At 41.9% G+C, this 60,948-nt stretch overlaps 1 long non-coding RNA gene across 1 annotated transcript; it reads right to left on the bottom strand.

Annotated features, from left to right (window-relative positions):
- Nucleotides 1-769: 769 nt before the first annotated feature.
- On the bottom strand, nt 770-48,062 carry LOC122905540. Its single transcript, XR_006384349.1, has 3 exons — nt 47,983-48,062; nt 45,456-45,507; nt 770-1,911 (listed from the first exon to the last, which is right to left on the bottom strand). It is a non-coding gene; the product is annotated as an uncharacterized LOC122905540 (long non-coding RNA).
- Nucleotides 48,063-60,948: the final 12,886 nt, after the last annotated feature.

The raw sequence follows: 60,948 nt of genomic DNA, 5'->3' as shown, positions 1-60,948 counted from the left end.
AGCCATCAGCTTTAATTATTGTTAAGCATTCTCTTAGAAGTCAAGGGTATATTAATTTAATGAATAGTGGAAGAGGATTGGGACTACAATTGTGATTTGCCGGGTGAAGGTTATTCTTTCCGCACCACGTATTCTGTCAAGTTAAGTAAAATTGTAATTTGCTCATCTCCACATTGGAGAGATGGTCTACAGAGCTCCTAATAGCTGTATATTTCAGAGGGATTCTACTATGATATTTTATAACTAATCTATGTGCTTGGTATGCCTCTATTTCTACTTTGCTCTGTGAATTACAAAAGTCACTTACCTTATATTCTTGGAGTAAGTGAAGTAATATATTATCTGTGACAGCAGCAATTTCTAAGCTACAGATCCATTTAATATGAGCTATTACCCTTAGATTACCCTTAGAGTCTTACATCATCCAAGATTTCCAATTAGATTCCAGGAAATTGATTAAGAAAATCTGAGTTACTCTCCTACTTTCCCAGAGAATACTACCAGCTCATCAGTATTTAGACAAGTTTCTGAAGAATTGCCCCAAATTGTATGTGTTAGATGCTCCCAGATACGACAAATTTGTGATTACTCTTTTAATGGGGCAGCTCATAACGCCCTACCCACCTCACTTGGGGCTTGTGAGAATTGTATGAAGTAATTTACAGGAAAATTCATGAAGTGTTATTTTAACATTAAATACTTTATTAAAAGTAACAGTTTCTTAAGTTACACATATGATCGGAGAATTATAAATCTTGAGAAACCACGTTAATATTATTTTCTGATAATAAGTAGACATATATTCTGTTCACAAACTAGGAGGAGTAGGTTCCAAAGCTTGGCCATTCATTGCCAAAGTGAAATCAACGAAGCTTGGAAATCTTCTTAAGGTGAGCCTTCTTGGGACTGGACTTCAACTATCTGAATTGTCCCACCTCCAAGGCCTTATTTAAAATTCCTAGGGAGGGGGAGCATCTTTTGTTAAGCCCTTATTTGATTTCTTCTCAAAAATATCAGTCAATGGCTACAACAGACTCAGCACTGGAAGGCTACAAGGTTGGGGGAAGGCATCCTGTGCTCAGTGTATCTGTGCAGGTTGTTTAAGCCTGGATCCATTCTGATTGGTCAGAGCCTGTGTTAGACATACTAGGAAGGCAAGTCATTGTTATTATCATCTCTATTTTAAAATTAGGGAATCAAGAGGTTAACTAACATTCTCAAGTCATATTAGTTAGTGCTAGAGCCAATGCTTGATTTCAGTCTGTCTCCAGGCCCTGTGTCTTAACCCTAATACTATTGACTAGTAGTTGAGTGCAAGGGCTTGTGGAAAAGATATAGCCAGGATATGTGAGGGGAATCAGATGAATAGAGGGTACAAAGGGGATATGACAGAACCCTGTCTGCTCTACGCCTGGAAAAGGCCTGGGCAGAATATTGGTAACTGAAGATATATTCAAGGAACATTCGAACCAGATGGGACCTTGAGAAATAGCCTGATGTCTTCCTTTTATAGATGAAGAAAACCAGTACCAAAGAGAGTATATGAACTGCCTAGGAGCACTGCTTGTTCATTAATCATTTACCTAGTCAAGTATTGTACTAGGTGCTAGGAAAACAAAATTATGAAACAGCTAAAAAACTATAAAAGACATACAGCAAAATGTGTGAGAATCCAGAGACTCTCTGGGGGGAGTCCATGAAGGCTTCCTAGAGGAGCTGGGATTTGGGCTGAGTCTTGAAAGATGAGCAGGATTTTGCCAGAGGAGAATGAGAGGAGGATCATTCCAGCAGGTCCAGCTGCTTGGTGGCTGAATGTGATCTAAACCCCTGTATGTTGATCCAGTCCAGCCCTCGTCTCTCCATACTGCAGGGAAAGAAATCCTCAGTCTTGGGAAGACTCTTGACAGGAATCTGGAGAATATATCAGGAAAATATATATAATTGGTGGTACTTGTGAAAATCCTAAATCAGTTCTACTTTCCAAATGCAAAGATTTCACATCTCTTACTACTGACTCAATTATAACTTGCATCTAAATTGCAAATTGTATCTAAATTACGTATAGAAGATATTTTAATATATCTATTTTTTCCATTTTAAAACCACAGAGATAACTTACTGTATAACTGTGTCAAATTACTTTTATGGGTTTTTTCCTTACTTAAAGATTTCATAGGAAAATTGTTTTTTTTTTTAACCACTCTTTTGAACTTCATATATGATTGGTGATGAAAGTGACCACTACTTTTTAATTCCAATCTCTGTTTGGCAAAGCATTTCTTAACATTTCCTTCTAAAAACGATAAAATATATTGTTTTCTACTAGGATCCTAACCATCTTAAGAAAGTATGACTGGCCAGAGCCTCCAGATTCAGTCTTCTTGGTCTTGACTAGTTGCAAAAATACATGTAAAATTCATGGACTTTGTTATTTTTTAATTAAATGATGCTTTTCTTCCAAGTTGTTGTTTTCTTTACACTAAAATAGTAACTGATTTGGTTAACTGTGCTTTGAGTATATGTGTTAAGCTTAAATAAACCCTGACAGGGGCTTCTGGCAAAGGGGATGCATTGGAAGTCAAGTCCAGCCTGAGCTTTGCAAGCTCAGAAAATGAAGACTTCTCTTGCTTCACACACAGTGGCCAGTTGGGCCAGTAGTCCTTTCGGTTACCCAACACAGGGTTGATCTTCTGTGAGAACGTGGAAAACCTTAGAACACCAATTCCGTTCTAGGTTTCCCTTGTAGAGGAAGGCTTATCACTTAGGGTTGGGTTCTTTTTGTTTGTTTTTGAAGATTTATTTATTCATCAGAGAGAGAGAGAGAGAGAGAGAGAGAGAGCGAGAGCACACAAACAGCAGGCAGAAGAAGCAGCAGGCTCTCCACTGAGCAAGGAGCCCAATGCAGGGACTTGATCCCAGGACCCTGAGATCATGACCTGAGCCAAAGGCAGGTAACTGACTGAGCCACCCAGATGTCCCAAGGGCTGGGTTCTAGTTATACTACTAAATTAGTTTTGAACCCACAGGTGAGCCAGGACTTGGACCCAGACAGTCTGACCCCAGGACCCTTGCTCATAACCATCCAGGTGTGTAGACTCCCACTGTGTACTTCTTCTTCCGGCCTAAACTTACAAGTCAAATCACACTATAGCACTGGTGTCCTGAATTTCCCATGCTTGTTGTCTGCCTCTCCCTTCCCTCGCCCATGAAGTAAAGAACTCTTCTTCCCTGGATGTTTCTAGCAATATGCTAAGGGCTGGGGGAACAAAAGTGCTCACATACTTGCTTGTTGGCAGCACTGAGCCTGTTCCTCCTCTTCTGTTCCCATTCCCACCATCGTTCACTGTCCAGGAAGGTCCTTAAAGGTGCCTCATGATTGCCTCAGACCATGGTGTCTTTCAAAGAGTGTTATAAGAAGCAGCAAATATTTATATAGCATTTACTATGTTCTAGACACTACTCTAAGGGCTTGGCACTTAAAATTCATTTGAGCCCTTTTTTATGTGTCTGTTGGCCATCTGGATGTCTTCTTTGCAGAAACCCATATCACTCGGCATCAGGGAAATACAAATCAAAACCACAATGAGATATCACCTCACACCAGTCAGAATGGCTAAAATCAACAAGTCAGGAAATGACAGATGCTGGCGAGGATGCGGAGAAAGGGGAACCCTCCTACACTGTTGGTGGGAATGCAAGCTGGTGCAACCACTCTGGAAAACAGCATGGAGGTTCCTCAAAATGTTGAAAATAGAACTGCCCTATGACCCAGCAATTGCACTACTGGGAATTTACCCTAAAGATACAAACGTAGTGATCCAAAGGGGCACGTGCACCCGAATGTTTATAGCAGCAATGTCCACAATAGCCAAACTATGGAAAGAACCTAGATGTCCATCAACAGATGAATGGATCAAGAAGATGTGGTATATATACACAGTGGAATACTATGCAGCCATCAAAAGAAACGAAATCTTGCCATTTGCGACAACATGGATGGAACTAGAGCGTATCATGCTTAGCGAAATAAGTCAAGCGGAGAAAGACAACTATCATATGATCTCCCTGATATGAGGAAGTGGTGATGCAACATGGGGGCTTAAGTGGGTAGGAGAAGAATCCATGAAACAAGATGGGATAGGGAGGGAGACAAACCATAAGTGACTCTTAATCTCACGAAACAAACTGTGGGTTGCTGGGGGGAGGGGGTTGGGAGAAGGGGGGTAAGGTTATGGACATTGGGGAGGGTATGTGCTTTTGGGTAAATTGGAAGGGGAGATGAACCATGAGAGACTATGGACTCTGAAAAACAATCTGAGGGGTTTGAAGTGGCGGGGGGGGTGGGAGGTTGGGGTACCAGGTGGTGGGTATTATAGAGGGCACGGCTTGCATGGAGCACTGGGTGTGGTGAAAAAATAATGAATACTGTTTTTCTGAAAATAAATAAATTGGAAAAAAAATTCATTTGAGCCTCTAAACAGTCTGGTGAGGTAGATACTATATTATCCCTCCCTTTTATAGAAGAGAAAATGGAGGCATGGAAAGGCTAAATAACTTGTTCAAGGTTCAGGAGCAGCGAATAATGAAGCTAGTATGATTTCGGTGCCCTTGGTCTTAAACACATAGGTATATGGCTAATACTCCAAGACATGCTCCCAGTGCTTCCAATAGTTGAGGTGAATGAATGGTTCTGCTCTCCTTTCATTAGTGACAAGAAGGACTTGCTCCCAACTGGGGCCACACTCGGTCCTCTCAACCCCAGGCACCATCTGGGCTCAGATTTTCTCAAACACCTTGATGGAAACAACTCCTTGGTTTTCTTGAGTAAATGGAATATTCATGTTTCTGTAAGCACAGGCAATGGTTTACCTGCATTTTCATTTCAGTTTCCTACACAGAAAACCTGGAAGCAAACATAAGTAAAGTCTGCAATGATGCAGCTTCATACGCAAGCATCATTTATGTTCATTTGCTTATTTTCTCCCCAACAAATATTGATTGAACACCTGCTCTATGCTCTGGCAATACGGTGGTAACCAAACAGCCTACATTCCTGCCTTCATAAAGTCATATTCTTCCACAGAGCACTTCAGCTCCTTGGAGTCAGGCCTCAACTATGTCCACATTAGCAGTTGTCCACATTGGAATGATTAAATGTCCCCATGGCCACTTTCATGGGCCTTCAACCTGTGTAGCTTCTCGAGGTCCCATGCTCAGAAGGGATGTTTGTTTGAATGCACTGCTGTCATTATTTTGGATTTCTTATGACTTTATGAACAAGGGTCCTACATTTTTATTTTGCTCTGGGCTCTACAAATTATGTATCTGGTCCTGACTGGTCCTTTAAATCTCCTTGCATATGACACTGAAAACGGTTTGCAGTCTTGAAAGGGGGTTGTTTTTCCATTCGTATGTCTGTAATTTCTGGTTTAAGTTCCCATTGAAAATCAGACTCAAGGTCCCAAGATGATGGCCACAGGGTTCTTTCTTCCTTCCCCATCTTACTCCAGAAATCACTACATTTTGCTGTGTATCAATTGGTTCCTATAATGCTTAATACAAAGATCAATTGAAGACACGAACTTGCATTGATTATTGACTAATAATAAATAAATAAATAAGGCCAAACACAAGGAATAGCTTCTCAAACCATTGGCTTGATCTCTTTGGCATGTGTTACCTTCCCACTTGCAACTCATTTATTCTTTCTTCTTCTCATTTCTTAGATAGCGATGGGGGTGCTGGGCTTTTTATCCCTTGGATACCACATGGGACTGAGGGGATATGACAGAACTGTAAAGAGAAATACGCGTGACCCTGCTTTTAGCCAGACTGTGATATAGGCAACTGGACTCTAGGTTTTTCCATGGCCTTATTAGGTCCTCAGTGTCCACAACCCATTTGTTCTTCCTTTCTTAAAATTTGTTCTGTGGGAAGTGGAAAAGAGATAAAATCAACTAAGCCTTTCATCAAAATGCAAATGACTGGTGAGACTTAACGTGTACTTCCTCTCATGATATTTCACTTTTAATTTCGTACAAACCCCATTTAATAATATTCAAGGACGAAGAGCTGCTAGGAGGATTCTATACCAGTGAGTGGGTACTAGAGGCTGTGTGGGGAGCGATGGGGAGAAGATGAGAGAGGACGAGAGAAGAAATTTTTCCTCTGACTCTTAGGAGTGGCTCTGAAAGACCTTTCTGCCTCAAATAAAATGGAATTGCTCTGGCCTTGTGAGTGTGTGGGCTATACACCAGGTGGAAAATGTAAACTGAAAACAATGTTGTAGACCTCAAAGCCCAAAGAAATTAATAAATGTTTTAAATGGTGATGGAGGCATAAACATCTCTGTGAATTAGCATGGAAGGAGGTTGGTCCTGTCAGGTTCCTAGCGAACACTCCTGTGATGGTCTGTTCTGACTCAGACTTTTCTTGAAGTGGGGGCAAGTCTATCTGTAGGCCTCTTGTTTTCCTTCCCCATGTGTCCTTCTATGCGCCCGCCAGTACATTATGTCTCAGTGTTGTTGTTGGTCTTCTGGGAAGCTATGCCTGTAATTTTTAATAAAAAGCTAGTACAAAGTTGTTGACTATGATGGACCAACAGCCTAAGAATATACATCACAGGGAGACAGGCATGCTCGGTTAATTCAACAGAGTCAGCTCCTGGGAGTGAATGGAGTACCGTGACATCTTTTGCCATGATTTTTTGTTTAAGTTTAGGTGAAGGGCAATTATCATGAGAGACTCTGAAAGAGACGGTCAATGTCACAGGGCTCAATTTTTCCTTTGAGCTTTGGAAAGACCTTCTGGGGGGAACAGAGAAGCAGCTGGAAGGAGAGAAGAGAGCAACAGAGGGTAGAGTATTGGAATGGATTTGGGGGTCCAAATCATCCCCTTCAAGAGAAGTGAAGCAGGATGCACAGGGCCAGATAACATGGCTGTTAGAAGCTTCTCCCCTGTTCAGGCAGGGTGGTGGTGGGGGGTCTGGACTTCCCAGGAAGAATGAGGTGGCATCCTGAGAGTCAAGGGTGGGGGACATAGAGGTGGCTTTACCTCATCTATTGGAAATAGTATTTTGTATCAAAACCTCATGTACTCTTTGGGGGTCTCCTGGTTCTTGTTCCTGAGTGGAGCTACAGGCATATTTCCTTTCACTGGGGCAGAAAGCAGAGGTTTGGTGGCAGAACACCTGGAAGGTGGACGGTCAATGAAGCAGAGATGACCAGCCATTTGTATATGGCAGGAAAAAAAGAAAAGCTTCACTGGGGTTGGCATGTTCATTAGACAGGAATATAGGGGTGTGTGGGGTAGGGTAGGGGGCTGGGCATGGACTTTTGGGGAAGTACAGTGTCCCTATACACTTAGGAGTTAAATAGATCTCATCTTTAAGACCTGGATGTGTGGACCCTCTGAGGCATGGGTCAGTTTGGATTGAGCAGAGATTTACAAAATTGGGAAACCTGTTCCACTAATATCTGGGGGATAATCATATCGCCCCCAGTCTGTTGATCTGAGAAACGCCTATTAGGTAATCTTTTATTATATCTTTTTACTGCCAAATGAGAATGATCAACTCGAAACTTCCTCCTAAGACAATGTATTAAAAATGCAGAAATTTGTTGCCTAGAAACAATTTTCATACATTTAAATGCTCTTGTGTAATTAAACCACAAATCCAAACTTGCCCCCTTGTGTCAAAAAGGAGAGCCCCCTAGTCATGCAAGATGGAAAGAAGACTCTCCATGGTGACTGCGGCTTGGACAAGGTATTTTGAGGGAAGGACTACCAGCATTAGGTGATTAACCACATAAGGGGGGTGAGGGAGAGAAAAAGCAGAAAGAAGAGTCAGTTTGGGGGAGATATAATGAATTTTGTTGCAGACATGACATGGTCAAGCTTTCATTGTGTGGGAAGATCCAGCAAGCCTGTAGGGAGATGGGGACTGAAGCTACAAATGGGGGTCATTTGCTCAGAAAGTGGTCGCTGGAGTCATGATAGTGGATGAGTCCAAGAGTCAGAAGCGAAAAAGCACAATGGAGGTCAGGACGCTTCAGACAGAAGCCATTAGGAGGTAGAAGGAGATAGAAACACAAAGAGTGCTGGGAAGGAAGACTGAGAGGTAAGAGAAAAACCACACTGTTGCTATGTCTCAGGAGTGGAGAAAGAAAAATGATTGAGAGCATCAAGTGACCAGTTGACTGACAAGAAGTTCTTAGACTTGGCAAACTGAACTCCTATATGAACTTCAAGGCTACAGCTTCATTACATTTCTGAGAACGGAAGCCAGATTACAGGGGGTTGAGGCATGACTGATTATGGAGAAAGTCTGTGAGGATTTTCCTTTGTGAAGTTTGATTTGAAATTTCAGTGCCAAAAGGCAAAGATTAAAGGTCTGAGTCATTGACTCAAAACTGGGTTTATTAGGAAGGCACTGGGGTCCTTCCGAAGGCAGTAAGTGAGCTAGAGAAAGGCAGGAGAGGCTTGTCAATAGTTGTTTCCCGCTCCCCCCAAGTCTATGCAGTTTTCCCAGCCTTCTCTTAGATGATTCCTTATTTCTTCCCTCCCAGAAGTCCTGGTAGGCAGGCACCAGCCTTTGCATCCTACACACGAGCACAGTGAACCTCGGTGAAGTTGTGGTTTCTTTTGGGGATGTCCCAGCTGATGTGGCAGCACCCGGATTCGAATCCTGTGTCCTCATTCTCTGTTTCCTGAGATATTTCAGTTAATGAGTCTTTAGGCAAAGGACTTGGATTCTGGGCTTCAGGGTTCCTGTTTTTGGCCAAAGTTGATAATTCTTGGGGATAATTATTCCATGTTTGTTTTGGTGAGGAGGGTGGAGGGGGGGTCAAAAGTCAGCTGGATTAGTGTGGCTCAGATACGTGAGGTAAAGTTCATGTACTTTCTCTTACCGTGGAGCATAGTGAGAAGAGCTGCTCTGGGTTCACTCTTGGGAGGCTAAGTAAAGCTCACAGAGTACCAGTGAGTACCAATAATGCCAGAATCCAGAGTGCTTAAGGGTACAAAGAACAGGCAAGTCCTCATCAAGCAATAGGACAGAGTTACCATATAAATCGATGCAAGCACTATCATAATTGCAAAATTGCCCCAAAGAAATAGTCATTTAAGCGTAGTTTCTGTAATGTTTGGCCCATAGTTTTGGTTCTAAGTGAATGGGCGTTGGTTGAATAAAATTACTGAATGAATGAATGATAGCTAATGAAAATATTCTCCAACGAAATGAGTTCAGTGGAGAGTTCAAGAAGAAAAAGTGTAGAAGGTGTATATGTGTATGTTGAGGGAGATTTTCTCCAGGGACCTGGGCAGCTGGTCACCCAGGGTGGTGGAGTGTAGAACACACATAGGAAGGTGGCTTGGTGAAGATGAAGCCTGAGGGTTTTGGTAAGTGAGCCATGGAAGAGAGGCGATCTGAAAGAGCGGTAACTGGCTAGTTGTTACATTTTCTTCTTTTTCACATCTTTGAGGGAAGCTCATGGGCACACAACTTGTTCAGGGTTAAGACTGTAACTACTGTTGTTTGCAGGTGGAATTTTAATCCCAACACATCTCCAAGACAATTCTCCTGACTCTTCTTTTTATTTTTTTAAGATTTTTACTTCTTTATTTGAGGGACAGAGAGAGAATGCAAGAAAGCACAAGCTGGGGGGAGGGGCAGAAGGAGAGGGTGAAGCAGGCTCTCCACTGAGCAGGGAGCCCAATGCAGAGCTCGATCCCAGGACCCTGGGATCTTGACTTGAGTGGAGAGCAGACACTTAACAACTGAGCCACCCAGGTGCCTTTGCCCAGCTCTTCTGAGTCAGCTTTCACCCCACTTCCCAGTCCTGGTATCCTACAAAAACCTTGGCATTGAGTGAGAGAGATGAGGCTCTGACCTTGTATACAGGAAACTTTCAGAGTAAGTGGAATCATCGTTTTCCAACAAGAAGGTACTTTATGTGTTAATAAGGCACAAAATACTCAGTTTTCAAATGTTAGTCAAACAAAACCCAAGAGCCTAATTTTAAAACAAAAGGGCAAAGAAACTTCAGCTCATTACAAAGCATGGACTGTTGCTCCCTTAACACTTTTGTGTCCTTTTGTTTTGTGGAGAGAAAAATGAATGCTATTGAAATCTTTCCTAAACTCTCACGTATATATTTCAATTTTCCCCACCAGACTAGGTTAATGGAAATAGAAACAAAAGAAAAAGTTACTTTTTTTTTTACATGATACAGGAATTCTAATGTCATTTCCATATCAAAATGGATATTGAAGATATATTTCATCTTGATGTCAAGTTTTTGTTTATTCTACTCAAGGAAATGTTTATGGGATGTGAAATACATGTTCTTCTCTGATTGCACTGTTTTTCTTATTGATAAAATTCTAGAGCATTCAACAGGATAAAAAATGCCTGTTGAACTTGGGTGGGAGGTGGTTTTAATCTATGATGACTTTCTCAATTTTATAACCGCTCATATGTTGTCAAACCAGGATTGGGGTATAGGCTGATTATATTGTTTAGTTCTGCCAAAATATACAGCTATTTAGAGTGAAATATTGTTATTTTTCCACTATAGTTTTTTGCTTAGAATGTCTAATAGTAACTTCGGTTTTCATATAAATGGGCTCCATCTATTTAAGGATGCAGTAGGGCATAGTACAGTGGTTAAGGGAATGAACAGTGAAGGGTTAGAAATAGAGGTTCTGAAGTTAGATGTCCTGAGTTCATATCCCAACTCTGCCATTTACTATTGGGGTTCACTATTGGGGTTCTTGGATGAATCAGTTTATTTGTGCGGGTAAGAGTAGTTGCCTTAGAGGATGATTGTGAGGATCACACAAGTCAATACATATGAAATATTCAGGAAAATTCTGGTCCTTAATATTCAATTATTGTGAACTATTATTGAGGGCTTGGTTTTATTTAATTGTGACAGATCCACCATTTATGATTCTGAACTATTTTCTTTAGTAACATCTTTACTGAGATATAATTCAATACCACATTTCACATAACATAAAATCCACCTTTTTTTCCCCCCTCATTTCATGATATATCTGCAGGAAACTATCATCACTATCTGTCTATTTGGATAGCTTTAAGCCTAAGTGTTGCCTTCAAGGAAGGAGGGGCTAATCTCAGGAGTACTGTGAAGAAGTCTTCCCTGTTAGCTAAGGAAAGGATAATGCTGTGCTAATTTTGATACACCTTGTAAGGATCTTTTCCCTTGAGGGCCACCTGGGTGGCTCAGTTGGTTAAGCATCTGCCTTCAGCTCAGGTCATAATCTTAGAGTCCTGGATAGAGCCCCACATCAGGCTCTCTGCTCAGAGTGGCGTCTGCTTCTCTTTCTCCCTCTGTCCCTCCCCTTGGTCATGTTCTCTCTCTCTTAAATAAATAAAATATGAAAAAAAATTTCTGCCATTTGGTTTTCTGTTGTAGATATTGAATATATGAGTTTTATGGGATTTTTGTGGTAATACTATATATGATGTGTACTGTTGTTGGGAGGATAAAATATAAATTAAGCAATGTGAACAATTTCCTGAATGACTCAAAAATAGCCAGTTTCAAAAGTGTTCACCTAGTTCTTTTCATGAAATTTCTCGCCTCTCTACAGAGAGACTTACCTTTCCATGTCCATGCAAACTGTCCTCTGAGCATTTGAAATATTTAAACTTTAGACATTGCTTTATACATCTGGAGTACCTAATATCATTGATAATCAGTATTTCAAATGCTGACTGTCCTTCTGGTGATTTAGGAGAAAATGTTTTCAAGGTCTTAATTTGTAGAGTAGGCAGAATCATGCCTCCCCAAATATATCCACTTCCTGACCCCTGGGAACCATGGAAAATTAAATGGTACTTTACCAGGCAATGGAGAAGGAGGTTGCAGAGTTAAGGAAATAAGGTTGCTCATCATCAACTTCAAGACAGAAAAATTCTTCTGGATTATCTATGTGGGCCCAAGGTAGTCACAAGTGTTCTTAAAAGTGGGAGGGGGTTAGAGAGAGAAATGTGGCAACAGAAGTGAGTCAGTATTATGGGATGTGAGAAAGGCAGGGCCTACCATTGCTGGCTTTGTAGATGGAGAAAGCAGACCAGAGCCAAGGAATGTGGGCAGCCTCTAGAAACCGGAAAAGGCAGGGAAAGGGATTCTCTTTCTAGAACTTCTATGAGGGAACCCAGCCCAGCCGACACTTTAATTTTAGCCCAGGGAGACCCATTTTGGACTGCTAACTTTCAGGACTGTAAGATAATACATTTGCATTTTTGAAGCCCCTAAGTTTGTGTGAGCCTTTAATATGTTCACCTACTATAACTCTCCAAGAGATAGTATTCAGCATTTCCCAGGTTTTGGCAGCAAATAGAAATCGAATATAATTTCTAAGTGTTCCATACATTCAGACTGGTACTGAATAGTCCAGTTTTTCCTATTCTCCATTCTAGACTTTTAACTATGAAGAAGAGAATTTATTTATTTATTTATTTATTTATTATATCTGGCAAGGTTTATGAATCTACCCTCTGCCCCAGTGCCACAACCGGCAATCCGTTTGATATTTATTTCTTCACCTGTCCGAATCGTGTCAATTAGTAGCCCTTTTCCAGTGTCTGATGCTGTTTTTCATGTTGGCACATCTGTGTAAACTGCACAAGGACACTGAATGTTAAATTTCTTTTTTTTTTAATTTAATTTTTTTTCAGTGTTCCAAGATTCATTGTTTATGCACCACACCCAGTGCTCCATGCAACACGTGCCCTCTACAATACCCACTACCAGGCTCACCTAACCCCCCAACCCCTTCCCCTCCAAAACCCTCAGTTTGTTTCTCAGAGTCCACAGTCTCTTGTGGTTTGTCTCCCCCTCCGATTTCCCCCAACTCACTTCTCCTCTCCACCTCCCAATGTCCTCCATGTTATTCCTTATGCTCCACAAGTAAGTGAAACCATATGATAATTGACTCTCTGCTTGACTTATTTCACTCAGCATAATCTCTTCCAGTCCCGTCCATGTTGATACAAAGTTGGGTATTCATCCTTTCTGATGGAGGCTTAATTCTTCATTGTATATATGGATCATAGCTTCTTTTTAAATTTATTTGACAAATGTCACTTATGCTCCAAGATTTTGGTCTCTTTTGTTAACACAGAGGACATTTTGTGATGTCTTGGTGAAAAAGAAACTTCCTTTGTCCTCTCTCTGGGCAAAACTCCTTCCCTGACTGCCATGATGCAGACTAGGGGATGGACGCTTGGCCTCCTCACGGTATCCGGCCCTGGCACCTTAGTGCAGTGCAGGGGTGGGCAGTGACTCAGGGGTCACCCATGGTACTTATGAACCTGGGGACCAACAACAAGGGTTTCAGTCTCTCTGGTAGTGAAATAGTGAAATTGTAGGTATAGGAGCTGCAAGGTGGAGGGCGGGGGTGTTGTCATTTGAGGGGCTAAGACTGATAAGAGAAGGAGGGAATGTGAGTGAGCAAGAGAGTACAAGGAGAGGAAAATCCCACAGAGTTTGAGTTCTTGGCACCACTTAATACTGAGGTACAACTGAAGCACAGGCCCTCCCCAAATTTATTTATGTGAGCAAAGGAGGTTTTTTGGGTCTTGTTTTGTTTTGCCGAACTTAGTTTGAGTCGGTTGGGTTTCATTCAGCTGGGTTTCAGTCTGTAAGGGAAAGGATTCTGACAGAACACTTGGTGGAAAAGCAAGAGTCCAGGGGGCTCAAGTGTGACTGACCTTCCTTCTAAGGAAGGAAGGTTCTCTATGAGGTTCCCTATGAGCTAAAAAGGCTGTCAAAGGATTGATAAGTCACTGTTGTACATTCCCTAAAATGTCCACAAAGTCCTTTCACAAGTCAGTATTATCCTGGTGTCTTGTGTTTAGTGATTCTCAGAGTGTGTCACAGAACCATACTTACTAAAAATGATTTACGAGGGAAATACAGTAATGAGGGCACCAAAACTGGGAGATGCTGAATGTTATCTCTTGGAGACTCATAATAATATAGAAGAATATATGAAAGGCTCTAAGAAGACTTGCATTAAGTCAAACTTTAGTCAGATAGTTTACAAAAATAATTAATGGAATTTAGGTATATGAACAAAAGCTCAACTTCACTTACAATAAGTAAACACAAATTTAAACAAACTATTTTAACCAATTAGATGGGCAAGTATAAAAAATTATGTGACGACACTGCCTTCGATAGGATCTGAGGAAACAGGAATTTTCCTGCATGGTTGATGGTGGTATAATCTACTGTATCATCTTTGGAAAACAACTGATCATTTTTATGATAAAAATGCACACACAGGGGGGCCTGGCTGGCCCAGTTGGTGGATCATAGGGTTCCTGATCTCGGGGTTGTGGTTTCGAGCCCCACATTGGACATAGAGTTTACTTAAAGAAATAGAATAAAATCATTAAAAAAAATACACACTTTGACCCCTCCATTCTACTTATAGGATAATATTTTATAGATATGCTTCTGCATTTGTGCGTTCTTTTTTTTTTCCTAGTAAAAGAATTGAAGTCACCTGGATGACCACCAATATTGCATAAGTTATATAAATTGGGATTCATCCATATAGTGGAAGCATATGAGGTCATTTAAAAAAATGAGACAGACCTAAACCAGTTTCTCAATGGCAGCCCCGTTGCTGTTTTGGGCTAGATAATCCATCACTGTAGGAGGCTGTCCTGTGCATGTAGATGTTTAGCAGAATCCCTGAACTCTAGTTGCCGATAGCTCCCACAGCAAAATGTCTCCAGATAGCACCCCTGGTTGACCACTACTGATCTTTTTTTTTTTTTTTTAATTTTATTTATTTATTTGACAGAGAAGACAGATCATAAGTAGGCAGAGAGGCAGACAGAGAGAGAGGGATGCAGGCCCCCTGTTGAGCAGAGAGCCCGACGCAGGACTCGATCCCAGGACCCCGGGATCATGACCTGAGCCAAAGGCAGAGGCTTAACCCACTGAGCCACCCAGGCACCCCCGACCACTACTGATCTAAAAGAACTAATAGCTCCCCTAAGTTATATTTAAGTGAACAAAGGAAGGTGGAGAAACAGGTATAATATGCTATTTTTTTTTTTTTTTTTTTTAGATTTTATTTGTTTACTCGACAGAGAGGGAGATCACAAGTAGGCAGAGAGGCAGGCAGAGAGAGAAGGGGAAGCAGGATCCCTGCGGTGCAGAGAGCCCGATGCGATGCGGGGCTTGACTCCAGGACTTGGAGACCATGACCTGAGCCGAAGGCAGAGGCTTTAACCCACTGAGTCACAGGTGCCCCAATATGTTATCATTTGTGTAAACTATTTACCTATAGCTACCAACACCTTGATTTAAATAAGAGATGTAGGGGCACCTGGGTGATGCAGTTGGTTAAACGTCTGACTCTTGGTTGCGATCTCAGGGTCATGCGATCAAGACCTATGTTGGGCTTTGCAATCAGTGCGCAGTCTGCCTGAGTTTCTTTCTCTCCCTCTGCCCCTCTGCCTCTCTCTTTCTCTCTCTCAAATAAATAAATATATATTTTTTAAAAAGAGGCTTATAAATGTATACAATGTCTCTGGAAAGATACACAAGAAACTGTTAACAATCCTTGATTCTGTGAAGAACTGGGGGGCAGTAGGAGAGGTGAGAAGGAATCTTCTGTTGCATTCTTTGCTCTTTTCTACTGTCCAAATATTTATACATGTGTATGCTTTACTTTTTTTTTTTTTTTTTAAGATTTCATTTATGCATCTGACAGAGAGAGTGACAATGAGAGAGGGAACACAAGCAGGGGAAGTGGGAGAGGGAGAGGGAGAAACGGGCTTCCCACCAAGCAGGGAGCCTGACCTGTGGCTCGATTCGGGGCTCTATCCCAGGATGCTGGGGTCATGACTTGAGCTGAAGGCAGATGCTAAGGACTGAGCCACCCAGGCATCCCTATGCTTAGCTTTTTTAAAGAAACCTAGAAATTGGTTTAATGTTAACCCAAAGGCTCCTGAAATATATAATTTCACAATTTCTTTTCCTCTGAATTACATCCAGAAGGTACTTTGGGAAACACTTCCTTGGTTTACTTTCACTGTATTATTTTTGAGAATCTAATAATTTTGTTTGTTTGTTTGTTTGAGTTTAGGAAGTTTAGTTTTAGAAGACTTTGATCTGAGAAGTACAGGGTAGCCCATTTTATGAACTTGACTCAAGCAGAATGACTGTAATCGGGTTCAGTTATGCCAACAGGCTAAAAGTTTATTAGTCTTGCCTGCCATCCAAGAAACTCAGCTGATGCAAATAAAGTTGTTCTTTCCATACAGCATTCACTGTTAGTTGGCCTAACATTTTTTCCTTTCCTCTGTGTCCTATAAACCTGGCTTCCAGGAGTTTTGCACTGATATTCCCACATTTGCTTGTATCCTTGCTAAACTCTTTGCTGCTGGAGATTAATGATGGTACTTTCTTATTAGAATAATCATTTGCTGAGAGTATAGTAAGGGTCTAGTATTGTAAAAGACAGTTTGTGAGCCCTATTTTTATGACAACAACCTTGCAAAGGTAATATTCTTGTTCACATTTTACTGATGAGGAAGCTAAGATTTCCAGTGATTTGCCCAATGTTATTCAACTTTGAAGGAATGGATCTAGGATTCAAACCCATATATGTTACCCTTCAAAAAGCCTGTGTCTTTCTATTCCAGTCTGATTCCTTAGTCTATTCTGCTGTCTCAGGTCTTCTCTTTCCTCAACGATTTTTTTTCTGCTACTTTAAATGCATCTCAAGCGAGATTTTTCCAATTCCTCAAGGATTGTGCTAAAAACAGTCAGAGTTGATAAAAATGCTACTAATGTATGCCATAACAAAGCTGTGTTGTCCAGATTCAAGTCTTATCCCTTATCCTCTGTTACATTTTGAAACAAATTTGCCAGAAAAGCCTGAATAGTTTGAGCCTGTTATTATTTTAATCTCCGTTGATGAGATACACCAGCCCAAACTGATTAAATTAGAATGCAGTTTGGACTTGAGAAACTCTCACGTCTAAAGGAATAAAATGTACAATTTTTCACATATGAGTTCTAAATATTCCAGCTGCCCAAGATACATTTGGGTGTCTGCAGTTATTTGCAAACTGAATTGTCTTTGTTCCCCAGAAGAGGGAGGATTTATTCATCTCGCATTAACTAATCTCGACCACATATTCATTGTTCATGCAAATCTGTGTAACTCTTCAAAGGACTGAGATACAAATGCCTTTTGTTTAGCAACAAAGGAAATCAACTGAGCCCCATGTTAATAGTTTCCTCATCCAGTTGCTTTTAACAAGATACACAGTCCATTAAGCTCTTGTCTAAGGCCCTGGGCGTAAAATGAGAATTTTTCAGCAATTAGTTTGGCAGAATTTCTTGCTTTTGAGATCCCGAAGCAACCCTGTTAAAAATCAGCAATGGCTAATTGGATAGTTTCCGTTGTGTTTCTTTTTACTTTATCAGGGCCTTCTTTTAGTTGTTGTCAGCTATTTTAGTCCTCTTCTTAGGTTGCACAAATTAGTGTTTTCCAAAGTACGTTCAGGAGAAAGCTAGTCCCAAGAGTTGTTCTATAATAAAAGAGTTTCATAATCAACTAAGTTTGGGAAATGCTGCATTCTACATCTTTCTGGGTATGTGCAATGTTCATGCACCAAAGAAAGGCTCTGCAAGGGCCCACAGTAGAGAAATGTGCATAATTCAGTTTTTCTGGAATTTATTTAACCAAAATCTACCCTCTCTTTTGTTCTTTCTCTCCCTGTCTTTTAATTTTTGTTTAAATGTGTGCCATCTCTTTAATTTTTTAAAGAATTTTATTTATTTATTTATTTGTCAGAGAGAGAGAGAGAGAGAGAGAGAAAGAGAGAGAAGGAGGGGGAGCAGCAGGCAGAGAGAGAAGCAGGCTCCCTGCTGAGCAAAGATCCTGATGTGGGGACTTAACCCCAGAACCCTGGGATCACGACCTGAGCCAAAGGCAGACGCTTAACTCACTGAGCCACCCAGGCATCCCTCTTCCCTCTCCCTCTCTTTTTAAGTAACACCTATTGAATCTCACAGAGAAACTGTCAAGAGGACAGTTTACCCCCTATGTAGTGAAACCATTGAGAATTTTGGGAGATGCAAAAGTATGGTGGATATTTTACAGTTTATAAGTCAATATTGACACATCACTATTAATCCAAGTCTAAAGTATATATATATATATATAAATATATATAATTTATTTGTTTACTTACACCCAATATCCTTTTCCTGTTCCAGGATCCCATCCAGGTACCACATAACATTTTTTTAAAGTTTCAGTTCAGTTAGCCAACACATAGTATGCATCATTAGTTTCAGAGGTAGCGTTAAATAATTCATCAGTTGCATACAACACCCGGTTGCTCATCACATCATGTGCCCTCTTTAATGCCCATCCCCCAGCCACCCCATCCCACTTCCCCTCCAGCCATCCTCAGTTTATTTCCTAGAGTTGAGTCTCTCACAGTTTGTCTCCCTCTGATGACTTCCCATTCGGTTTGCCCTCCTTCCCCTCTGATCCTCTGCGCTGTTACATTTAGTCATTGCGTCTTCTTAGGCTCCTCTTGGCTGTGACAGTTTCTCAGACCGGCCTTACTTTTCATGACCTTGACTATTTTGAGATGCACCGTTTGGAATCACTTAATTTTTCTCTTATCCTTTTTGCTATCTAATTTGTGGCAGTGAATCGGGTGGGGGGGGCCCTTTTACAGTTTGGCATAAACTTGTGCACTAACTCCCCCAAGTTGGGAATGTGGAATGCTGGAACTGGGGGAGCCAGGAGCATAAGCAAATGCTTAAAAGCCCCAGAGTGTAGAGAACATAGCAAGTGTTTTCCTATTCTTTTTGCTTATACCACTTTGGTTTTTGCTTTTCTGCTTTCTCTTTCTCTCTCTCTCTCTCTCTCTCTTTTTTTTTATCTTCTTTTGGTACTACTAAATGCCTTGGAGGTGAGGAGATAAGATTTTTCAGCTTTTCCCATTCCTCTGTTGAGTCCGGGTTAGATTAAATCTCCCCCTCTGTGTCAAGTGCACACTCAGAAAAAAACGAAGCCCCATGAGACTTGACTTTGGCAAACACTTGTGCTCTTGTGGTCATCATCTCTGGTCTTTGTGTTAAAGTGGAGAAATGCTTTGCTAGGCTTATTCTGGTATTTTAACAATCCCTATTCCTGTGCTCAGAAATCTTGCCCTGAGCTCCCCAGACATGAGGATAAAACCGGATCTTCTCTGGTATTTACCATCACCAGGGCTTTTCTTTCTATTGATGAAGTAAGGCTTATGCTAATCAAGTGCATGTGTTAGCTTTTTAATTTTTAAAATAATGCCCATGTCTTTTTCTACCCAGCACTTTCCCTGTTAATTACTATAGTCATTCAACATGAAGGTTTCATGACGTGGATGGAACTAGAGGGTATTATGCTAAGCGAAATAAGTCAGTCAGAGAAAGACAATTATCATGTGATCTCTCTGATATGAGGAATTTGAAAGGCAGGGCAGCAGATTGTGGGGGGAAGAGAGGAAAAATGAAACAAGACGGGACTGGGGAGGGAGATAATCCATAAGAGACTTTTTACTTTTTTTTTTTAAGATTTTATTTATTTATTGGACAGAGAGATCACAAGTAGGCAGAGAGGCAGGCAGAGAGAGAGGAGGAAGCAGGCTCCCCTGCTGAGCAGAGAGCCCGATGTGGGGCTCGATCCCAGCACCTTGGGACCATGACCCGAGCAGAAGGCAGAGGCTCAACCCACAAAGCCACCTAGGCGCCCCCATAAGAGACTCTTAATCTCAAGAAACAAACTGAGGTTTGCTGGGGGGGTTGGGTGGGGGAGGGATAGGGTGGCTGGGTGATAGACACGGGGGAGGGTATGTGCTATGGTGAGCGCTGTGAATTGTGTAAGACTGATGATTCACAAACCTGTACCCCTGGGGCAAATAATCATTAAAGTTTAAAAAATATGAAGGTTTCAGTGCTCAAATTGCTATTTCTTTCTTTTCCAGAGATCTAGTGACTTCTAGATAGTTCTGGTCCCTCAGCTTGTTTGCCAGGACAGCCACATTTTGCCAAGAGTTTTGAGGTCATCTCTGTCAACTGGTCAGTTTCTAAGCTGAGTAAATACTAAATTGTGTCAACAATAGTTGCCTGGTTAACAGCTGTCTTCTCTAACTGGTGTCATTAGCTCTCGTTGCCAGCTTGTCAGAACTGTTACTTTTTTGGAGAAGAAGACATGGTATGATTGTGTCATTTGAGGGGAAAATGGGGAAACTTATACATTTCCATTAAATCTTTTCCTGACTTTTAATGGATTTGTTTGGGACAAGTCTATTTACGCTCCTGTGTATCCTTCTCACTCCCTCCTTCCTTCACTTCTCTTGTTCTTTTTTTTTTTTCTTCTCCTCCTCATCTACTTCCACCTTCTCCTCCCTCCCTCCCCTATGCTAAGGTGTGATGAAGTCAAATAATATAAAAGTGTGAAGCGTGGTGAGCACTGGTGGAGTTCTCAGGGAGTATATGCAGTTTGTGCACCCAGTAGAACTTCTGACCTGAGGCTCTGTTTGGGGATGGGCAACCGAGGGAGAAGGGGAAGAGGTTTGCTTGGGTATTTCTGAGTGAGGAATCTTCCGCTGTTATTTGCTTATACCAGGGATTGGCGAACTTTCCTGTAAAGGGCCAGATAGGAAATATTTTAGACTGTGCAGACCCTACAGCCTTTGTTGTGACTACTCAGCTCTGTCTTGTCACAGGAAAGCAGCTGTAGATAATATGTAAATGAGTGAGCAGGACGGTCTTCCTTTTTTTTTTTGGCTGTCCTCCAATAAAACTATTTATGGACCACAAAGTTTGAATTGTACATGAGTTTCATTTGTCACAAAATAGTACCCTTTAAAAAAATTTTTTGTCCCAACCATTTAACAATGTAAAAACCAGTCTTACTTTGTGGGTCATAGAAAAACAAGGAGAGACAAATTTAGCCTGCAGGTTCCAGTTTGCTGAGCCCTGGCCATGCCCAGAGTTCAAGACCTCCCCAATACCTGCCAACCAACCAATGACCAAATAACAGACAGCAACAAGCCATAAGGCAGGCAGGGTGAAAGGAGAGAAGGGAAGGTGTGATGGGGAGGATTGTGTCAGAACATCAGAACGGGAAAGTGCTCCTGGAAGAGGGACAGAGCTTTATCTGCTGCCTCGAGTCTGCTAAAGCTGGAGGGTGTGGTTGGATGGGACCTTATCTCTTGGGCATCTTCACACCCAAACCAGCCAGCCTTTATAAAGGACTCCTCTTTAAGAGACACAGAGCTGATGAACACCTTGCCAGAGTCACATAGCTGGAATGTGACAAAACCGGGATTTGAACTGTGGCCTCGCCGACCCATGGCTTCCTTCCTCCCTCCCGCTCAATGCTGGTGGGAAAGCGCACAGAACACGAGGGCAGTAACGGTCCCCATCACCTCACCCTCCTAGAGCAGCCCCAAAGCAAGCCTAACCATGCCACATAAGAGACGGCATTTAAAAATTGGTCAGTACCTACAGGGACCAGCAAGCCCTCTGAGCTGCTGACTTCTTCTACCTGCCACTTTAAGGAAGGAGGCCAAGAACATGCCAGAAAAGGTTGATACAGACTCCTGGCTCAGTTGTTTACTACTTGTGTGATTTACTTAGTCCCCTGAGCCCAGTTTCCTTACCTGAAAACCAGGGAACAAGAGAGTCCCTGCCTATTAGGCTTCCAAGATGATACATCCAAGCCACTGACATGGTGCTATTCACAAAAGGGATACTTAGTTGCTGCTGGTATCACTGTTCGCTCATTCCGTCTATAAACCTCCAGTGAATGGCCAGCATGTACCAGAAACCATGTGAGTAAGCATGGGAATGGAGAGATGAGTCAGACAGTTCCTGCCTCCAAGGAGCAGACGGTCTAGTAGAGGAACGGGCATAAAAGCAAATGAGCTTGCCAAAGTGCCTCAGAGGAATGTGGGGCCAGTGTGAGAGTACAAAGGAAGGAGCAGATATTTCTAGGCAACTGGGAGAAGGGGCACAGAACAGGCTCCAGGGAGGAGGCAGCCGAGTTTACACCCAGAAGGCTCAAGCCAATCTTGGGCAATTCCTATGGCTGATCCCTCACTGACATAAATCTTGTCTCCCGGAAAAGACTGGAAAAAAACCCACTTTTCCTAAAAGCATTTAAAAGATATCTATTGAAATTATGGAAAGCAAAACAGGAAACCAAATTATAGGCAAAGGAAAACCCTCCTTCCTTCTCAAGTCTCTTGTGTTTGTTGCAGGCAGCAATGGAAGCTTCCTGCCAGGATGTTGACCAGAGAGAGGAACAGCCTGACCGAGAATCATTTGTTCCTCATGAGTTTCTTTAAAAAGAAGCTGATTTCATTTTTCACATTCTCTGTGGCCTTGGGAAACACCTCCTACAAAAATAGAAATATCCAAAAGAGATTTGGGGAGAAAGGATTCCTTCTGGGTCTTAAGTGTCCATATGTGACAGTGGCAGGCTGCCTTCGAGTCTGCACAGAATTTTTATATAAAGCACATTTATAGCGTGAGGGGGCTGGGGCAGGCTGCCTGAGGTTGCGTTCTGGCTCCCCTACTTGATAATTATGTGACCTTGTGGTATTGGGAGAAATAAATGGGATGGTGCATGGAAAGTGATGACCACGCCATCTGGCCCGAGAAATAGTATCACTTTATTATTCATTTTGTCTCCCTTAGAATTAACCTACTGCAGCCTGTGAGGCTGAGCACCGGTCTGTTCCACCTTCCCCGCGTGGCTTTGCACTTCCTGTCACTCTGCCCGTTTTTTGTTGTTGTTCACGCCACCTTCTTCTCCTGTTGTCCTTTTATCATGACCAGCTCTCCCTTTCCTACATCATTGGTCTAACTTCTACTCATCCTTTGCATCTCAGCTCAAGTGTGCCTCCAGCGAGGAAGCCGTCCCTGACCTTCTGGTCTGGGTTAGGTACCCTGGTGAATGCACCCACGAATCCGGGGGCTTTTCCACGGTGACACTGTCACACCTGTAGATAGTTGCTCACAACCAATTTCAAAGTAGAACGAAAGCTACCAGAGAGCAGGGACCATATTTTTCCTCACTCACTGGCTCCGCGACCTGGAGTATAATGGCGTGCGCTTCAGATATCTGCTGAAGGGGGGTGAGGTGGGTAGGCAGGTGGAATTATCATCCCTCTCACAGATGAAGAAACCAAGTACCCAGAGAGTATAAGCGACAGATTCAGGATGGCACAGCCAGCAGTCTCAGGAGCCAGGACTTGAATCTTGGACTTCCTGCATGAAAGAGAGTGGCGCTCCCAGGAAAAAGTCCCCAGATCTAGAAGCCTTCGTTTAGAGTGCCTGGACTCTCATTCGTTTCATCTACAAGTGTCCAGAAGCGTCAAAGACCAGCTACCAAGGCACAGAAGTACTGGGGAGCTGGGCCTTTCTCCAGGTGAAAACCCCTACTTCCCAGTCCCAGGCAGGGTCCTTTCTCAGCCCTTCCATTCTTACTGATGACACAAGTCCACGGACTTTTCCTGCTTACCTCTTCTTCCCAGGCTCCCAGTGACTTCCTTTTGACCCCTCTCTTGGCCTAGATTGATTTTGAGATAGCAAGGAAGCTCTGCATCTCACCTCTGCTTCAGCCTTGCTGTTCCTGAGACAAGCACACAATCTACCTTGGGTTATTAAGGATTTTTTACTGCTCGTTCGAAATTGAGTCACACACACACACACACACACACCACGGGGAGGTAACAAAACTTGAAGAAATCTCAAAAATCTCTAGGAGTAATTTTTCCTGACTTTCACCCTTTCCTGTCAGTTTTCTTTGGAGGGGGCTATCCTGAAGGCTCCCACCCCTCCCCACATACTTTTGTAGTTGATTGGGGGGGGCAGTCACTGTGCCACTCAAGATTAAGTTCATAGAAGAAGGGTTTGTAATGTAACTCACAATCAGAAAGAAGAGATGCATTTTTATAGTATAACAAAGTCCAAAATTTAGTTTAATAGGAAGATATACGATCTAGTGGGTGCTAATGGCCAAAGATTAACCAGAAAGATGATCCCTTTTAGTGATAGCCTCCAGGGGTGGTGGTGGTGGTGGGGGGTGCACCTCATATGGAGATGGCCTGGCTGGAGAAATAGCAACACAGAGTCCCAGGTGGAATTCCCCCACCCCAGAGAGGAGTTACAGACACTTCCTCCAGGCCAAAGATAAGGAGCAAAGCCCACCAGGGGAGGGGGAGGAAATACAACCTTTAACTGATTTGTATTTTCTTGTTTCCTTCCCATCCTCCCTTCCTAGATTTCCTTGGGACGGCTGGTCTACTTGACCCCCGCCCCCACTCTTTATTCTTGATAGTGGACCATCTTTACTTACCAGATTTTCATGCAAGATACCCAGATTACTCCTGTTAGGGTAAAATAATAGGAGGCAACCAGTAAGGGGTTCAACTGCCCCAGATCCAAGTTTCATTTTGGTTCAAAGCAACAAGAGTCCCTCTCTCCCAAATCTCCCCTGTAGTCTATAGGACAAGTCAAACTAAGCCATTTCTGACACAAGATTGTTAGAATAAGGAAAGTGGGAATGATGGACATTCATCTGAATGGCTTTTGCCTGTTTGGCTAGTAGGACCACAAGGTATACTTCCCATTCCCGAAAACTGTGGCAATTCCCAGAAAATGTTCTAGTCCTGTGGGCTGATCGTTGTAGGAGTGTAAAATACAGGAAAACGAAAGGGGAAGCTATAGTCCCCTCCTCTGCAGAGCAAGAAACATGCCTTAATCTTTATATCCCCATAGCCTAGCATCAAGCTTGGCATGAGGTAGTCTGTCAATAAAGATCCATTAAACTAAACAGACCTTTGGAAGTGTGGAGAGCTGTCAAGCACTGTGATTCAACACAGGCTGAATGACTTCGGGTAGTGGCCTTTAGGACCTGTCTAAACAGAAGAGGAAGCATAGATTAGAGCTGCCTACTAGAGGCCTGTGTTCACAAAAAGGGGCAAGTGAGTTTTGGGAAATTTATGCGAGCATGATACTAGGGAAGGATCTCCACTTATAATACCCAAGGTCATATAGAGGGTAGTCTGGCCTGAATATATGGGCTTAACCCATATACCCAGATAGTAGGACCATAATGTCCTCAGTGACAGAATCCATGAGGCAAAGGGCCCTTGGTTGATCCAGAAGAATGGGATTAAGAAGTAAATCTAGTATCAGCTATAAAATTTAAACCACAAAAAGTAGTTTAAGTAATGAGATTATGTCCTTCTGGGGATGCTTACCCACTGAGTTTGTATTAATCATAGAAGACGCCATAGAAGACAAGAGCAACCCCAGGGAGAGTTAATGGAGAAAGCTATGTTAGAAAACAGTGGGGCCTTTAGAAAAGAAATCCTTCTGCTTGGCAGTACCCATAGGGAATCTATTGGCAATAGATTTTTTTGTTGATGGTGCTGTCCTTGGCGTAATTCCCAAATGCATGTGCCCTGGGGATACCGTGCGAGCCTCAAATCAGAAAATGAACAGATGTTAATCTACTTTAATTCCAATTTGGAAAGCGGTAGGATGTACTCATACAAAACCAAATGGGAACAGATCTTGATTGGCTATAAAAACATTATTTGTCTTGGAGTGTTGACCACATAACATCATATTTGTTGGCCTCATAGTGGTTTCTGATTTAAATATATACATGTACATATCTGAAAACCTTGCCTAAGCTATGATCGTGCCTTTTAAACATTTTTGGCATTTCAAGCCCTTCAGTGTTGCACCACTTTTTCACTACATGGAGACCAAAGAGGGTCTATATTATTTCCTCTCTTTGGTTAGTGGACATCTGGGAGCTCTGGGAAGAGCTGGGCATGATCCCTGAAGAATAATGCTTGGGCAACCGAGAAGAAAACCGGGGACATCAAAGCAAGAGGCAGGCTCTGAAAATGGAAAAGAGAAAGCAAGGTTGGGGAAAAGAAAATGTGATCCATGTCAAGAAGAAGTAACTTGGCTTCATTTATTCATTACTTCAACAGATATTTTAAATAATTCAGTGAGTGTGACACTGAGCTCAGAACTATTTGGTGGGGTGGGGAAGTGACAAGAAAAAGGAAATAGAAAATGCATTTAAAACATAGTTCTTGGGGCGCCTGGGTGGCTTGGTGGGTTGGGGCCTCTGCCTTCGGCTCAGGTCATGGTCCCGGGGTCCTGGGATCGAGAGCCCCGAGTCGGACTCTCTGCATAGCGGGGAGCCTGCTTCCTCCTCTCTCTCTGCCTGTCTCTCTGCCTACTTGTGATCTCTGTCTATCAAATAAATAAATAAAATCTTTAAAAAAAAAACATGGTTCTTGATATCAAGGAGCTACAATTTATTAGGTTATGACAACTAATTATGTAAGACTGTATCTAATTTTTCTCCCCACTGCAAAGGGCTCTGTTTCAAGAACTAGAAGATAGGAGAGACTGAACAATAAAATCTAAAGCAAATGGATCAGCAATAGAGATGCCCAGATGAATAAACATAGTTTCTGTTTTCACAATACTTGCTGTATAGGATGGGAATAAAGGAAGGACAGGATGATGAAAAGGCATCAGAGGGTATAATTGTCAGGTGAGAGAGATACACTGCTCTAGATAACAGAGTGAGGGATCCCATCCTGTTGAAGGAAAGGAGGAAAATCTGCTTGGGAAAGATGATATTTGAGCTGGGCCTTGAACAACACAGAGAACAGTGACAGGCAGAGTTGGGGATAAACATTTCAGGAGAACAGGGCTCATTCGAGCCAAACAGAGGGAGGGGTGGAAGAGAAGGTTGGAAATTTTTTTTAAGAGGACATTTTTCAGTGATGTGGGACAAATGGTAGGGAAGAAAAAAAATGAAAGAGAGAAATTTAAAAATATTTTTAATAGGTGAGTAAGAACAGAACAGAATTTTATTTTTTGTATTGCTGAAGATTAGCTTCGACTGCAAAACTCTCCAAAGAAAGACTCAGGCAAAATGTGAGATTCCATCTGTCTCAGGCAAAGTCAGTCAGGCAGGCCAGGCTAGTATGACAGCTCTGTGAGTTCCTCAAGCCCCCAGCCCCCTTTGGCTTCCCACTCTGCCACGCCTAGGGGTGGTCAGCCTCCTCATGGTCCAGGCCGGCTACATCTGGGTCCTAGCAGCAAGATGGAGGAAGGGTCAAAAGAAAGAGAGGGCAAAGAGCAGACACTGGGTGTCTTTCAAGGGAAGATTCCTGGAAGACTCTATGGGATACTTCTGTCCCCATCTCATTTGTCAGAACTTAGCAACAGGGCGACATCTAGAATGGGAAGCCAGGACGTAAGGTATGCTCTCTAGGGATCCATATTCCCTGCTGAAAAACCAGGAGTTCTGTTACTGTGGGAGATAAGAAAGGATATTGGGGCCTCACTGCCTTTCCCTCCCATAATGTTGTTAAAAAAAAAAAAAAAAAAGGCAAGCTTAAGAGGTTGTAATTTCATAATAGCTAAAAATTATTCCCCAGATCTCAATAAAAATAATTTTTTAAATGTAGTTTACATCCTAGAATCTTTTTTTTTTTTTTAAGATTCTATTTATTTATTTGACAGAGAGAGACAGATCACAAGTAGGCAGAGAATCAGGCAGAGAGGGAGGGAGAAGCAGTCTCCCTGCTGAGCAGAGAGCCTGATGCGGGGCTCCATCCCAGGACCCTGGGACCATGACCTGAGCTGAATTGAAGGCAGAGGCTTAACCCTCTGAGCCACCCAGGGATCCTGACCATCCTAGAATCTTATCTTAAAACTGATTTCCCTTGAGACAAAATAATGCCTTGACCTTTCAAATAACACTGGGTTTGACCTGATGACCAAGGCTACCCAAAGCAGTGAGAGCATTGGTTTGTCCGGGTCTTGGTGACCGTGCCTTAGTAACCCGCTCCCAGAGTTTTTTTGAAAAGGAAAATATATCTACGATCATCATGACAGTGTTAAATTCCACTAACTGTAAGCCATAAGGAAGTTCCATCCTCGCTGGACACAATTATAGCTTCATAGTCGTTTCCACGTGGCATTTTGGCTCTGAGATCCAACAGCCAACTCCCTTCATTCATTTGGCATCAGAGCACATCCTGAGGCATCTCTCCCCTCTCCTGTCCGCCTTGCCCACCAGTGCCTGAAGAATCCTCTCAGGGCATCGTGGACAACATGTGACTGTGCTCAACATGTGACCTCGGGGCTCTCCCTTGCTCCAAACCTTAAAACAACTCCTTGGCTTGGCCTCCCAGGATCCTCCCAAACCAGACCCACTGCACAAACTCAACCAGATTTTCCTTTGGGATACTGCTAACTGCATCCTAGTACTTTGGGGGAAAACGTGAACAGTGCTTTGTGCTTTCCTCTTTTCACCCAGTGATTGCTCCGTCCTGTTGCTGTCACTAGATGATTTGTAGTCAGCTCACATAAATAATATAATGAATGGACTCCCGGTTAAAACAGAAGTGGGGTTCTGAAGGGAATGTTAAGAATTCCACAGAAGTAACACATCTGTATTTACATGGACTAAAAATGTATTTAAAAATGGTAAACTCATACTCATTATTAAATGAGGAGATAAACCCATGTACCAGCTAGAAAAAAAAATTTAAATTTAAGTATAAACCATTCTCTCTCTCTCTCTCTCAAATTGTGGTGAGAACATTTAATATGAGATCTGTGTTCATTTTTTTTTTTTTTTTTAGGTAGGCTTGCTCTACACCCAGCTTGGAGGCCAGCATGGGGCCTCCAACTCACAATGGTGAGATCAAGACCCGAGCCTGGACCAAGAGTTGGACGTTCAAACAACTGAGCCAAGCAGGTGCACCGAGACCTATCCTCCTAACAAACTGTGATGTGTATGACACAGGATTGTTAACTCTAGACACTGCTGCATAAGAGGTCTATAGAATTCATTCATCTGGCATAACTACAACTTTATTACAGCTGTTGGAGAGCAACTCCTCCTATCCCATTCCCCCAGCACTTGCAACCATTCTACTCTCTACTTCTGTTATGACTATGTTAGACATCTCCTGAGTGGAATCATGCAGTATTTGTCCTTCTGTGTCTGGTTCATTTCATTTAGCATAATGTCCTCAAGGTCTGTCCATGTTGTCATATATGAAAGGATTGCTTTCTTTCTTAAGGCTGAGTAATATCCCATTTTATGTATGACCACTACTTCTTTCTTTACTGGGATAAATCTCTTTTGACTCTCTCTTCTATCAATCAGTTTTCACCTGTCTCAATCCAGGAAGGTTTTGGAACTTTATCATCATCTAATCCCCACTTTTCCACTGCTATGATACTACCTAGAAGCCATTCATTCATTCAACAAATTCTTACCAGTTGGTTATATTTAGTCTCTGTTCTGCTCTGTCTCAGCATCAGGTGGCCAGGTAGTTCCCCTACAGTTGTAGCCGCTGCCACAAGACTCTTCCCATCCTCTCATTCGCTGCCAGTTACTCTGTTGACACAAGGCACTGGTGCCCCTTTGGAATGCTGGTCAGACCCATTTCCTGGGACCAAGACCTGCCCCCCACTCTCTCTTGCCCTGCTCTGGGGAGAATTCCTAGAACGGCCTCTATTCTACCTGTCAATCCCACTGGCTCCCCAGGAGCCTCAACACAGCTCAGTCTTCAGTTCTCTAGACCCTCCCAGCTTCCTCCCCATTTTGACCACCTCAGCCTCTCTAGTGCTCCCCATGGAGGCTCAGCTGAACCACCTCCCTTTTGTGGGCAAAAGGCAGCACCAGCCAGCAGAGAGACTCAGGTCAGGTGGTCATTTGGGCAGAATCATGCCTGACTTCTCCAGGGTTGATATGTAAGGCAACATTGCTCTCAAAAATTCCCGTAATCTTTAGGAGATTTTAGGGACTGAGACAAAATTAACTTCTTTGGTCATAACCAAGCTTGTGTAGCTGACTTTGTGAAAATTTAATGTGTTTATAATAAAGCAACTCATTGTACCTTTTTGATTTCCAAGTTGTGGTACTGTGATATATAGAGATTATATTTTGGCTTTTTTTTTTTTTTTTTCTCTGAAGATATACCATAGACCAATATCTAGCCTCATACTACTCTTTGAAAGAAATGAATTTAACTGTTTCTGGTCTTGCATTTTATTAAATGCCTACCCTCTCTCTCTCTCCTCTTCCTTACTCCTACCAGTTGAGTATTTGTGAGAGGTTATTGAGCAAAATGAACTACTTGCATCTACTCTAATTAATTAATATTGTTTGTTAAAGTTGGACATTTTAGCTTACCTTAAGTCTTCAAACTTAGCCTATAAAAATAATCTACAAATTTATCAATTTATTTGATCAGTAAATATAGACATTTTTATGTAAAAACAATTGCTTTTTATGGATTAGTCTTCAGTTAACTTATAAATTTAAAAAGATTAAGCTTCCTCAAATGTTGGCCATGTAATTAGGTTTCCTGAAGTATTTTTGACTGCCCTCACAAACTTAATATATTTTGTTTTCTGAGACAATTCATATACCTGAGGGCAACACAAACCTAGCAAGTAAAATCTTCCTACGTCTCAATTAACTTTTATGAATCTAATAAAACTAATTTATATGTGTGGTGCATTGGGGTTCCCTTCAACACACAAACGCTTTTCACAAACATATTCAGTTACTTTACAATGTTCAAATGGAAAAAAATCACAAATCGAGCACCAATTTATCATTTGAAAATAAAACTACAAGGCTAATTTGTTAGAGTCTCTTAAACATTTCAAACCCTTTAAATAACAAACACAAACAGATGATCACAGTGGTCATAAAACTTACTCCTTAAACTTAACACAAGAGTAAATCATATTGTGAGTTTGATTGACTTTGCCATCTGCACACTTTTTCTGCATCTTCTTGAGAGAAGCAAAGTCATTGTCACCAGCCAAAAGGAGTGGGGGGGGGCATTCTGGGCAGGCTGGAGTTCTTTGGAACTACAATATTGATTATCAGCAAGATATATGAAACTGGGAGTTTTTCCAGGAGAATTCTACCTGAGCAATGGGTTAACACACTGAGTTGCTTTTTATAGTTGGATTGGTTCTGGCTTCTGTGTCACCAGAGAAGGAATGTGTCCATGTGTCCCCAGAGTATCTTTCAAATTTCACCCTTATCTTATTTTTATCATAGCCTCTTTCACTTTTTAACGCATGATTTGGGTAGATAGAACTCTACAGTCCCCCTTGGGGTGTAGCCTATCTTCACACCAAGTGATGAGAGTTAATTGAATTTTCCATCCCTCTTCAGGTTATAAAACGCTCTGTGCCTTTGACTTTATCATCACTTTTATTGTGGCGGAGACTAGCTAGGGCTTCATCTACCCTCTTCATTCTTCTTTCTGGGCCCGGGCTCCAGTGCCTCTGGCAGCTTCCCTGGCACTTTGGTGTGGCCATGGGGCTGCCCTTCGGCCAGTGGAATATGAGTGGCCTGGCCCTCAACCTCATGATCTTTCCTCTGCTGCAGGCGAGATGGCCGAGCAGCAGGGCAATTTGGGAAGCTACATAGTCAAGGGAGTGGAGTTATAAGATGAAAGGAGTCTAGGGTAGAGAAGAACTCTATGCTGATCAGAAACATGCATGTCAGACTCAACCTGAGTGAAAACTAGACTTCAGTAGCGATGTGGAAACAATTATATATTTTGGGACTTGTTTGTTCTCCTAACTACAATGCCCACTAATCTCTATTTACTGTGATTATAATGAGAATCCTTAAAGTTGGGGATAGCAATAATGTGAAAATTCACATAATGTTAGTTAACATTGCATATCCTGAGTCCGTGTTGGGAAACTTCAAGTGGAGGGTTTGGGTACACTATTAGCCAGAGAGTCATTCTTCGCTATTACATGAAAATCTGACCTAATTAGCGCATTCTTTGCTAACAGGAACTAAAGCTGTGAGAGTTGCATAACCTTCTGGATAAACTTTTTTTTTTTTTTAAGATTTTATTTATTTATTTGACAGACAGAGAGTGAGCAAGCACAAGCAGGGGTAGTGGCAGGCAGAGGGAGAGGGAGAAGCAGGCCCCCCAGTGAGCAAGGAGCTTGATGCAGGGTTTGATCCCAGGACTCTGAGATCATGACCTGAGCCGAAGGCAGAGGCTTAACTAACTGAACCACCCAGGGTTTTTTGTTTGTTTGTTTGTTTTTTAAGCACCAATAAAGCAAAAATCAGCAGCTCAGTGACAATGAAACCAACTGTAATATCCATGGGATAAAAACAAACCCATTGCTAAGCTCTGAATATTCTTGGTTCTGTGATCAGACAGAAGATTTTCCCCAAAGGTCCTAATACACAGGAAAGCCCATGATTCAATGGACAATATCCTTAACAGACAAAACGATGTATGAGCCATCCAGACTCTCTTAAACAGGCCACAGGCATCCATGCAAGGGATTAATCTGAAAATGATTAAAAGTAGAGATTTTTTCCTTCTAAAAAAATATAAATGTCTTTAAAATTTTAAAACCTATTACTATAGTGAAGATCAATCGTAAGCCCCCATTTTTTTTTTCTGTGCTGGTTGTTTCACACTCTGCTTTTGGCATTTGAGGTTGCAAAAGGTTATGGGTTTCTATGCACAGACCTATGGTCAGACAGCTTTGCGCTTTCTGCCTCTGTCACAGTTTCCCTTTGTCCTTCTCGCACACCAACCTGTTTTACCATGTGTGGGTTGCAACTTCCCCAGAAAACATTTTTGTCTCAATGGAGCAACACATGTTAGATTGTGAAAATGAAACTCACTCCTGAATATATGTCTTTCAAAATGGATTTTGTAAATCTGCCCACCCCCAACTTAAAACTTACACCTCTATTAAGTTTCTGTAAAAATAAATGAAATGGAATAAAATAATAAAAAAAAATAATGATTTCCCTTTAGACAATACTGGAATACACAGGACAGAGAAAAAGGGAAATGGTGAATATTAAGGTAAAAGGAATGTTTGCTGTTAAATATTAGTAAGGTAGAAGACGGGTATGTAATAACATTCTTTCCATAAATTGTTGATATTAGCAGTGCATTCAGGTAGGGAAAATCATGCTAAAAAGGGACTTCAAAAAATAAGGGTTTTGAGTTCTTAGTCAGTTTGCTAGAAGTAGGCAGTGTTGATTCATCATGTCCATGATGTGATGTCAGGACTAACATCTCAGTGAGTCTCTTGACCTTTCCTTATGAGAGCAAGATGACTGCCCCAAAACGGCTGCTATAGCGCCAGACCTCACACCTTCAGAGGAAGTAAGGGAGAAGCAGGTCACAGTGGCAACAGTTACTCCTCTCACTGGAAAAGCAAAAGCTTCTTCTCTGTGTACCTGTCTCATAGGGCTTTTCTAGATGCAGAGGAGGCTGAGAAATTGAGTAGTTAATGACTGTGACAGGTAACAGACAACAGGAAAGGCACATTGAAGTGTCAGCCAAACATGTGCCCGCAGAGTGGATGGCCTGGAGTGCTCATGCCTGACTCCTGACTGTCATGCTCATCTCCTGACTGAGTTCTTGGAGTCAAATAATGCCACGTGACATGCTTTTCCTAGTCCATGTGCATCTAAGAATCACCAGTGGAACTTCATGTGTTAGAGAAAGATGATGCTGAACTCTCCCTATGATTGTGTCCTGCTCTCAAGTAGTGACTACCATTAGCACATCTCTTCCTTCCCTGTCTCAAACCTTCCAACACTCACCATTAAATTCTATCCAAACTCTCTAAGAAATCATGCCAAATTATCCATGAACTTGGATGAGGAAAAAACCTCCTCATTTCTTTTTTTTTTTTTTTTTAAAGATTTTATTTATTTATTTGACAGAGAGAAATCACAAGTAGATGGAGAGGCAGGCAGAGAGAGAGAGAGGGAAGCAGGCTCCCTGCTGAGCAGAGAGTCCGATGCGGGACTCGATCCCAGGACCCTGAGATCATGACCTGAGCCGAAGGCAGCGGCTTAACCCACTGAGCCACCCAGGCGCCCCACCTCCTCATTTCTGAACATTTAATCTATTCCAAGGAAGAACTTTGAAAAATCAGCTAGCAAAGGAATTTTTAGAAAGTGACAAATGTAAAAAAAGAAAATCACAAAATGCAAACATTTGGAAAGTCCAATATAACCTGTTAAAAGAGATTTGGGCTCTAAAAAAGAAAGTCATCTTCCCCTTTGAAAGGAGGGTGACAGTTAATAAATACAGCTATGATGTCTCCGAAGGGACCACTGCTTTCCCGGTGACAGAACCTTCACACTTGGGAGGTTATTTTATAATATAAGGAGAGCACAGCAGCTTCCTACCACAAAAGAGCAATGGCCGCCCATCTTCTCCACCTCACCCGCCCCCTCAGCCCTCCTGCTGAGCTCTGTTTCAGTGAATTCAGCGAATTATATTTCACTGTAGCTTAAATGGATCTGGTTTAGCTCTGATCCTGAGCCGGGTGGGTGGCTGGGTGTGCTGTTCAGCGAACAAGTGAACTGTCCCTAAGAACAGTGGGCTTAGTAATCCTGGACTAGGTTCAGTTGCCACGAGCAGAATGTCTAACAGAATTTCTCCTTGGTGACATCTTATATCTAAGCAAAGGAATGAATTACAAGACAGCCACTTGCTGATTGTATCTCTGAGTTACAGTCTTGCCCAAGATGGAGCCTCTGAAGCTGAAGAGAGAAAAGAGAGTGTGAATAGAGAGGGAGAAAATTGGGTCCACTGAGTTGTGCACAGTGAAATTGCCTTCTAGAGAAGGGCTGCATATTCCCTAGGTCAGATACACCAGGACTAACCCCAAGAAAAATCTTCAAAGGGAAAGACTTTCATCTGTCAGTCTAGAACCTTCTTTGTAAAGCCCATCTCTGTAGTTGTACAAAGGAATGAAGTCCTGATGCAGGCTATGGTACTGATGAACCTTGAAAACACTGTGCTGTGAAAAGAGCCAGACACAGAAGGCCGCGTAGTGTATGATCCCACTGATATGAAATGCTCAGAAGAGGCAAATCCATAGAGACAGGAAGTGGACGAGTGGTTGCCAGGGCCTAGGGGAAGGGAGAATGAGGAATAATTACGAAGTGGTACAGGGGTTCTTTTGGGGGTGATGAAAAAGTTCTAGAATTAGTAAGTGCTGGTTGCTGTACAAATTGGGAATCTACTAAAAACCACTTAAGTATATACTTCAAAACAGTGAACCAACCGTCTGTTAGGTGACATAGATTTCAATTATCACAAATGCTAACAAAAAAGCACCTCCTTATGAGAGGATGGTAATTGGGAAAAAAAAAACCCAATAATGACTATTCTATTGCATAAGCAAGAGAGAACAATACATACTTCGTGAGGCTGAATAGTGTGGTAGGAAAGCAGTGGGCTGGAAATCAGGAACCTTGTAACCTGAAGCGTCACCTAAACTCTCTGAGACTCAATTTTCTTTTCTCTAGATGAGACGCATGTGGGTTAGAGAAATCCTACTAGATGATTCCAACATTTCCTTTTAGTGCCTCCCCCTTCCCGCCTCCATGCCCTGCACCTGGAGGCCTGGTCTTTATCTGTGCAGAAATCCCAGAACACCAGGTGGGAAAGCCAAACTCCAGTAAGGGGGCGGAGCCTCCTTCTGGAAAAGGTCTCTCCTTGGAATTTGAATTCCTTTTTGTGTTCCCTGGAGTGGAAATTTGATCTGTACCCAGGAAGGAAAGACACTGCTGCTTCTGGAGGCCTGGAAAGACTTTAGGCTGGATCTGCTAATGACTAATGACCCAGTGACTGCTGGATCGATGCTGTATATTATTTAACACAGAGACACGTGGAAATATGTCAGAGTCTGCATGAAGGAAAGTCGTTTGTCCTTTTTTGCTCATGATCTTGAACTGATTCGGGTAAACTACCTATTGATGCCTTATAATCTTAGTTTTATCTTTTTTTTTGAAGATTTTATTTATTTATTTTACAGACAGAGATCACAAGTAGGCAGAGAGGCAGCCAGGGAGAGAGGAGGAAGCAGGCTCCCTGGCTCTATCTCAGGAACCTGGGATCATGATCCGAGTCGAAGGCAGAGGCTTTAACCCACTGAGCCACCCAGGTGCTCCATCTTAGTTTTATCTTATTAGAAGGTTTAAGGGAAGTTTAGTTATAAATGGAAAAATGAATAATGTCTAAACAAAAGGAGAAACATGAAGTTTTTACTCTTAGATTATATATGTGGGGTTTTTTTTTCTGTTTTATTTTGCACTTCATCCAAACACTCCATTGAATACCACACTAGAGATCATTGAAGAGATCCAACCTAATAAAAACCAGGGAGATTAGGTTCTAGACTGAGGGTCTAGAGCCAGGCTTTAGATTTGTACTTGGTGTGAGCTCTTAAAAAATCCATCTGTTGTGTGATCCATTTGCTTGTATGTTAGAAAATTTACTTTTCAGAGGCTTTTGTGAATATCCAAGAATATAACTGAAACAGAGTGAGCCCCAATGAAAAGTGTGCTTAATACCCATCTTGTTATTATTCTCATTATTCACATTGTTTTTCAAAGACTCTTCTAATCCTTCCCCAAAATTCATAAGGGCTTCTCATTGCCTACAGAACAAAGCCCAGACTCCTGAGGGATGCGAGGTGACATTCAAGACTAGCAAGAATGAGGTTCCACTAACCCGTAGGGGGTCTTTGTACAAATTAGAAAAAATAGCCCTAAGAACCATTTTAAAGACCTTTGATACATATCACTATACTGGCCTCCAGAAATGCTGTGTGCTATGCTCAGAGGTACCAAAGGATTTTGCATAGCTAATTAACCATTTTGCTTTAACAACTCACACAGTAAAATACTTTATGCTCTGTAAAAATAATAATAATGAAAATCAAAATAAAGTGCCTGACTTTGGCTCAGGTCATGATCCCAGGGTCCCGGGATTGAGCACCACATTGGGCTCCCTGCTCGTTGGGAAGCCTCTTTTTCTCCCACTCCCCCTGCTTGTGTTCCCTCTCTTGCTGTCAAATGAATAAATAAAATCTTAAAAAAAAATCAAAGAAAGAAAAGAGACCATGTGGCAGGGTCCCTCAGTGCCAGGTGCAAACTGCCCAGCTAGATATGGTGAAGATTTAGTTCCACATTCCTCCTGCTGTGTCCTTTTACCTACACTTCCCTGTACAGTTTAGGACTTTCCTGTCTCTGGGACTTTCCACCTACACAAAACAACTTCCTCATGCTCTATCAAATCCCTTTTCATTCTTTAAGACTCATCTCATCCTTTTCTCTGAAGACTGATTATCCCTGCAGTCAGAGCTCCCAGCATGATATTTATTCCCCCCCACCATTTTTTTTTTTTTTTAATTAGAGAGTGCAAGAGAGGGCAGGGAGGGGAGGAACAGAGGGAGAGGGAATTTTTTTTTTTTAAGATTTTATTTATTTAACAGACAGAGATCACAAGTAGGCAGAGAGAGAGAGAGAGAGAGAGGGAGAGAGAGAGAGGAGGAAGCAGGCTCCCTGCCAAGCAGAGAGCCTGATGTGGGACTTGATCCCAGGACCCTGAGATCATGACCTGAGCTGAAGGCAGAGGCTTAACGCACTGAGCCACCCAGGCGCCCCGGGAGAGGGAATCTTAAGCAGGCTCCATGCCCAGTGTGGAGCCGACACAGGGCTTGATCTCACAACACCAAGGTCATGACTTGAGCTGAAGTCAAGAGTCTGACACTTAACTGACTGATCCATCCAGAAGCCTCTATCCCTTTATTTTTAAATTATCATATTCTGATTTGAATTATTGACTGACATTTGCACATATTTCTTTCTTTCTCACCAAATTATAAAGTCAGTTGTTTCAGGATTTACATTTAATTCATATTGATCATCTTTACATGGCGTCTATTGAGGGCTAACCCATAATAGGTTCTTATTTGTTGGTTGAATAGAAATGAATGGACGTTTCAAGGCAAAATATGGAAAATGAATAAAATATAGTAAAAGCTCTGTGAGACTTCTCTCCCATCCCTTCTGGGCAGGAACATCAGCTTCATTTGCTGAGACTACAGACACACAGTTCCAACAATGTGTGGTTCTAACATGTCAGGTGTAACAATTAGGAAGGCTGACTTTCACGAACAGTGGTTATAAAAGAGAGCCTCCAAATGTTGGCATTGGCATTATGGATGGAATAAGTGTGTAATAGTTATCCATTCCCTGGTTCTGTAGTAGGAAGCATCATACTCTTAATTTTCAAGATCCTATGAAATTGGACTCATCATCTATCCACCAGGGTTGGAAGACATGGAGAACTGACCTAAGCCAATTTGGATATTCCCAAGCCCTGGTTCTTATTGGTAGCGATCTCAGTCTTTAATAGTTCAGTTAGGTGACAGCCATAACCACACCCTCTTTTACTGTTAAAGTGAGTTTCAGGCTGGATTCTGCCACACATATATTCCCAAGCAGGTACAAAAACAGTCATGAAATTATTTTGCAGAGTAAAATCCCAGATTTCTGATTTTTAAGATCTTTGAAGCCATCTTGTTTGAAAGTTTCACCAAAGGTGGATGTGACAGCATTTTATGGCCAGAGTCAGCTAACATGTGTGGTCTCCAAAAAGCATTACAGGACCAGTGCCATATTGAAGGGTGTAGGTACAGACTACTGGGCTCACTTGATCCTCAGTCCTTGTTTGTGCAAGGGCAGGTGTGGCTGTACAGATTTCTAGCTGGTCCATACGCTGTCCACTATTGACTTCTCCAATGAATAATCCTTTCCAACATCCATTTTGCCAATTAACAAGCCTCTAGTATTCTGAGATAAAGACCATGGGAGTGTGGGTTTCTAATTAGAGTCTTTCAAATGCTAACAAACTATTGTAGAGTTTATATTCTGGTTCAGATATTTCAAATGTCAGCTAACTGCCCCTAGGGTTTAGAATAAAACTAATGCATCCAGTCTGTGCTAAATTGTTTTAAAGCAATCTACAGACACTATGACAGCAGGTTACATGGGAAATCCAATCTCAGTCATGTGGTGGAAGTAAGGGGCGGGGACTGCCGAGGGAGGGATCCCCACTGTTAAGGACACTGAGGCTAGGACACTGAGGCTCATGAGATCCAGGAAAGTTGAGAAAGGGTCTCTGCTCTTGAGTACATCCTGGTCATCACTGACATCAAGACGATCATTAACCGAGCTGACCTTGCCCATCTGAAGGTCAGTGCTCATAGCATCTGCTCCATCTGTAGCAAACTTGGCCACACAGAAGTGTCTGGTCCCCAGGCATCATAGAGACATCCTGGCAGAGATCCTAGTACCTTTAAGATGCTACCTGAGAGCATATCTTCCCAGAATCAAGGGTCAAGTACTTCTGGGATCCCAATCATTTCCTTCCTTCCCTCACAGCTTCTATCCCCTCCCCTCAGAGCAATCTAATTCTGTGCTTCTGCCCAGGGTAGCATATCTGAGACCAGTGGTCAGGCACAAGATTCACATTCAAGGTTTTACACGTTTTGAATTAATTGACAGAGTGAGAAAATTTGGAAGATTTAACAATCAAAAAGAAAAATCTTTATCATTAAGAGTCTCTGATGGTTTGCTTCTCTCTTTTTCTCCCCTTCCGTTATATTCATTTGTTTTGTTTCCTAATTTCATGTGAGTGAAATTATATGATATTTGTCTTTCTCTGACTTATTCTGCTTAGTATAATACACTGTAACTCCATCCACATCATTGCAAATGGCAAGATTTCATTCTTTTTGATAGCTGAATAATATTCCCTTTTACACACACACACACACCCCACATCTTCTTTATTCACTTATCAGTCAATGGACACTTGGGCTCTTTCCATGGTTTGGCTTTTGTTGATAATGTTGCTATAAACATCAGCATACATGTGCCCTTTCAAATCTGTATTTTTGTATCCTTTGGATAAATATCTAGTAGTGCAATTGCTGGGTCATAGGGCAGTTCTATTTCCAACTTTTTGAGGAACCTCTGTACTATTTTCCAGAATGGCTGTAGAAAGTTTGCATTCCCACCAATTGCGTTAAAAGGGCTCTCCTTTCTCCGCATCCTAGATGACACCTGTTGTTTCCTATGTTGTTAATTTCAGCCATCCTGACAGGTGTGAGGTGGTATCTCATTGTGGTTTTGATTTGCATTTCCCTGATGATGAATGATATTGAGCATCTTTTCATGCATCTGTTAGCCATCTGGATATTGTCTTTGGAAAAATATCTTCTGCCCATATCTTAACTGGATTATTTGTTCAAAAAGAAAATCTTAATTTCTGGCTTTTTCCCTCAAAGTTGAAAGTTCTGAAACATTAGAGCACATGCCTCCATGACAGTGACTAGCTAGAGCCAAAAACTGGCTGCCTCCACTTAGATGGGGCACAAGCTCTATAATTCACTATAGTCTTCACCAATCCCTACTGCTCCTTAGTGTTGGGGTTGACCATTCATTGGCATTATTAATCACACATTATTTCTTATGGTGAAGAGAGTGAAATACTTGAAATTTTTTTTTACATCTGGTCCACCTCACTAATACAAATGATCTTCCTGCTCCTGGAAGGATTTGTATTTGAGATTTTTTGGCCTAGACTTTGATAGTAAAAATACCTATCCCCTGGAGAAATAGAAGCCCAAACCTATAGGACACTAAGGTCTGGCTACCATCTTGGGCAGCGGTTCTCAATCAGGGGCAACTTTGCCCTCCAGATACATTTGGCACCAACATCTAGTGGGTAGTGGTCAGGGATGTTGCTAAACATCCCACAGTGCACACAGATAGTCCTAACAACAAAGCATTATCTCGCTCCAAATGTCACTAATTACAAAGTTGAAAAACCATGTTCTAGGGAATGGGTTGGGGTAAGAAAGGAGGAGCAGAACATGCTTCTCAGTCATAGCTGGGAAATAATACCTTATTATTTTCTTAATCAGTAATCATATCACAAGTCGATAAGCTGCTCAGTCCAGGGACTATTTTGTAGGGCAACTCTCATTTAAACACACAAATCTCGACATATTAATTAAAGAAAAATTAAATATTACCTAGTAGTAACACTTAGTCTTGAAAAAAGAAAAGCATTAACCAGACTGATCACTGCCTTCACTGAACCATTAGACTTGGCTCTCAATGACGTCTGATCATTGCAAGAAATCAAATTTGCATTAAAAATTGGTGATTGGTAATGATTTGCTACCACTAAGGATGAACAAAGTAATGGGATATATATTATAATGAAATATTCAACTTTAATGGGATTTTAAGTATGAGTGGGTAAAATAAAATTACAATAATTTTAATTCATTGAGATTGGTTAGATCAGGAAAGCATTTGTATTATAGGAATTATATAATTATTTCTAACTCTTATTTATTAATCACAGAGTTTCTTGTTTTCTAAACAAGTATGTAAAAACAGATGTATTTTGACATATAAATTTGGTCCTTATAAATATAAGTTTTATGTGTTAAATTTAAATAAGTGTGTTCAAAGATAAACTCAAAATGGATGAAAGACCTCAGCGTAAGACAGGAATCCATCAAAATTCTAGAGAAGAACATGAGCAGTAACCTCTTCGGCAACAGCCACAGCAACTTCTTTCAAGACACATCTCCAAAGGCAAAGTAAACAAAAGTGAAAATGAACTTTTGGGACTTAATCAAGATAAAAATCTTCTACACAGCAAAGGAAACAGTCTTAAAAACAAAGAGGCAACCCACAGAATGGGAGAAGATATTCACAAATGACACTACAGGCAAAGGGCTGATATCCAAGATCTATAAAGAACTTCTCAAACTCAACACCCAAAAAACAGATAATCATGTCAAAAAGTGGGCAGAAGACATGAACAGTGCTTCTCCAATGAAGACATACAAATGGCTAGCAGACACATGATAAAAATGTTCATCATCATTAGCCATCAGGGAAATTCAAATCAAAAACACGTTGAGATACCACCTTACACCAGTTAGAATGGCAAAGATTAACAAGGCAGGAAACAACAAATGTTGGAGAGTGTGTGGAGAAAGGGGAGTCCTCTTACACTGTTGGTGGGAATGCAAGCTGGTGCAGCCACTTTGGAAAACAGTGTGGAGATTCCTCAAAAAATTAAAAATATGACCCAGGCAATTGCACTACTGGGTATTTACCCCAAAGATACAGATGTAGTAAAAAAAAGGATCATATGTACCCCAGTGTTCATAGCAGCAATGTCCACAATCACCAAACTGTGAAAAGAGCCAAGATGCCCTTCAACAGATGAATGGATAAAGATGTGGTCCGTATACACAATGGAATATTACTCAACCATCAAAAAGAATGAATACCCAACTTTTGCATCAATACAGATGGTACTGGAGGAGATTATGCTGACTGAAATAAGTCAAGCAGAAAAAGTCAATTATCATATGGTTTCACTTACTTGTGTAACATAAGGAATAACATGGAGGACATTAGGAGAAGGAAAGGAAAAGTGAAGGGGGCGGGATCAGAGGGGGAGACAAACCATGAGAGACTGTGGACTCCCAAGAAACAAACTGAGGGTTTGAGAGAGGAGGGGGGTGGGGGGATGGGTGAGCCTGGTGGTGGGTATTAAGGAGGGCATGTATTGTGTTGAGCACTGGGTATTGCACATAAACAATGAATCTTGGAACACTGAATCAAAAACTAATGATACATTTTATGGTGACTAACATAACACAATAAAAAAATTTAAAAAGATAAGTAAGTGCGTTCAGTTAAGTAAAATATTAATAACTTAAAAAGGGAGAAATGTAAATAATAACTGAAAGAGATATTTCCAGCAAATGTAGCAATGTCAGAATAAATGTATGGTTTCTCAAGATGACCAGCTTGAAAGGGGCAATAAATATTTTTTTAATGTGTAAATTTTGAATCCTCTGTCAGTTTATAAGAACAGCTTCCGAATTCCATAAAAAATTTAACTGAAAGAACAAGTTCATTACATTCTACAGAAATAGATTTAATGACACCTCTGCTTTTCATAATAGTTAATAGCTCTCACAGTGCTTTCATGTAGATTGCTTTACTTAATTATTTGGCAGTCTCAGGTAGGCACCATTTTTCTGTCAGTAGATTTAAGTAAGAATCAGCTCAGAGAGGCCCAAAGCCATGCTGACTTCAGTGGTAAGCTTGGAGGTGGGGATTAGGGGAATTGCTAACCTTTTTAGTCTGCTAACTTAAAAATATATTTTTGGGACACCTGGGTGTCTCAGTCAGTTGAGTTACTGACTCTTGATTTCAGCTAAGGTCATGATCTCAGGGTTTTGAGATTGAGCCCCTGTATCAGGAGCCTAATTATTAGTGATATTGAGCATCTCTTCATGTGCCTATTGGTCATTCATATATTTTCTTTGGATAAATGTTTAGTCAGTCCCTTTGCCCATTTCTGAATTGGGTTGTTTGTTGTTATGTTGTTGAATTTTAGCTCTTTACATATTTTGCACATCAGGGATGTGATTTACAAAGATCTTCTTCCATTCAGTGGATTGCCTTTTTTTTTTCCTAGTAGACTGCTTTTATACTCTGTTGACAGTGTCTTTTGATGCACAAAAATTTTAATTTTCATGAAGTCCTATTTGTCTAATTTTTCTTTTGTTACCTATGCCGTTAGTGTCATATCCAATAAACCAAATCCAGGGTAGTGAAGTTTTTGTCCTATGCTTTCTACTAAGAGTTTTATTGTTTTAGATCTTATATTTAGGTACTTGATCCATTTTGAGTTAATTTTTGCATGTGATATAAGGTAAAGGTTTAACTTCATTCTTTTGTATGTGGATATACAGTTTTTCCAGCACTATTTGTTGAAAGAATTTTTTAAAAAGATTTTGTTTATTTATTTGACAGAGAGAGATCACAAGTAGGCAGCGAGAGAGGAGGAAGCAGGCTCCCTGCTGAGCAGAGAGCCCAATGCGGGACTCGATCCCAGGACCCTGAGGTCATGACCTGCGCCAAAGGCAGAGGCTTAATCCACTGAGCCACCCAGGTGCCCCTGGAAGCTGTTTTTAATGAACACCCAAATGATTCTCATGTAGCCATGTAGAATTCTCATTTGGGAATCACTGGGGCAAGAAAGGAGCATTGGTAGTTGTGTACTTAGAAAGATGCACATATTTTTTAAAGAGCTTGCTATTTAAGAGAAGACAAGAAGATAATTTTTGTGAAAAGGAAAAATTTTTGTAACATGAAAAATTAGGTAATCAGTTCTATGCATCCAAATATGTATGCACTGTATTTGCTTCAAAGAGGGCACATACAAAAAGAAATTTTTCTAGGATCATTTCTCCAACAGTGCAAGTTAGTCCCTATAATGGATAGCCTATCCATTAATTTAATCTTAAAACCTGTTTGGATGTGTTGAAGTAATTCTTTAGTTAGTATCTTTGGTCAGGTCACAGAGACCTATGAAGTTAAGGTCACAAACTCATCTCTGGATGCACCAATGAACTATGTTATTTCTCTCGTCATGCCCAGTCCAAGTGCCCTACAGACACCAAGCCCTTGCAAGCCTCTCTCTGATGGTGTCATCATGGTATTCTGTCTACTGGGTTTTCTAGATATTACCTTTCTGGGCTCCAGCAGTGCCCATGCTCTTTTTCCCCACAGTCTCAAATGTGTTTCCTCCCACAACCCTATGCCTTGACAACCAGAAGGAACCTAGAGAAACTTCCAAAGGACTTTGCCAATACTAGGCAAATCAAAAGGGTAAATGTCAACCACGACTACAACAGTCCTTATAAACTCAAATTTTAAATGATTGTGCTATTTTAACACTGTCACTTACTGTTTTGTTTTGTTTCTAATTGGTGTTTTTCTGTTGCCTTTTCTCCCCTCTCCTTCTTCTATACCAGGAAGCTGAGCAGAGCAGCCTGTCAGGAAGGGCTGCTTCCTGCTTGAGTCCTCTTGGTGAGGAAAGTCCTGTTCCCAAATTTATGAGTGCGTTTGAGCCCCCAAAGGATAGCCCATATGAGAGCGACTGCCTGGTAATTGAGCTAGCAGATGGTCCCCAGCTCAGGAAGAACGGCTGTCCTGGGCTTTGTCACTTTGTTGAGAGGCAGCTGTATGTTTGCTGGCCCTTCCTGTCTGGTGAGGGAGGGAAGGAAGGAAGGAGCAACTGTTCTTTTTCCCTCCAATTGCACCCAAACCTGTAATATACAGGGCTTTCTCCCAGAGTGACTCAATTTCAGGTGTCAAATACACTTATTTAATGCTATCTATTAATTTTAATGAGTTAGACAAATGATGGTGGAAAGACATAATTCTCTAATCAATAAAATTGATTAAAAATGTAATAGTCTAGACTATGCAGTAGGTGTTTATCAAATGGCAGCTAAAGTTAGCTGGGGGCACCAATGGTGTTTGATATAATGCTGGAGCAGAAATACCTGGATTTGATGCCTTTTGGTGGGGCCACTTACCTGTGTATGTTTGAGTGATTTCCTTGACTTCTCTGAGCCTTGATGTCTGCATCTGCAAAATGGAAATAATATTGCATGACTTCTAAGTTTGTTATAAAAAGATTAAATAAAACATTATACAAAAGCATCTAACAGTCTGGCACCTAGTAGGTATTCAGTAATAATAACTCATGCATAATGCTACCTATAGACAGTGTTTTACACATCTCACTTTATTTAATCTTTACAAGAACTCTGTGAGGCAAGTAGTGTTAAGATCCCCATATTACAGACGAGGAAACTAAGGCACAAAGAGGTTAAAGAAGCTTGTCCAAGGTGCGGGGTGGGGAGTGGCAGAGAGAGAGGGAGAGAGAGCATCTTAAGCAGGCTCCATGCACAGCATGGAGTCTGACTCGGAGCTCAATCCCAGGCCCCGAGATCATGACCTGACCTCAACCAACCGAATCCCCCAGGGGCCCTTCACTTTGAACTTTTAATACATGTTTGCTTTCCAACCACCCTGCCCATGACTATAAAATGCAAATTTTTAGGACTTTTCAGGACACAAAAAAGCAGATGCTTGCTCAGACATCATGACACACACTATAAACTGAATAATATGTCACAGGGGCATCAGGGACTTGAGTTATTTTGGCTACTGTGTATCTTATTAAGTCAAATGGCCAAGGTCAAAAAGTCACGTGGCTCTTGTTTTCCTGTTCTGGGACCTTGGATTCTGCACCTTTCCCTTCCCTTTCCCCTCCACCATCTTGGTTTCAGGCAGCCACCTTGCAAAACATATCCCTTAGTCACAAAAAAATAGAGGATCAGAATGTGTGGATGAATCCATTCAGACTCATCACTGCTAGAGACATCTTTATAGACAAAGAATACATTATAGTAAAAAAAATGGGACCCTTTCCTGACCCATACCTCTGCTTATAAAAAAGGGTTTCAGAAAAATCTGTTCTGCTCACATCATCTTTTGTTTTCCTTGGTTTTTTTTCGTGTGTGTGTATGTGTGTTTCCTGTCACTGCTCTTCTATCATAACTTTTGTTTGGGGCATTTGGCATTTGTCTATGATTTATGAAACACTGAAGAAAACTCTGGCACTTATTTCAGGGTTACTTAATAACTATTAAAATCAAGTGGAGTTAAAACAGGATTTAGGAACTCAAAAAATAAAGCACAACATCTGGCTATCCCTGCCTATTTCCAAAAGAATGTCTCATGAAAACTGTTCTCTCATAAAATGTCATTATAGCAAATTATCCCAATAAAGACCCACTCTTGGGAGAGAGCTGAAACAAGCCATGCCAGATTTTGGCAAAGCTGGATCTGTATCAGGCAGCTATACGCTTCTAAAATTTTATTGTGAAAATAATCCCATAGCCCCAAATGTACTGGTATAAAATAATAACAAACACACAGTCCTCATAACAACTGGTTAATGTCTAAGCATGCTGAGTGTTGTGTAGAAAAGAAAGTGGATCTAATGGAAAATTCTGATTAATGCCAATTTTGAGTCTAATAAAGTTCCTTTGCTAGCTGCCTAAGTTATTAAAATTTAAACTTAACCTCTGAGCCTTTGGTTTTGGAAAAAACACTTCTATGTGGCCTTTTTGAAAATACTGACTCTGAATAGGTGCTTTTTGAAGTTTTTTTACCTCCCCAAAGTCTTGGTTTTCTAGCCTGTGCTGTCGTGGCCATTTGTCCTAACTTCTTGTTGGCTCTTGAAGCTATATTGAGGTATGCTTTTTCTTCACCATTATGATGAGACTGGATTTTTTTTCCTTTTTTTTTTTTTTCTTTGAGACTGGATTTTTTAAGTGCTCAGACCCATCTGCTCTGAAATGGCCTAATGGATGTTATGGGGAATGACCCCATTGCTTCAAAATGCTTTAATAAGTAATTCCCTTGTAGGATCTAGGAGAACTCTTAATCTTTTTTTTTTTTAAAGATTTTATTTATTTATTCATGAAAGACAGGGGGTGGAGAGAGAGAGAGAGAGAGAAGCAGAGAGAGAGAGAAGCAGAGAGAGAAGCAGTCTCTTCACAGAGCAGGGAGTCCACTGTGGGACTTGATCCCGGGATCCCAGGACCATGACTCTTAATGATCAAGTTTTATTTTTGGTCAATAACTGAGTAAACAAGAGCAACACAAAACTCTGTGAAAGTAAAGGAAGAAGCTAAAGTAAGCACAGATTTAAATTTTTAAAATCCATTATGTGTTGTTGATCTCACACCAAAATGATTTGCCAGAAATTCTTTTAGGAATGGGAAAGAATATATTTTAACTTTTAAATCATATTTGTAGATGTTTCAAAGTACTTGCTCCCAGATGGGAATCAAGAAGAACCCTTTCTCCTGTATCCTTAGAGCTCAAAAACTATCCTCTCTTTGTACACGATCCTAAGTCTCAGTGACATGGTCGGGCGGGGTGTGGAAGGGACCATGACAAAACAAGATCTAAGTGGTCCAACAGGCATATCTGAACTGAACCCTTCTTATCAGGGAGCATCCCTGCGAGTCAATAAGATTTACTTACATCTTGGAAGAAGTTCAGTATTTCTCCTGCTTTATGCAGGGGAAAAAAAAAATCTCTGAACAAGGCCTTGGGAGATTGCCTATGAATAAAATAAACTCTCGTTAGTACATAAAGTCAATGCCATGTACTTTAGCTGACCTTTAAAGGACTCCCTGGTTCTTGGCACTGCTCTGGATCATTCAAACTACAGTGTAAGTGTTGGAAAAAATGGCCATTGGTGTTAGTTAGATAAGGGTTCAGCCCCATCTCAGATATTGCTCACTGTGTGGGTTGGGCAAATCTCTTCCTATCAGCAAGCTCAGTGTCCTCTTCTGTATGGCCAGGGTGATAGTGTCATACAAAGCTCACAGGACAGCTGTGTCAGTTTCATGAGAAACGACATGAGGAAGCACCAAAAAATATCAATTCTCCTCCTGATACTCTTCCTTCTGAACAAGTGAGGTGATAGTGTGTTTGGAGTCCCAGTGCAATGATGTCGGTCAACAAAAGAGTTAAATTGGCATCATTAATGTCTGTGCCAATATGTGCTGTGCCACTGTACAGCAGTATTACCTCCTTTTGCCAAATTTACTACAGAGGCAAATGCCAGGCCCAAGTTGAATGTCTATTCCTGAACCCACAGTAGGCTAGATATGGTCAAAACCATGTTCCTGTTGGCCTCTGCTTCTGTCTCCCACCCTGGCTGAGCACAGTTGGGGAACTAGGTTAGAGTTCTATGACCAATCTGCTTCATCTTTCAGCTAACCTGCGTGGCTGGCCATGCTGAGTGAAGAGCCTTTCTCTTCACTACCAAGTTCTCATCCCTGGGGACTACAGGTGGTGTCAGTCTGGGATCCATGAGGAGGAAGCTGGGAGGACAGAGCTGCAGGAAGGGGAGCCTGGTGGTCTGCCACAGAACCTCCAGCGTGCTCATCATGTGCTACACACCGGGCCCAAGGCTTTACTGACATATCTGAAGTAACTCTCTTACAAACCCTATGAGGAAGGTGGGATCAGTCCCTCCTAGCTCAGAAAGCTAGAACGTATTTTTCCCCCACTGTCACATAGCAAGTAAATGGCAGGACTGGGCTTAAATATACTTTGGCCGATTCCAGGGGTCAGCACTCCTAAGAACTCAACAATTGGAGGAATCCAGAAGTACCCTGTGAAAGATGTTCCTAGGTCTTCCCTCTGCTATAGTCTTGGGCTGTCGTCTCAGTGTGTATCTATCAGAGTACTCTGCACATTGTATTTTTATTATTTGTTCATACATTGTCTCAGAGCCATCTTACTGATCTTTGTACAACCAGAATCTAGGCCCAATACTGGAGGTCTTTGAACAGCGTTATGCAAATAACGCCTTTTCTTTCGGGTTAAAGAGAAGCAGACTGGAAGATAGAAATCACGGCAGCCCTATTGCTGTCCCCCGATGTTCTGAGAAAGAGTGACATTCAAGGGCCTGTCTAGAAAAGACAAGTGGAAAAGAAATGTCCTGGGGCCTGCATTCCCGTGGGCAACTTTTAGCATGAGCTTAGTGGAAGAAGACAAAGATACCAGATTGCCAGCCATAGTCATCTCTCTGATAAGAAGTCTGCTTTATAACCAATGAAGATAAGCATGTATAAAAGTTGAGTTTTAAAAAATTAAATTATTGATTAGGGCTCCCATCATTTTCTGTTCATTCCTTCCCAATTAGTGGGAGGGCTTGAAAATTCTGCCAATATTTCCCAAGTTGTCTCTACAGCTGAAATGAAGTGGGAATTTGATAAAGTTTTCCGAGTAACTGGAAGGGAGAGGCAAAGAATGTTTTCTAGGAAATAAAGTCTAGGTTTGGGAGCCTGAGCTTTCTGGAAAGCAAAGTCTATGTCAGTTATGGCATGATAGCTACATCACACTCAACACACACACACACACACACACACACACACACACACCCTTTTCTTTTCTATAAGCAATACTGTATAACATAGTACTATGTATCTATGTACTGTATAACATAGTTACTATTATGTATAGTCATATCACTATAAGAATAATACACTAATATATGGTAATAGAGCCACAGTGCTATAGAGTAATATCTGTTTATTGTAGAAATTTTGGAAAGTCCAGGAGATAAAGGAAAAACAATCATCTAGATTTTCACTCTCCTGAGGAAGGCACTGCTGTCAACTGGGGAATTTCCTTCCAGTTTTAGTGTATATATTATAACCAAATATGGATCATACTGTAGACATTGCCTTTAGACAGACTACACAATATTTAAAGATTTTATTTATTCATTTGCCAGAGAGAAAGAGAGAGAGAGAGCAAGGAAGCATAAGCAAGGGGAGCTGCAGGCAGAGAAGCAGGCTCCCTGCTGAGCAAGGAGCTCGTTGTGGGGACTCAATCCCAGGACTCTGAGATCATGGCCTGAGCTGAAGGCAGATGTTTAACCGACTGAGCCACCCAGGCATCCCAAGACGACACAATATTAAAAGATGCCACTCTGAGTGTCCAGAGCTCTTTATTGACGTGATACAGATGTGGTACAAAACTAACTGGTGAGCTCCAGCTTTGGCAGTTTGGGCACGGGGAAGAGAAAGTTTAAGTGATCCAGTCAACAGCCTTAATTCCAGCCTGAATGAGAACTTTCCTGGGTGACTTCACAGCAGTGCTGTAACTCCAGCTCCTAGACAATGATCTCTGGCCAGAAAGGACAAGGGCTGACCCAACAAAGTATAGAAAACTCTGGGGAATATATAATGACAAATGTTTTAGCTAATACCAATCCACAGGAAAATCGGATTCCTTCCCAACAGACGCTCAAATGAAGGCTACAGTGCACTTCAGAGAGACACAGTCTTTCAGCACAGAGGGCTGTACTGAGAAAAATGAAATGTCATGGGGTTTGGAACTTAGCTATAAAATGTACACTGTTGATAATGGTTTCTCCCCACACTTTAAAGACATAAGTTTGTACAGAGAAGGGGCTGGACTAGTTTATTAAATGCAAGATCGAGAGCCAGAAGCTCAGATCAGTCCTCTCCTGCTGGCTTAGCATGCCGTCCTCATGCGGTCATTTCTCAATCTCTTTTCCAGAAAAGCTGTCAGATTGACAAAGTGATCATTTGTGGGTGGCTTGTTTCTGGGAGAGTAAAGTTTTGGGGTTTGGTCTCTTACTACGTGAGTTCCTCAAGGCTATTTCCAGATAGCATGTGGTTTTGCACTAACACAAGGTGAAGTTCGTGGCTGAGCACTATGGGGAAGGTTTTGGCCAAGGCATTGGTCATAAGACTGTTACAGCTCAGCTAAGCAATACTCAGCTTTCTGAAACTTTCTCTGAGAAATGTGTGCTTAGTGCTGGCTCAGGAAAGCTTTGTATAAAGAGAAAGGCCACTGTAGCACCAGCCCCCAAAGCAGACCCTATTAGTGAGGGAGAGGAAGAGGCTGCAGTCCCACTATCTCCTGGATACTGGCCATTGGAGGCCTCGGATTCTCCTTTCCCAAGTCGGGCTTGAAGCAATGTCCACAAATGAACAAAGAAAATCATCTGCTCTGAGCCAGCGTTTCGGTCTGTTACAGATGATGAAAAATGTGCTTGAGGTTTGGAGTTGGGGAAATGTATTTCTGTTCACTCAGCTTCCATTATAACCACATCTGTTATCAGTACAACAGGCAGTGTTCATATTAATAGGCACCACTTTCTGAAACCCATGGTTCTCCTCTGTGATGTTTTGGCTGAAAGAATTAAACAGAGAGGGCTGAGAAAAACCAACTCTCTGGGCTGGTGATACTGCCCCTTGGATTCTTCTGGAAGACTTTAATTCTGAGTCTTGCTTGGTTTATATTCTCGTCATTGAAGAGCCTAATCTAAGAGTGAATCAGGATAAAAAGCTGTCCAGTCTTTAGTTCCTGGCTTCTTGAACATGCTACCAGGTTTGATCAATTCAAAATGTGCCCCCTTTCCACCATCTATCTCCACAGATGGGCTTAGGTTTTCTTTGACATTCCCTCAACTATTCTATGGCTACACGGTTTACAATAATAAGATCGTCCAGCATTACAGTGGGACATGACCTTAGGGATCCCCCAGACTAGAGATTCTCAGAAACTTGACTCGTGGCAGGAGGTGACTCTGAGATCACCAGGGGAGGGGAACATGAGAAGAAACCAAGAATATACCTCTGACATACCACACACACACACACACACACACACACGCACGCATGCACGCACGTGCCTGCACCTAAAGCCAACACTCAACACTTCATTAGAACAAAGGGTGATGTGGCTAAATAAAGTTTGAAACCCTCAGTATATTTTACCTCCTAATTTTACTGGTTAAGAAATAAATTCCCAGAGAGGTTAGTTGACCTACATAGAACACTTGGTTACTTTGTGACAAAGCCAGGAGCAGAACCCAAGCTTTCTTCCAAGCTTCCATCCATCCATTCACAAACGTTTCCCATCCCAGTCATTGCACTAATTGCTATATCCAAAAAGACTTACTTAACGATTTAAACCTATCATATTTATCTGAAAAAATTTTCTGTGAATTTGAGCATCAAGTTACATAATAACTTATCTTGCAGTGACTTTGTTAAAGGCCTTTCCTCATGAAATATCACATTTCTTCTGATTGCACTGAGGAATTTGTGGTAAAGTCATATTACCATTTCAAGTATGTGGAATACATTAACATTTGCAAGTTGCATTTGTTTTAAAAGCATCTTTGTAGTTTGTGTTAGCAGGGTCATAGTTGGCACATATTTAACTGTATAATACCACTGCGTATTAAGTTTCTTTCAATGAAGGCAACATTTTCAAAATGAACCATTTTTTATGAATACGCTTTGTATGGTCATGATATGCTGTACACTAACCACATTATTTTATAACCATCTACTGATGTGTCTGCTTCTCCCAACAGACTATGGGCTGCTTGAGGGCCGCAATGGCCTTACTCATCTCTGTATCCCCACAAGAACTCAGAATGGGTTCTAGATAAATGTTGGGGGTGAGGGGTTGAATCATGCACAACACCTCTCTACTTATTTTTTTTCTGATAAGGAAAACTTTATGAAAGAACGTATTCCCTGTTGAAACCAATCCTCCTAAAGTGCAATACAGTATCACTGGTCTTGAATAAAAGAGTCTTACGATTAGCTTTTTTAGATTGAGACCAACCTGGGGTGCCTGGGTAGCTCAGTCATTTAAGGATCCAACTCTTGGTTTCAGCTAAGGTCACGATCTCAGAGTTGTGGGATTGAGCCCCTCATTGGGTGCTCAGCTTGGAGTCTGCTTGTCCCTCTCCCTCTGCTCCTCCCCCTACTCTTTCTCTCTCTCTAATAAAGAAATAAATCTTTAAAAAAATATATAGATTGCAACCAACTTTCTGAATGAAATTTGTTTAAGCTTTGAGGGAGATGGAAGAAAGTACAAAAGGGTTCTCTACTATCCTTCCTCTTTCTTCTAAGTATTTTGACTGCAAAAAGGAAAATCTAGCAGTCTATTCTTTCAAAATTTGTCTTCTCTAGGGAAACTATGATACATATGGACCACTCTTTTAGGATGGACATTCTTAAGCATGCAGAGAAGTTGAGATAATGAATAATAAACATCCTGTACCATCAAGCAAATTCAATAATTATCAACTTTTTACCACTCTCATTTCATCTATCCCACATCCGCTATTTAATTTTTTTTTTTTTTTTATGTGACAGACAGAGATCACAAGTAGACAGAGAGGCAGGCAGAGGGAGGAGGAAGCAGGCTCCCTACTGAGCAGAGAACCTGATGCGGGGCTTGATCCCAGGACCCTGGGATCATGACCTGAGCTGAAGGCAGAGGTTTTAACCCACTGAGCCACCCAGGTGCCCCCCCAACATCTGCTATTTAAAACTATGTTAAATTAACATGACAGGATATTAAAACTACCACTATGTGAATTATGACCATATTGACAATGTTTATATGACATAATATATAATGATAACCACTCAAGTAACAAGTAGACATTGACCATAACTATATAAAATAACTTTAACAAAGATAGGAAGAAAACATGGAATGTTACAAATTGTTCATGTTTGGTATCTTTGTTCAAAGACTTATTTTAAAATATCTCTTGTAAAAGCATTCTAAGGTTTCATGCTCATTATAATATGAAAAGTTTTCCAACTGTCGGTTGCTCCAAAATTTCTATTTGCCCCTAATGGCCATTCTCTTCTTCCTCACTAACAGAACTGCCAATTTTCACCTGGGGAAAAGGCCATCTGGAATATAGATTGCATTTCCCTGCTCCTTTATTGATAGATATGGACATGTGATTAAGTTCTGGCCAGTGAGATGTAAGTGAAGACATCATATATAAATTTAAGATGTCCTTAAATGCTCTTTGTCCCTTCCTCCTCCTTGTTGGTTGTAACGCAGATATGATGGCTGGCATTTAAGCAACCATCTTGGATCATGAAGTACTCTATACCAAGAATAGGAGGGCAGTGAGAGGGCTAGATGCCTAATTGCCTTTATGATGATATCACTTCTGGACTACCTCCTCCAGACTTCTTTCATGTGAAAGAGAAATAAATTTCTATCTTATTTCTTAGGCTTTTAGTCTTTAAACTTTTTTATTTAAAGAAAAATATTGCTAATACACTTATTGGTGGTTAATTTCCTCATTTTGTTCTGCACACAGAACCTTGACTGTAGTAATTTCTAGTATCTTATATTTGATCTTCAAAAGAAACAATTTATTTTTAACTGTATCATTAAAAAATACCTAACAAATCTGATGAAGTCTCTTAAAATGTAAACTCAGGTTAAGGACTAACAGCATCCTAAACCATATGTCCTTGCAAACAGATACACAGAAAAGCCATCTGGTAGGTCATGTCTTTCTGGGTCATTTGACATCCTGAAAAACCTTTCCCGTTAGTAGCATTATGTGAAAATATAGTTGCCCTTCCAAGATTCAGCCAGAGTCCTTGTGTTAGTCTGCTTGGGCTGCCATAACAAAATACCACAGTCAGGGTGACTTAAGCAGCAGGCTCTTTTTTTTCTTCCCCCACAGTTGTAAAGTCTAGATGTAAAGTTGTAAAGTCCAAGATCAAGGTGTCAGAAAATTCAGTTTTTGGTGAGAGCTACCTTCCTGACTTTATAGACAGTTGCCTTCTTGTTGTGTGCTAGGGGCGGGAGGAGTGTGGGTGGGAGGAAGTCCTCCAGGGTCTCTTCTTCAAATCCTATCAGATTAATCCTATCAGATTAGGGCCCCATTTTATGATCTTATTTAACATGCATTACTTCCTTAGAGGCCCATCTCCAAAGACAGCCATATGGGGGTCAGGATTTTAACATAAGAAATTGGTGTGAGGTGGGGGGCGGGGGAGGAGGACACAAATATTCAGTCCAAAATGCTCTTTTCTTTCTTTTAGATTTATTTGCGAGAGAGAGAGAGAGAAAGAGAGCGAGCGAGCATGAGCGAGTGTGGGCGCAAGAGTGGGGAGAGGGGCAAAGGGAGAGAGAGAATCTCAAGCTGACCCTGCACTTAGCACAGAGCCCAAGGCAGGACTCCAGCCCATGACCCTGAGATCACAACCTGAGCCCAAATCAAGAGTCAGACGCTTAATCTATGGTACTACCCAGGTGCCCCTGTCCAGAACATTCTTGAACTGTCTCCAGTGTTGCCTCAATCAAGACAAATTGGGGAACAGCTAGAAGCGTGGAAGAGCTAGAAGTCGGGAAGAGAGGCAAGGGAGTGAAGCTGCCCAGATCTAGAAAGCGGTTGGAGACAGCAGCTTGCTTGCACGGCCCTGGGCTTCCCCACATTCCCTCCCTCCAGGCTTTTGCAAGCCGCTGCAAAAGACAAAGAGCATCGTCCAGCGCATGTATGGGGAGGGTGTGCATCGCTGGCCTTCTCAGGGTCCTTTTCCCCTTCCCCGGCTGCAGCTCGCTCTCTGCCCATGAGGCATGTGTGGTTTTGCTGCTCCCACTCCAGGGGGAGAACTGGCCCCAGTCTGCACTAATCAGTGTATCTTATTTCTTTGACCACAAAGATGGGCTTGGTAGTGGACACATGACCTCATCTGACCTCATTGGAATGAATCTTAGTTCCCGGGGGGAGAGGGGGTGCTTTGGAAAAACAACATTTCTCTTTTTGTCAACTCAGAATAAGAGCAAGAGGCTTGAAGAAGGTAGCTATCTTGTCAGCACAAGGACAGACCCTTACCTGAGACTATGGGCACGTTCTTGGTGACTTCCAGTACGCCCCGCACCAGCTTGTGCTGAAGGCAGGCCAGCCTGCAGACGTCTCAGCTGGCTAAGCCAATACATTCCCGTTCGCTGCGAACACAAGTTCGCAGCCCTTGTGGCGAGGGTTGCCGGACACAATACAGGCCATCCACTTCACCTTGGAAGTCAAATAAACGAGACAATTTTTTATAAGAAATAGGCTCTGAATATGGCATAGGACATATTTATACTAAAAAATTATTTGTTGCTTATCTAAAACTGACATTTAACTAGATAGTCTGTTTTTTTGTTTTTGCTTTTGTTTTTTTAATTTGCTAAATCTGGCAACCTACTTATAACCAAAATCTATTAGTGATGAATGGACACACAAGGTGTTCATGAGCGGAAACTTGTGACATAGGTGAATGTGACATAGGCGTCCCTTCTTGGGTCTCGATGTTACAGAATGACAAAGCGGGAGGATGTTGCTACCAGCATTGTTTTCAAAATAGAGTGTCCTGCGTTGGTGTTAGCAGAGCTGACATGGGTGGGTTAGTGGCAAGCAGACAGGGTCTGATGTGAGCCAAGGATTAGCAGACAGCAGGAAAGCCCAGACCTAGACGTACACAGGAATAAAGATCAAGGTGAAATGCGGTCGAGGCCCATCAAAACCACATTTCATTCACTTTGTATTCAACAATACAGGCAAGAGAGGGAAAGAGAGGAACAAGGAGAGGAGGAAAATAGCAGTTGAAATGATATGGATGAGGAGGGCGGTCCTGAAGACAAGTGGGGGGTGGGGCGGGAGTGACCTGTCCCTGGGCTGGCCTTCCACAGTGCCAGCATCTTCAGCTCCAACGGGGATGGTTGAAGTGTTTAACAGCTGGTACTCCAGACCGGTGTGCATCTGCTGAGAGCCAGCCCAGGCTCAGTGTGAGCCATTTGCCCCTGAACCATTGACCTGAACCCGTAACTTGTGCGTAAGAAAGTGGTAAATGAGGCAAGCAAACAGAAAGCAGGCACCTCCAGAGATAAGAGGTCAAAGAACAGGAGGCACAAGAGGGATGAGAAGGTCAGTTATCGAAGCACAAGGTAAAGCATGTTCAGGGAGCTGTGTGCATGAGCAGACCCTGTTTGCGGTGCTGTGTCTGCCCCTCGGAGCCTTCCCCATCACACTGAGTGCCCTTCTAGGGGAATTACTGGGAGTCCAGGAGCCCTCCCCTGTGCCTGACTGCTCTGGCCCTCCAGCCTCCAGAGTGGCCACAGCCTCGATTCCTGACTACCTTTGGCTGTCACCAGGCATCAGGTGGTACCTCCCCTCCATCCCACTTTGCTCTGGAGTCTAGCCCATAACGGCAAAACGTACTCTCAGGTTTGAAAAACTTTTGTGTCAGTTGCACATTTCCCAGACCAAAACCCTCTCTAAACCCTCAATGTTGTGCTGCCCCCTAAAAACAAAAAACAAAAAACAAAAAAATCAGTTTCACTCTTCAAAAATACACAGAGAACTGGAAAATAAAAAACAAACAAGGGGCATTGGCTGGCTCAGTCAGTGGAGTCTGCAACTCTTGACCTTGGGGTTGTGAGTTCCAGCCCCACCTTGGGTGTAGAGATTACTTAAAATAAAGTCTTAGAAAAAAACCAACTGACCAAACAAGAAGCCATGTTATTTATGGCTAAAGTACACTGGTTGTGTAGATCTGTAGCTGCCTGCTTACCATTAAATGGCAAAGGGTGGAAAATGCTGAAGTACAATGACAGAACTGAATGTGGCCAGCTAGGTGTGGAGGCTCACAGGGCAGAAGGTCATATCACTAAAAACAAGGGCCGAGGAGGAGCTCTGCACCAACCAGAGTTAGACCCATTTCACTTTCCTTTTCCACTTCTAGCCTCTCTCTACTCAGGATGAGCTCTGGAAAAATCCCTGCTCACAGAGCCTCTAGCTGGTGGCAAATATATGAAAATTATGTTCTTTGCTCTCTGGTTTGAGGTTTGGTCCAAGCTGTTGTCACCAGCTGTGGTTTTAGTTTCTGGCCTACAGCTGTCTCCTCCCCCAAGCCAACCCCTTACACTCTCCTTCTTGGCGCAGCTTTTATTGCCAAGGCCACATGATTCCTCCCGAAGCTTCCAGCCACAGCCCACAGAGGTTTGGGATCCCGACTGTGACCCTCCCCGGTCCTGATGCTCCTGCTCCGTGCAGGGCCCACAGCGCGCGATCACCATCAAGGGAAACTACATTCTTCGACCCAGTGCCTTCCCTCCTCAGTGAAACCAGATGGCAGCTCACTCATCTTTCCTCTTCCAGTTCCTCTCCCAGAAAAGAATCCGTGTGACAAACGCAGCAGTGAGCACTGTAAATTTTCTGTTTACGTCAAAGAGAAGAGGAGGAGACAATTTAGGACCTACAACTCCAGAGTGAAAGGCTTGAAATCGATCCTGGATATTTCTGTGCTCCTGAATCCTTTTTTTGGTGCTTCTCTCCTCCTCTCCACCAGAATGCACACGCGCACACGCACGCACACACACACACACACACACAGATACAAGCAGTTCCATTGTGTTCCAGTTTCCATTTTTAAATGGTTTATCAACCCTCAGGGCCTGGCTCTGGAAGACAGGAGTCAGCCTGTTCGACTTCAGATACGTGGTTGTTTCAAGGCGTAGGTCTGGACCCAGACTGCCTGGACCAAGTCCTAGGTCAGAGGCTTTAGAAGGGTGTGAATTTAGGCAACTTACTTTTCTCTGTCCTCTTCTGTCAAATGGGGGATAATAGTACCCACCACGGAGCATTGCCATGAGGATCCAATGTGATAATACATAAATCTCAAAACAGAACCTGGCTCCCTATACATGCCATACATGGTAATATAATTCTTTAAGGATTTATTCTTGAGCGACAACTTATCAACCACATTATCCCTCTGGAGTCTAACCTCCATCCCAAGTACACTCCTTCTGAGGATGGTCCATGCTCACAACCAGAGGATTTGTGGTGAATAAAAAAATTTTAATTGAAATGTCTTTAAACAAATATTCATTTATATATTCAGTCTCCGTGAAATTCCTCTTCATGACAGCTCGGTTTTTAGCTTAGTGACTTCTAATCAGTTAATGTCCTCCATTGGAGACACCCTGAAGCTCTTCCCACGCCTTAAATCACAGGATCTCATTCCAGATTTTCCATACAAGCTCTCCGTGTCTCTTTAGTACATGCCCCACATCAGACCGAGCCAAGGCTCCTGGCTCTCATCTTGTCCCCTCCTGTCAGATAAGATGGCACTAGGACATCACAAAAGCCCCTTTACAATTTTAACAGAGTCTGGAGGAGCATAGGGACAACACAAGCCACAACACGTTGTGAAGCCAAATGTTTCTGAAGACAGCTCTCCACCAACGCCTCAAAACCCAGCTAGAACGGTAGGATTTCATCAAGCTTTCTATGTTCCCATGGTAATCACCGTACGTGCAAAGCTTATACACATATACTAAGACTGAGTGGAAAACATGCTGCACGGAGAGTGAGGAGAGCCAGGTCCATCCCCCAGTCCTGTGGCTGAGCAACTCTGGGGAAGCTATTAATAGCTGTCTGAACCAGAGTTTCAGACTGCATCAGTGTTTCTCAAAGTACGTGCCTCAGGTCACCTACATCAACATTAATGGTCACGCTTTTTTTTAAAGTGTATATTCTTAGATCCCTCCGAGAACTAGTGAATCAGAATCTCTGGGTAGCAGGACCAAGAATCCCACGGTTACCAAGATCCTCACACGGTTCTTCAACACTAGGAAATCGGAGACTCACGGGGCTCTAAGGTCGATATCTGGAACAGTAGACTTCCCTGCTTATTCATGCAGATTGGAATTTGATTTCTTTGGACCTAAAGAATCATCACAAAATGAGCAACCCCAGGAGAAATATGTTCTTCAGAATACTCTCTCATTAACGCACACTTACCCAGCACTTTCTAAGTGTCAGCCACTATTCTTGGGATAGATCCATCAAAAGAGATAAAAATGCCTTTCCTCGTGGAGCCTACATTCTAGTGTACGAGAGCAGAGATAATAAGCTACTAGTATATCTAAAGATAGGTGAATTTTATAGCATGCTAGATGGTCATAAATGTGGTAGGGTAAAAAATAGAGCAAGATGGGGGGAGGTTGCCAGATGAAGAGATATTAAAATTTCTTCTAAATTATATGTATCTGCAAAAACCAACTTGTATATTACAAAGGCTTGACAGGTAGGCTTATAGCACCTTGGACTTGAGGAATGTAGTAGATTTTGGTACCCCACCCAGATCCCCTTTAGGCCGATATACCCATCTCCTCACTCCCCAAACTTCCCTCGTCCTTACCCACCCCCTCCTACTACCCTGTCCATGACTCACTGACTACTGACAGCCCCTTGCCTCAACATGGGGTCGACTTGGTGGTGTAATCTGCGCTCCCGAGCTTTTCAGGGATGCCACACCCTTCTACTCGTCCTCCTGTCCGATCCTGCTTCCCTCACTCCCCTTGTCCTGGGAGCAGGCTCTGCAAGTCACTTGCTCAAGAATCCCTGTTTCAAATTCTGCTTTTCTAGGGAAGCTGGTCTAGGGCAGGCCCCAGCTGATGGGATAGGAGAGTCACTTGAGCGGACCAGGAAGACTGAGGCTTGTTTTGGCTCACTCTCCCCCAAAACTTCATTGTTCCATTTTCATCCTCAATTTATATGTAACATTCAGAGACTTTTTGGGTGCCTGATATCGCCTTGCAGAGAAAAGCAGTTGAGGTGCGATG

This window comes from Neovison vison, chromosome 4, assembly GCF_020171115.1.
Source record: "Neovison vison isolate M4711 chromosome 4, ASM_NN_V1, whole genome shotgun sequence".
Lineage (NCBI taxonomy): Eukaryota > Metazoa > Chordata > Mammalia > Carnivora > Mustelidae > Neogale > Neogale vison.
The sequence above is the reverse complement of the archived record's forward strand: the minus strand, read 5'-3'. Positions and strand labels throughout refer to the sequence as shown.